Source organism: Malus sylvestris, chromosome 14 (genome assembly GCF_916048215.2).
Source record: "Malus sylvestris chromosome 14, drMalSylv7.2, whole genome shotgun sequence".
NCBI lineage: Eukaryota > Viridiplantae > Streptophyta > Magnoliopsida > Rosales > Rosaceae > Malus > Malus sylvestris.
In genome coordinates this window covers 6,251,144-6,323,232 of record NC_062273.1, presented here as the reverse complement: position 1 = coordinate 6,323,232, position 72,089 = coordinate 6,251,144, and the positions used below count along the sequence as shown (strand labels likewise).

The 72,089-nt window shown below is 36.5% G+C and overlaps 3 protein-coding genes, 2 long non-coding RNA genes and 1 pseudogene across 17 annotated transcripts in view; 3 read left to right on the top strand and 3 right to left on the bottom strand.

Moving 5' to 3' along the window:
- Positions 1-945, top strand: part of LOC126598963 (uncharacterized) — a 6,605-nt gene extending 5,660 nt beyond the window's left edge. The window contains exon 3 of one of the 3 annotated variants that reach the window (XR_007615028.1): positions 552-945. This is a non-coding gene — a long non-coding RNA (uncharacterized LOC126598963). The other 2 variants (XR_007615027.1, XR_007615026.1) reach the window with 2 other exon arrangements.
- Positions 946-4,244: 3,299 nt separating this feature from the next.
- On the top strand, positions 4,245-13,388 carry LOC126598956 (uncharacterized). The gene is made up of 17 exons (XM_050265345.1): positions 4,245-5,062; positions 5,300-5,371; positions 5,604-5,675; positions 5,912-5,983; positions 6,221-6,292; positions 6,519-6,590; positions 6,827-6,898; positions 7,136-7,207; positions 7,445-7,516; positions 7,753-7,824; positions 8,061-8,156; positions 8,679-8,750; positions 10,222-10,293; positions 10,531-10,602; positions 10,833-10,898; positions 11,130-11,180; positions 11,422-13,388. The coding sequence occupies exons 1-17, from the start codon at positions 4,999-5,001 to the stop codon at positions 13,224-13,226; spliced, it is 2,946 nt and encodes a 981-aa protein (XP_050121302.1). The 5' UTR covers positions 4,245-4,998; the 3' UTR covers positions 13,227-13,388.
- Positions 13,389-14,712: 1,324 nt separating this feature from the next.
- Positions 14,713-17,500, bottom strand: LOC126598962 (uncharacterized; annotated as a pseudogene).
- A 26,418-nt stretch (positions 17,501-43,918) lies between these two features.
- LOC126598867 (uncharacterized) lies at positions 43,919-47,058 on the bottom strand. Of its 5 annotated transcripts, none has more exons than XR_007615001.1 (5): positions 46,699-47,058; positions 46,509-46,598; positions 46,155-46,236; positions 45,251-45,316; positions 43,919-44,922 (listed from the first exon to the last, which is right to left on the bottom strand). XR_007615001.1 is itself a non-coding variant. In XM_050265240.1 (4 exons), the coding sequence occupies exons 1-4, from the start codon at positions 46,823-46,825 to the stop codon at positions 44,691-44,693; spliced, it is 531 nt and encodes a 176-aa protein (XP_050121197.1). In that variant the 5' UTR covers positions 46,826-47,058; the 3' UTR covers positions 43,919-44,690. The 5 variants fall into 5 exon arrangements, 3 of the variants coding, with proteins under 3 accessions (XP_050121197.1, XP_050121199.1, XP_050121198.1); XR_007615000.1 differs by lacking the exon at positions 45,251-45,316 and having other exon boundaries at positions 43,919-44,379; positions 44,583-44,922; XM_050265240.1 differs by lacking the exon at positions 45,251-45,316.
- A 12,693-nt stretch (positions 47,059-59,751) lies between these two features.
- On the bottom strand, positions 59,752-62,527 carry LOC126600650 (myb family transcription factor PHL5-like). Of its 5 annotated transcripts, none has more exons than XM_050267252.1 (8): positions 62,440-62,527; positions 61,450-62,146; positions 61,119-61,338; positions 60,962-61,038; positions 60,832-60,871; positions 60,623-60,677; positions 60,399-60,468; positions 59,752-60,259 (listed from the first exon to the last, which is right to left on the bottom strand). In XM_050267252.1, exons 2-8 carry the CDS (start codon positions 62,056-62,058, stop codon positions 60,044-60,046), a joined length of 1,287 nt encoding a protein of 428 aa, XP_050123209.1. In that variant the 5' UTR covers positions 62,059-62,146; positions 62,440-62,527; the 3' UTR covers positions 59,752-60,043. The 5 variants fall into 5 exon arrangements, with proteins under 5 accessions (XP_050123209.1, XP_050123208.1, XP_050123207.1 ...); XM_050267251.1 differs by lacking the exon at positions 62,440-62,527 and adding an exon at positions 62,221-62,412; XM_050267250.1 differs by lacking the exon at positions 62,440-62,527 and having other exon boundaries at positions 61,450-62,412.
- Positions 62,528-64,796: 2,269 nt separating this feature from the next.
- Positions 64,797-71,858, top strand: LOC126600652 (uncharacterized). 3 transcript variants are annotated; one of them, XR_007615496.1, is made up of 3 exons: positions 64,797-65,119; positions 65,618-66,992; positions 70,403-71,858. It is a non-coding gene; the product is annotated as an uncharacterized LOC126600652 (long non-coding RNA). The 3 variants fall into 3 exon arrangements; XR_007615498.1 differs by having other exon boundaries at positions 65,618-66,619; positions 70,403-70,420; XR_007615497.1 differs by lacking the exon at positions 70,403-71,858 and adding an exon at positions 66,993-67,760 and having other exon boundaries at positions 65,618-66,619.
- The last annotated feature ends 231 nt before the right edge of the window (positions 71,859-72,089 follow it).

Below are 72,089 nucleotides of genomic sequence, written 5' to 3'. Positions count from 1 at the left end.
TTTTTAATTTATATTCAAGCTGGTCTTTAATTTTTTTTTTAAATTAGACTCATGAAGTTTGATTACACTCTTCATTTTCAATTGTACCAATTAGGATCATAAAGTGATTCAAAGAGCTCCAAGAGCTTGATCCACCCAATTGATACATTTCATGTAAAACTTCTTTCAAAAAGCTAAAACATTTTTCGGTGTAAATAAAGTTGGTCAAGCAGGCCTTTTGTTTTGATCGGGGTTTTGGTTTGGTACTTTCATTTTAATTTCCATAGTGTATAATAGTTAACCTACTCAAAGTGCTTTCTTTTGGTTACTGTCTAATATATTTTGGCCAGTTGACAATCCTACGAGATTTACTTAGGCGCACATCAAATCTGTGTATTATACGTGTACCTAAGATATAATGCTAAACATCTTTGTATAGTTGTCTTATATTATATAAAATGATTTAAAGTACTCTCTCTCTTTGCATGAAAACTATGTATCCATTTCATCATGCATTTTTTGGTGAAGCTACTATGTTTTTGTAATTTTTTTTTATTGAGGAGGAAGAACAGAGGCTAAAGTACCTCCAATTTGTTCAAGAGGCTTCAGCTCATGCCACAGTTTGCTTCACAAACCTCTACGGTTACCTTCCATACAATATGTTGTGTGTTTCGTTGCTGCAAGTTTGTAATTTTACTTGCTACTTGATTATAAAAATGTAAAACAAAATCTGTCTGTGATTACAAATTTGTATTTGAGTTTAGACATTTTTCTAGTGTAAGGCATATGTTGCACAGGCATGTAAATGTTACAAATTGTTTCTGGTTTTGGACAGTAAGCTTTTGAGTTTTACTATCCTTGCAAGAGGATTGTGACTCAAGTGAACAAATTTAGTGTTTGGGGAATGGAGTTTTGTTCTCTTTAATACATAATATAACAATGGCCTAGAAAATTTCCTTGAAGAAATATGCAAATGTCTTCTCTGCATCTTGGCCTGTAGTTTATGTGAAGGGGCATTAATGTGTGTTATTTGCTTTGGTAAAATGTGTGTTATCTGCATTGGTGCATTTGAGGGTGTGATTCCCTTCCTACTGCCTTTTTAGTGCATCTTTATATGCAAATTATTTATGCCTATTGCGAATAATACATTCAATGCCCGTAGCAAAACGCAAACAGATTTTCTAGTAAGTTCTAACATATAGTAAGTTCTAACATATATAAAACAAAATTCATGTCCTTAGATTAATTTTTGGAAAATATATATTACAGTAAACAGTGAAGCCATGTCTTGATTAGTATATCAAACATGCTCACAGTTTGCAAAGACAAACCGTTTGACCATTTCATATGATTATTCAAATTAGTCATTTTTACTTGTGCACGTACAAGATTATGGTTCCGTTAAACCAATGCAAAACAGAGCAGAAAAGCGCGAAAACACATAATTACATCATGTGCAGAACGTACCCAGATGTATTTCTAACAAAAGTAAAATTCATAAATAACTTAGTTGACATACAAGATCTACCCCAATCAAACAAACAGTAGGTGTTCCAAAAAAAAAAAATGAAACAAACAGTTGTTCATGCCAAGCATCGAAACCTTTTTGTATGAATGATTTGATTCCAAATTTCAACAAAAAGTTATAACTGCACCCCCGTGCACGCCACACTGAAAAGGTATATACGACAGTGTAGAAATCTCATCTCAATGTGATAAAATCTGAAGGGTGCGTTTGTTGCACCGGACTATCTCGGACTAGATTAGCTTTAGGGATTAAGTTGGATTGACTTGGTTTAGACTAAACAAGATAAAAATAATGAAGTGTTTGGTGCAGTGCCGGATTAAGTGTCGGACTAAAATATTGACCCAATTTTTTTGTTAATAGGAGAACAAGAAATTAAGAAAGAAATGCAACGCCACATTGTATATGGGCAACGTAAAACACTAGAAAATGGAGATGAGAAAAGCATGCCGGTGATGACAAAGACCACACACTGTATATTCCTTTGAGAACGAGACTTTGAGGCCCTAACAAAATTAACCTAGAACTCAAAATTAAACCCAAAAAAAAGGAAATGAAAGAAATTAATATCAAAATTAAACCCAGAACTCAACACTGCAATGCCAAATCCATGTAAGTTTTCCCACCAACCAAACAAAATTATCCTAGAACTCCAGAACTCAAAATTAAACCAAAACTCCAGAAGGTCCAAGAATGCTCTAGAGTGTGCAACTGTAGCGCTATTCCTTTCCGTGGCTTTGACGACACCGAATCTTTGGTCGTCGACGATCTCTTCTTCTTTGAGCTCGTCGTCGTCCTCCCTCGACAACACCAAATCTTGGTCGCACAAAAGATGAAGGTGGGTCACCGCCGATGGCTTGGCCATGGTGACGACTCCGTAGAAGAAGGCGGAGCATGGATGGACTAGGGGGTTTAGCAAGCGAAAGTGGGGATTAGATGTTGGCCTGGTTTCCTTCTTCTAGTCCTTGCTAATACCAAGCGAAAGCGTGGGATTAGGCTGAGAGGTTTAGCGAAGTGCGCAGGGACTCGTAGTCGAGGTGAGTCCCATTTATTTTAGTCCCACAACCTACCAAACGTAGGCTTATAGTCCTACTTAAGGTAGTCCAAGCCAATCCCTCCTAAGGAGGTGCAACAAACATGCCCTAACAGTTATTAAGTTCCAAACCATTTGACATTAATATCTCATATTAGAGAAACGCCCCCTTCTTCCAAATGATGGCTAGATTTGTCATCTTATGATGTCAATTTTTCTTCTCTTTGAGATTTTTTTTCACATCCATATTTTCTAACTGTCCCATAAATAATTTGTCTTTAGATTGTTGGAGTAATATTTGAAAATATGAAAATAATACAAGAATTTTAATGATAATAATCATAATGAAAATCACAACATAAATTGTATACAACATTAATATAAACAACAGAGAAAGTAAGAAATATTAACAAACTTGGAGATTGAGACTTGCATAAATGCAATGTCCTAAAGACTGAATTTCGCCCCTACTCTTGTGCTTGTAGTTCGGTAGGTGTTTGTCTCTCAGAATTTAACAATCTATAATCCAAAGTCGAAGCACTTCAAATCTTTGAACCTTGGTGGAAATAGAGTGGGAAAACCTATTTCTCAAGAGTAAGAATTTACTGTTTTTTTTTGTATGTATTAGATAGGCTTTGTATGTATTGGATAGGTGGAATGCTTGAGTTTATAGAATTCGAGCCATCCATTTTGAAACATTTGACTGTTACTTAAAGTTTCAACGAACAGATGCAACTCATGAATTTGAATTCAATTATAACACTTTGACTCTTTATTTTCATTCACAAATATATATATATATATATATATATTATAAATTAATTTCCAACAAACAATAAATTTGTCAGTATTTCTTACTTTCTCTGTTGTTTATATTAATCTTGTAAACAATTTAAATTTATGTTGTAATTTTCATTATGATTATTATCATTACAATTCTTGTATTATTTTGATATTTTTTAGTATTGCTCTAACATTGCGTAGTATAATCTCTGTAAAATAATCTTATAAATGAAGTTAAATATTTTGTCATAGGAAAAAGAAAATTCAATGATCTAAACCAGAATTATTAAAGGTTAACAAATTATTAGAATCTTTTATTTTTTCGTGTAATGCAAGCTATCAAATTATACACGACCAGATAAAGAAATAAACATGGCCTAGTCTTCAAGGATTCTTAAATTCATAACGTAAAGGTCATGATTATAAACTAAAGCCGACTGTTGTGCTCTAATTAAAAAAAAAGGCTTCCGTTATGCTTTAAGCACCTTTGCCTTTGCCTTTTGCCTTTTCAATTTTTTTTTTGGAATCACACATTTGCCTTTTGTTTGCCTTGCCTTCTACTTTAAGCACATCTGGTTGTTTTATTTTAAAGAATGTGCTATTTACACATCTTATTTTACTTCTCACACATCATTTGATAATTTATATTCATTGATCTTCTTCAATTCATCTGATCTGACGGTCGAAAATTAAAAAAATGTATGAAAAGTAAAATGAGATGTATGAATATTACACTCATTTTTTAATTACTCCTCAATACGAACCCGTAAGCATAAACTAGATCCAAAATCAGACTTGTAACGAAAAAACTATGCTCGTTAAAGTATGACGATAAATGATAAATTTTTACGCGGACTTGTGTGAAACTCGCACATGTCGTGCAAGTGAAAACTGCCGGTGGGTTTTATTTACTTTAAATAAAGGTTTTCCCGTTGAGGAAGGGACTCACCCACCAACGAAAATCACTCCTGCTTTCTCTCCCCCAACCCAAGACTTCCTCTCTCTTTCTCCTCCCTCACGCTGTCTCTCTTCCGCCCACACTGTGCACACACGGTGCGCAACTTTTCCGGTCACCATGGCCCAAACCAAGGGCACCACCAGTTTCGTCTCTCCTCACGTGTCCAGACCACCATTGGACTCGCCTCGAGTTTGAGAGCAGAGCCCAGTATTCCAATCGAACGTCAAAGCATGCACGGCGGCGAGCGGTGAAGAATTCTGCAGAAACTTCTGAGATTTCTGCAACTGGGCTCGGCTCGAAGGCTCGGTTCACCGGCTTGATGACAGGAAAGCCCAGTATTCCTATCTAACGTCAAAGCATGCACGCCGAGCGGTGAAGAATTCCGACGAATTCTGCAGAAACTGGTGAGTTTTTTACAACTGGGCTCGACTCGACGACCCGGTTGACCGGCTTGTTGAGGCATAGGATTCCAGCATTGAGGTAGTAGCTCCGAGTCCTCCCCTCGATGTACCAACTTTTTCTTTGTAATTGAACTTTTAAATAATATTTCTTCATCTTGTATTCTTATTAGTATGATTCTTATTTTTTTAATATTTTAAAAATATATTTTATTTATGATTACTTTATTGGTGCAAATTTGCATCCATGTTTACAAGTTTTTAGTTCTTATCATATTAGTTGGTAATATCTACCGTATTAAGTAGTACTACATGCATAGAGATGGATCAGGAAATTCAAGAGCTTTTATCGAGGCGTGCGTCGGTGTTGATGCCTTCCCATATTGGTAACTCTGAGTCCTCCCCTCTGTGTACAAACCTTTTCTTTGTAATTGAACTTTTAAATAATATTTCCTCCTCTTGTTTTCTTGATTAGTATGATTCTTATTTTTTTAATATTTTAAAAACATATTTTATTTATGATTAATTTATTGGTGCAAATTTGCATCCATGTTTACAAGTTTTTCTTTCTTATCATATTAGTTGGTAATATCTACTGAATTAAGTAGTACTGCATGCATCAGATAGAGAGATGGATCCAGAAATTCACGAGCTATTATCGAGGCGTGCGTCGGCGTTGAGACCTTCCCCTACTGGTAACTGTCCTCCCCTCTATGCACAAACTTTTTCTTTGTAATTGAATTTTTAAATAATATTTCTTCCTCTTGTATTCTTGATTAGTATGATTCTTATTTTTTTAATATTTTAAAAACGTATTTATTTATGCTTAATTTATTGGTGCAAATTTGCATCCATGTTTACAAGTTTTTAGTTCTTATCATATTAGTTGGTAATATCTACTGAATTAAGTAGTACTGCATGCATCAGATAGAGAGATGGATCCGGAAATTCACAAGCTTTTACCGAGGCGTGCGTCGGCGTTGAGACCTTCCCATATTGGTAACTCTGAGTCCTCCCCTCTATGCACAAACCTTTTCTTTGTAATTGAACTTTTAAATAATATTTCTTCCTCTTGTATTCTTGATTAGTATGATTCTTATTTTTTTAATATTTTAAAAACGTATTTATTTATGATTAATTTATTGGTGCAAATTTGCATCCATGTTTACAAGTTTTTAGTTCTTATCATATTAGCTGGTAATATCTACTGAATTAAGTAGTACTGCATGCATCAGATAGAGAGATGAATCCGGAAAGTCATGAGCTTTTATCGAGGCGTGCGTCGGCGTTGAAGCCTTTCCATATTGGTAACTCCGAGTCCTCCCCTATGTGTACAAACCTTTTCTTTGTAGTTGAACTTTTAAATAATATTTCTTCCTCTTGTATTCTTAATTAGTATGATTCTTATTTTTTTAATATTTTAAAAACATATTTTATTTATGTTTAATTTATTGGTGCAAATTTGCATCCATGTTTACAAGTTTTTAGTTCTTATCATATTATTTGGTAATATCTATTGAATTAAGTAGTACTGCATGCATCAGATAGAGAGATGGATCCGAAAATTCACGAGCTTTTATCGAGGCGTGCGTCGACGTTGAGGCCTTCCCATATTGGTAACTCCGAGTCCTCCCCTCTGTGTACAAACCTTTTCTTTGTAATTGAACTTTTAAATAATATTTCTTCCTCTTGTATTATGATTCTTATTTTTTTAATATTTAAAAAACGTATTTATTTATGCTTAATTTATTGGTGCAAATTTGCATCCATGTTTACAAGTTTTTAGTTCTTATCATATTAGTTGGTAATATCTTCTGAATTAAGTAGTACTGCATGCATCAGATAGAGAGATGGATCCGGAAATTCACAAGCTTTTACCGAGGCGTGCGTCGGCGTTGAGGCCTTCCCATATTGGTAACTCTGAGTCCTCCCCTCTATGCACAAACCTTTTCTTTGTAATTGAACTTTTAAATAATATTTGTTCCTCTTGTATTCTTGATTAGTATGATTCTTATTTTTTTAATATTTTAAAAACGTATTTATTTATGATTAATTTATTGGTGCAAATTTGCATCCATGTTTACAAGTTTTTAGTTCTTATCATATTAGTTGGTAATATCTACTGAATTAAGTAGTACTGCATGCATCAGATAGAGAGATGAATCCGGAAAGTCACGAGCTTTTATCGAGGCATGCATCGGCGTTGAAGCCTTCCCATATTGGTAACTCCGAGTCCTCCCCTATGTGTACAAACCTTTTCTTTGTAATTGAACTTTTAAATAATATTTCTTCCTCTTGTATTCTTAATTAGTATGATTCTTATTTTTTTAATATTTTAAAAATATATTTTATTTATGATTACTTTATTGGTGCAAATTTGCATCCATGTTTACAAGTTTTTAGTTCTTATCATATTAGTTGGTAATATCTACTGAATTAAGTAGTACTGCATGCATCAGATAGAGAGATGGATTCAGAAAGTCACGAGCTTTTATCGAGGCGTGCGTCGGCGTTGAGGCCTTCCCATATTGGTAACTCCGAGTCCTCTCCTCCGTGTACAAACCTTTTCTTTGTAATTGAACTTTTAAATAATATTTCTTCCTCTTGTATTCTTGATTAGTATGATTCTTATTTTTTTAATATTTTAAAAACATATTTCATTTATGCTTAATTTATTGGTGCAAATTTGCATCCATGTTTACAAGTTTTTAGTTCTTATCATATTAGTTGGTAATTTTTACTGAATTAAGTAGTACTGCATGCATCAGATAGAGAGATGGATTCAGAAAGTCACGAGCTTTTATCGAGGCGTGCGTCGGCGTTGAGGCCTTCCCATATTGGTAACTCCGAGTCCTCTCCTCCGTGCACAAACCTTTTCTTTGTAATTGAACTTTTAAATAATATTTCTTCCTCTTGTATTCTTGATTAGTATGATTCTTATTTTTTTAATATTTAAAAAACGTATTTATTTATGCTTAATTTATTGGTGCAAATTTGCATCCATGTTTACAAGTTTTTAGTTCTTATCATATTAGTTGGTAATATCTTCTTAATTAAGTAGTACTGCATGCATCAGATAGAGAGATGGATCCGGAAATTCACAAGCTTTTACCGAGGCGTGCGTCGGCGTTGAGGCCTTCCCATATTGGTAACTCTGAGTCCTCCACTCTATGCACAAACCTTTTCTTTGTAATTGAACTTTTAAATAATATTTCTTCCTCTTGTAGTCTTGATTAGTATGATTCTTATTTTTTTAATATTTTAAAAACGTATTTATTTATGATTAATTTATTGGTGCAAATTTGCATCCATGTTTACAAGTTTTTAGTTCTTATCATATTATTTGGTAATATCTACTGAATTAAGTAGTACTACATGCATCAGATAGAGAGATGAATCCGGAAAGTCACGAGCTTTTATCGAGGCGTGCGTCGGCGTTGAAGCCTTCACATATTGGTAACTCCGAGTCCTCCCCTATGTGTACAAACCTTTTCTTTGTAATTGAACTTTTAAATAATATTTCTTCCTCTTGTATTCTTAATTAGTATGATTCTTATTTTTTTAATATTTTAAAAATATATTTTATTTATGATTACTTTATTGGTGCAAATTTGCATCCATGTTTACAAGTTTTTAGTTCTTATCATATTAGTTGGTAATATCTACTGAATTAAGTAGTACTGCATGCATCAGATAGAGAGATGAATCCGGAAAGTCACGAGCTTTTATCGAGGCATGCATCGGCGTTGAAGCCTTCCCATATTGGTAACTCCGAGTCCTCCCCTATGTGTACAAACCTTTTCTTTGTAATTGAACTTTTAAATAATATTTCTTCCTCTTGTATTCTTAATTAGTATGATTCTTATTTTTTTAATATTTTAAAAATATATTTTATTTATGATTACTTTATTGGTGCAAATTTGCATCCATGTTTACAAGTTTTTAGTTCTTATCATATTAGTTGGTAATATCTACTGAATTAAGTAGTACTGCATGCATCAGATAGAGAGATGGATTCAGAAAGTCACGAGCTTTTATCGAGGCGTGCGTCGGCGTTGAGGCCTTCCCATATTGGTAACTCCGAGTCCTCTCCTCCGTGTACAAACCTTTTCTTTGTAATTGAACTTTTAAATAATATTTCTTCCTCTTGTATTCTTGATTAGTATGATTCTTATTTTTTTAATATTTTAAAAACATATTTCATTTATGCTTAATTTATTGGTGCAAATTTGCATCCATGTTTACAAGTTTTTAGTTCTTATCATATTAGTTGGTAATTTTTACTGAATTAAGTAGTACTGCATGCATCAGATAGAGAGATGGATTCAGAAAGTCACGAGCTTTTATCGAGGCGTGCGTCGGCGTTGAGGCCTTCCCATATTGGTAACTCCGAGTCCTCTCCTCCGTGCACAAACCTTTTCTTTGTAATTGAACTTTTAAATAATATTTCTTCCTCTTGTATTCTTGATTAGTATGATTCTTATTTTTTTAATATTTAAAAAACGTATTTATTTATGCTTAATTTATTGGTGCAAATTTGCATCCATGTTTACAAGTTTTTAGTTCTTATCATATTAGTTGGTAATATCTTCTGAATTAAGTAGTACTGCATGCATCAGATAGAGAGATGGATCCGGAAATTCACAAGCTTTTACCGAGGCGTGCGTCGGCGTTGAGGCCTTCCCATATTGGTAACTCTGAGTCCTCCACTCTATGCACAAACCTTTTCTTTGTAATTGAACTTTTAAATAATATTTCTTCCTCTTGTATTCTTGATTAGTATGATTCTTATTTTTTTAATATTTTAAAAACGTATTTATTTATGATTAATTTATTGGTGCAAATTTGCATCCATGTTTACAAGTTTTTAGTTCTTATCATATTATTTGGTAATATCTACTGAATTAAGTAGTACTACATGCATCAGATAGAGAGATGAATCCGGAAAGTCACGAGCTTTTATCGAGGCGTGCGTCGGCGTTGACGCCTTCCCATATTGGTAACTCCGAGTCCTCCCCTATGTGTACAAACCTTTTCTTTGTAATTGAACTTTTAAATAATATTTCTTCCTCTTGTATTCTTAATTAGTATGATTCTTATTTTTTTAATATTTTAAAAATATATTTTATTTATGATTACTTTATTGGTGCAAATTTGCATCCATGTTTACAAGTTTTTAGTTCTTATCATATTAGTTGGTAATATCTACTGAATTAAGTAGTACTGCATGCATCAGATAGAGAGATGGATTCAGAAAGTCACGAGCTTTTATCGAGGCGTGCGTCGGCGTTGAGGCCTTCCCATATTGGTAACTCCGAGTCCTCTCCTCCGTGTACAAACCTTTTCTTTGTAATTGAACTTTTAAATAATATTTCTTCCTCTTGTATTCTTGATTAGTATGATTCTTCTTTTTTTAATATTTTAAAAACATATTTCATTTATGCTTAATTTATTGGTGCAAATTTGCATCCATGTTTACAAGTTTTTAGTTCTTATCATATTAGTTAGTAATTTCTACTGAATTAAGTAGTACTGCATGCGTTAGATAGAGAGATGGATCCGGAAACTCACGAGCTTTTATCGAGGCGTGCATCGGCGTTGAGGCCTTCCCATATTGGTAACTCCTAGTCCTCCCCTTTGTGCACAAACCTTTTCTTTGTAATTGAACTTTTAAATAATATTTCTTCCTCTTGTATTCTTGATTAGTATGATTCTTATTTTTTTAATATTTTAAAAACATTTTTTATTTATGCTTAATTTATTGTTGCAAATTTGCATCCATGTTTACAAGTTTTTAGTTCTTATCATATTAGTTGGTAATATCTACTGAATTAAGTAGTACTGCATGCATCAGATAGAGAGATGGATTCGGAAATTCACGAGCTTTTATCGAGGCATGCATCAGCGTTGATGCCTTCCCATATTGGTAACTCCAAGTCCTCCCCTCTGTGTATAAACCTTTTCTTTGTAATTGAACTTTTAAATAATATTTCTTCCTCTTGTATTCTTGATTAGTATGATTCTTGTTTTTTAAATAATTTATAAACGTATTTTATTTATGATTAATGTATTGGTGCAAATTTGCATCCAGGTTTACAAGTTTTTAGTTCTTATTATATTAGTTGGTAATATCTATTGAATTACTGCATGCATCAGATAAAGTGATGGATCCGGAAATTCACAAGATTTTATCGAGGCGTGCGTTGAGGCCTTCCCATATTGGTAACTCCAAGTCCTCCCCTCTGTGTACAAACTTTTCTTTGTAATTGAACTTTTAAATAATATTTCTTCCTCTTGTATTCTTGATTAGTATGATTCTTAGTTTTTTAATATTTTAAAAGCATATTTTATTTATGATTAATTTGTTGGTGCAAATTTGCATCCATGTTTACATTTGTTCTTATCATATTAGTTGGTAATATCTACTGATTTAAGTAGTACTGCTTGCATCAGATAGAGTTCACGAGCTTTTATCGAGAGAGGCGTTGAAGAGCTCCCGTATTGGTAACTCCGAGTTCTCTCCTCTGTGTACAAACTTTTTCTTTGTAATTGAACTTTTAAATAATATTTCTTCCTCTTGTATTCTTAATTAGTAGTATGATTCTTATTTTTTTAATATTTTAAAAACATATTTTATTTATGATTAATTTATTGGTGCAAATTTGCATTCATGTTTACAAGTTTTTAGTTGTTATTATATTAGTTGGTAATATCTACTGAATCAAGCAGTACTCGCATGCATCAGATAAAGAGATGGATCCGAAAATTCATTTCTCTCACCGGCATTCATTGACTTTGAAGGAAGAGAAGAAGAATGATGGTCCACTGGAGTTCTGTAACGGGTGCCTGGAACCAGTGATTGGGCCTCACTATGCTTGCGACACGTGTAATATGGAGTGGTATCGTGGCTTCCGTTGGATTATACATAAGCAATGTGCAGAGTTACCCCGTGAGATCCCCCACCCGATCCACCCCAATCACCCTCTTATTCTCACCGACAAAGAATTCCACCGCGGCATCCAATGTGGTGTGTGTAGCCAATTATTTCCAAGAGAAGTCTGTCTAGCATACTATTGTTCCGGATGCAACTTCTGGATAGACATCAAATGTGCTTCCCAGTGGCAAAACCAAAACGACGGTCATAAGCACAACTTCACCACCCTTACGGGCCCCATTAAATTCACCTGCGATTTCTGTGGCCAAGGGGATGACGATCTTCAATACAACTACATCTGTAAAATCTGCCAGCTCATTGTCCATCGCAAATGCTCTTGGTTACCACTCCCAGTCAAAATACCATGGCACCAACACCAACTCAAACTTACCTGGTGGTTCCAAGACAAGTACCCCAATTACCAAGATTTCTGTGACATCTGCGAAGAAAATGTGGACGGAATCCGTGCTTTGTATTGTTGTCATGATCATGAATGTCGTGGCTATGCTGCCCACAGTAAATGCATAAGAATTTCGGTGCTCATCCCCGTCGATGATAATGATGAACCATCCACATCCAAATGTCCCTCAGCCATTGAGACCACCGCTGATGATAAAGCCCTGCAGATCGAGCACTTCAGTCATCCACACATGTTAACCCTCATCGATGGCCAAGAGGTGGCTAGACAAGACGACCAAGATGAAGGAATTACTTGTAACGGTTGCACGCTACCCATCATGAGGGGTGAGTCTTATAGGTCATGCGCACAACAGGCAATAGAAAAGCCATGTAATTTCTCTCTCCACATAAATTGTGCTAAACTACCCCAAAAGACGCTTCTCCCACTTCACGAACACGAGCTCACACTCCTTCCAACAGCATCTTCTGTCGGGGGCGTGTTTATGTGTGACATGTGCGCGTCCTTGAGCCAAGGTTTCTCATTCCATTGTCAAAGGTGCGACTACTACCTCGACATTTATTGCAGTATTCTTTATGAGCGTAGGACTCTCCGTTGTGATGCTCATGTTCACACCCTCCGGTTCAGCACCAAGCTCGTGTCCTGCAACGGTTGTGGTACTCGTAAAAAGAATTTCTGCTTCAGATGTGGCAGTGAGAGATGCAACTTCCAACTGTGTATTTCGTGTGTTAAATTACCTTTTACGGTCAGGTACAAATACGACGATCATCCTCTCAAACTCACTTATACTAGTGATAAAAATGACCTCGATGAGTACTATTGTGACAAATGCGAAGGAATACGAGATCGAAAACATTGGTTCTACTCCTGCCCGGATTGTGACTTTGAATGTCATCCTGATTGCATTAGAGGGAGGTATCCGCAAGTCAAGTTAGGGGGCTCTTACAAGCATGATGATCACCAGCACAACGTCGCCCTCGTTGATAAGAGAAAAAGCGAGATTCCTAATGATAAGAGAGAGCACTTACTTCCTTGTTCCAAGTGTTCTGAGATTTGCCAAGGATTGGTATGTGAATGTTTGCAGTGTGGTATTAATATACACCGAGAGCACAAGGAGTTCGCTCATAATGAACTGGGAGGGAGAGGTAATAAGAACAGGAAAAGCCGTCGTGATTTGTTGAAGGATAGTTCTGAGTAGCAACTCTTCAACAAAGAGTGTTTCGTTCTCAAATACTTTTTGTCTTGTATTACGAATTGGTTCAATTTGTTTGCGTGTTACTGTAAGTTTGTAAATTTATCACCCAAATTATTTGATGTTGATCTGCAAACTCATCAATGCAAAGAAATCTGTATTGAACAACTTTTCTTGTTTTCGAACTATGGCATCCAACTTGGTACAGGAGAAAGATGCGTGCAAGTGTGCCCCTGATGGATGCTGCCAACGTACAAACAGAGTGAGCGTTCGTGAGTGCTCGAACGAAATAGAAGAGAGATGAATAAACTGGTTTTAATCGTTCTAGTGATAGAGAGAAGGCGTACAAATCTTTGAAATAGAAAATGAAATACAGGATTCTAACAGAAACGCTAGTAAATTCAAACAAGTAGGCTTAAAATGAGAAGGAAATATGGGAGAAGGCAACATCAAGCCATCTCAGGTTCGATAACTTCCAGAGTGAGAGTGAGGTAAACTGGACCTTTTGTCTTGACCAGCGCTGGAAATTTGTATGGGATGACGGTTATGCTCCTTGTATCCCAATTCACAAGCTTAAACGGAAATGAAATTGCTTTGGTGCCAACAACTGTGGACGAGGTCAAGGCCAAGGATGAAATAATGAAGAAGTGCGTGCTCCATATCAATAGAAATGAGATGCATTTGGTCAAGGAATGAATTGACATGAAAAAATGCTTCTAATTTTTAGATGTGAATCATGTGATAGTTCAAGTAAGAAGTAACTTTGTTGACAAATGACTTAAATTAAACATGACACAGTAAACAAATAATACTGATTACACTCTATCCGTTGATTTAGCATCAACATTCGAATCTTTGACATATCATGTTTACCTCCTCTGCACACAGAGAGTATAACATCATCTCCATCCCCATTACTTCGAATGGAATCGCCTAGAATAGGAACCAGAAAGCAAAAGCATATAAAAATTCTATTTTGAAAATGTAGTTTTTCATTGTTTGCCAGAATGTCTGTAAGTGTGTCCTCGCACGTTTGTTCGTGAATAAGACCACACTTTATCAAGCACCATAAAGCATGGCGGAAGAAAACTAACAATTGTCTAAGCAACCTTCATTTTCTTACCGTGATAAGTAAAAAGGACAACATATATTCACAGAGATGACTGTTATCAAGCTTAAAGGGAACGACATCCATGACTCAGCACGGGAACATATAATTACATAACTATATATATCTTTGAATCTCATACAAACTAGTTTTCACGTCTTCAAACTAGACATTTACTAGCAAAACTTACCTGCGCGATGCTGCGCGTTTCAAATGCAACTAGTTCTCGCAATCAGTAAATATGGTTGAGAAGTTGTCAATAGTCAAGAAAAAATGTTGGCAAGGATAGTCAAATTTTATCAGTTTACTCCAAATGACTTCAAGTAACAAGTAACTTTGTTTAAGTAACAAAATGCTTCTAAGTTTCAGATGTGAATCATGTGATAGTTCAATTAACAAGTAACTTTGTTTATATCAATCAGAGTCGCATGTTCAGTTGGCTAACTTGGTTTGTTGACAAATGACTTAAATTAAACATAACACAGTAAACAAACAATACCGAGTACAATCTATTTGTTGCTTAAGCATCAACGTTTGAGTCTTTGACATATCATGTTTCCCTCCTCTGTACACACAGTATAATATTATCTCCATCCCCATTACTTCGAACAGAATCTCCTAAAATAGGAACCAGAAAGCAAAAGCATATAAAATTTCTATTTTGGAAATGCTGCTTTCGTTGTTTGCCAGCATATCAGAATGTGTAAAAGTGTGTGTGTGCAGGCGTGTTTGTGAATAAGAGCACACTTTATCAAGGACCATAAAGCATGGTGGAAGAAAACAAACAATTGTCAAGGCAACCTTCAAGTTTTTGCTGTGATAATTGAAAAGGACAACAACATATATTCACAGAGAGATGACTGTTATCAAGCTTCAAGGGAATGACATCCATGACTCAGCACAGGAACATATAATTACATAAGACTTCAATAAAATTAACCCTTAAACTCACCTGATTTTCCTTTGTTGAGTATTTGAGTATCCTCAGCTATCAACTGCGACAAAGTGTCAACATTAAACTTCTGCTAACATGTTCATAAGAAGTCAGAGTACGAAATTATCCATATGCTGTTAGAGAGAGAGAGAGAAAGAGAGATGATACCATGGAAAACCATTACAAAGGCCACATCTCTAGTCCACATGTTCAATGAATGTGCAACAAAATCCATTCAAGACCTATAATACATCATCACAAAGGACATGTCTTTATTCAGACATTGGGTCCACAGGTCTATCTCCAGCTATAAGTTTTCAGTTTTCATTCTTTTGAGCAGCTAGCCTACATCAAAGGCACTAGTTTAAACTGGATTTTGATAATTTTGATGCTTCCATACTCCTCCTCGCCTAGCTCTCATTTTGTTAACTAGTAGTCAAATCCAAGCATATGTTCACATTCATCACATACATATGCCCATATTTATTTTCCTTTTTCGGGCAAAAAAGGAATATGCACGGAAAAATGAATGCATTCCGTCTGATTTCAAAAAATGAATTTGGTCAGAGATATTCTTTTTATCAGAACCTCACAGTCAAAATCATCCACTAGCAAAGAAGGAACTCAGAAATTATAGAAAGGCAAAACACATAACAAAGACAGTATAAGGAATGATAGGTGAACCAACAAGGAGGTGAGCAAAGAAGGTGTGTAACCATCACAACAGCAGAACTGAACTCATTTGCACTCAACACCAGCTTCAGCAGCTCGGTGAGGCTTATTTTTCTGCCTACTCCCATTTTGCCGGAATCCAACAAACTTTTTCGGGTCATCAAGACTTGATTTTGTTTTAATCATTTTATCCTCTTTGACTGATTTTATAGTTTCTTTGACCTGAGCCGACCTCTACCTTTTCCTTCCATTCTCTATCGCAGATTGGTCTTTCATGTCTTTGCTTGAAACATGACCTTTTGCATCATCGCCATCTTCTGTCTTCAAAGCCACTTCTCCTTCTGCAATATCGTCCTTCAATGTCTTTTGTGGCCTTCCTCTTCTCCTGCTTGGTAGAATCCATTCCTCTTCACCACTTCCAGTATCCTCATGAGCAGCAATAACATTTTGTTTCTTTGCTTTTCCTCTGCTTCTACCCATAGTAAAAAAACCTCGCGAAGAAATTTCCCAACTAAAGGAATTTTCGCGAACACAAAGCAATGATTTCCAAAAACTGCACTGTGTAGCTGAATGAACTCCACCTATCAACCCGCAAAGTTCATTTGACAGAATACAAACATAAGCTATCCACAAGCAGAAGACGGCTGAATCAGATCCATATCAGCGCCAATGATAAAGTTAATTCCCATCACTCTCTTTTGTTTCTCTTGAATTCAATTAAGAAGAAAGAAAATGCAGGTCCAAACCCTTGATCTCGATAATTCCAAATATCCAAAACCAAATGTGCAACTTAATCCTGCCAAGATATTCAAATATCAAACGATTGTACTGGCTCAGTTTAATCACATTAGTATAGAGAAGTCGAAAAGGAAATAAACGGAAACACTTGGAAACAGTAACTAAGTATCACGAAACAGCTAAGCCCGTTGTAAAATTCAACCCAAACAACTTATTTACTAGTAACTGCAGATCAACAAGAAAGACCGATCCTTTTTGGATAAAAAACCAATGGCAAGGCAAACCATTCTCGCTTCACTTTTATAAATCCAAATCCTAATCCCAACTTTGGCTGCAGTAAAAAAATATGCAAGAAAGAATCCATATATTTGAACCTTAAGACTTATGCTTTCAGTTTCAGATTATGATGAACTAACTCCACCCACTTTGAAAATTCTCAGGTCCCAAACAATTAGAAATTCACGATGACAAAAGCAAATTATTTTCTTTTCTCTACCATTTATTTTCACATAACAAAACAAAAGCATTCATATGAGAAGATCAATATATATAGACACATATATGCAACATGGAGAAGTGAGAAGAAGGAAGGGCTGACCTGAAAGCAAATATCCACTTTCTGCATCTCATGCACAAAACCCATTTCTCAGATTCTGATTACACCAATCAAGAAACCGACAAAAACCCATCAACAGCATATTATTTTTTCTATCACCGGTGATGAAGTTAGCAGAACCCAAATGAATTTGAAAACTATGATCTGAAATAAACAAGCAATGAAGACCGAGATCAGAAAACGATGTGACTTAAGAGAAAGGTTAGCAGAAAGAAAGGGAGTGATAGGAATTAAGTTTATTTGGAAAATATATTACGACATTATCGATAATATCGTGATATTTTATACACTATTCATTAATATATCGTTAAAATATCGATATTATTGTAATAATATCGAGATATGATATTTTTAATGATTTTGATATATTATTTGGAAAATATATGGCGATATTATTGATAATAAATGTAAAATATTGTAGTAAATCATTATATATAAATGATTATGGTGTGTTTAATCTTTTTTTCATTAATTACTACATATTTTCTACACTCACAGTATTTGCCAGCTCGCTGTATAAGTAACTTAAATCAGTTAAATCCATCATGTAATGCATTTCCTTCTAATTTTTTTAATAAACTAATAGATAATTGACTAAATAAATATTCTCCAAAGTTTCAATAAAAATTTCCAAGTTTTTCTTACAATTTCCCTAGTTTTTATTCAATTTTTATCGATATCGATAATATCTCGATATTTCCATCGATATTTCCGTGTTTTTGAACTACCGATATTTCCGATATCATCGATATTTTATACCTTGATGAAGACTGAGATCAGAAAACGATGTGATTAGAGAGAAATATTTTTGAGAGCTTTAAAGGGAGGAAGAAGGCAGAGGGAAGGAAATTACCGGTACTGTTTATTTTTAACGAAAAATTACATTTTTACCTTTTCCTCCTATTATTTACTTACACATTTATTTGTCATTTTTTTATTAAAATTAAAGTTTTTTGGACTTTTTGTTAGTTTTCCTAAGAAATTAATGGCGCGTCAGATTGAGGGGAATTGAATTGAGAATGAATTAGATTGAGGAGGAATTGGAATGAGATGGAAGCAGAATCAGATTCCTGTTGAAGTTGTTTACTAAAACTATCTGGGATGATGTTGGTTTTATATAAGTTGTTTACTAACTCATTGGAATCAGAGTTAAAACTAGCTTGATTACTAAATTGCCCTTATATAAATAAATTATTTTTATACTAATTAATCAAACTAATTTATTGTTCAAAAAAAAAAATCAAACTAATTTTATATACCAAAATTTATCTATATAAAAAATAATTAAAGAGTTTTTATTTGTTAGAAGATGGTTATTTCTATTTGCCCCCACCACCAAAAACCCCTGTGTTTGTCTTCCCCATACTGCCCCTTTCATCCTGAAGGCTACATTTTCCCAGCCGCAATAGTCCTCCCCCATCCCCGCCTTTCCTTGACCTCCACCCCACTTACCCATTGCCCTTAGCCCCAATTTCTGAAACCCTCCATCTCTATCCTCCATGCCCTCCCTCTCCGCTTTCTCAGTTACTCCCGCCATGGTTTACAATGTCGTTCAATCCAACGCTTTTGTGAAAGCCAGTGAGTGGGTCGAAGTTCAGAGATCTCATATATGCTTTCTGAGCGGGTCGTCTGCTACCGATCATAGTGGGTATGATGTTTGGCTTATGGTTTTTTTTTTTTTTTTCTTTTCATTTTCTCTAAATTTGAAATTTTGATTGTTGAAGTCGAGGATGGGTGCAATAATTCTACATATGGTGGCTGTTATATTTGTGGTGGTTTTAGGAGGGGTTGTGATAGGCATGGTGGGTATGGTTGTTATTATGTCTGTTCATGGTGGTAGATTTGGGAAAGACAGAAGATTGAGATGGTGATCTGGGGTTGCAGAGGAGTTGAAAGGTAAAACTGCTAGGGGTGGGTTCGGTACGGTTACCGTACCAAAACCCTTGTGCCAATTATCGTACCAAACTTTCGGTTTGGTAAAATCTATTACCATTACCGTACCAAACTTTCGGTATACCAAAGTTTGGTATTGCCAAAAGTTCGGTTGGCATGGTATGGCAATGGTAATTGCCATTTTGTTTTGGGACAAAATCTGTTTTTGTTTTTTTTAACCCAATTCAAGGGCAAAACTTTTTTTTTTTTGGTACCTTTATCTCATACATTATAGATTAAATTCATCTATTATTCATTATTCACAATTCACACACATAATAATTCAAATGATGCATCAAGATTCATCATGAAAATTAAGCTTACAATCCAAATAGAAGTTACGAACCAAAACAAATAGAAGTCAACAATCCAAATAGAAATTAAAGTTTCAAACCAAATGAAAATTGGAAGTAAACTTCAAAAAGGAGAATTCATTGATTAGTTATTCAAGCTTGAAATGTCGAAGCTTTTGGAGGAGGCATTGAATTTGTAGAAGATTGAGTTTGTGTCAAGCCTACATTACAAACAAAGAAAACATATTAATTAGTAGCAAGAAGAATTAAAGTTGAAAACCATTTAATAACAAATTTACTAAAAAAATTAAAGCATATCTTTCTTGTTTTCTCTTCTTCCATTTTCTTGTAAAATTGAAGCATATCTTATGTTGGTTCCTTGTGGAAGTTTGCTTCATCTGCCCTAAGCCAACCATTAGTACGCACTAGTGCCTCCATTATTTTAGGAGTCAAGGATACCCTAAAATGGTCCACAACCCTCATCCCTAGGCTAAATGCATTTTCACTAGCAACATTAGAAGTGGGGGTTACAAAGATATTTTGGCTATTTGTGAAAGAATTAGGAACTCTTTTGTGTTTGATTTCCACAATTTTAAGAGATCAATCATCAAAGTCACCAACAACAATGCTAATGTGAGTAGAGTTTTATTTTCAAATTATTGGAATATTATAAAATTGTGTTATATAATTATCTATTATATAATTTATAAATTATAAATTATATTGTATTTTCGGTATGGTACGGTAATACCATGGTAATGATATCCATTACCAATACCATACCATGAAATTTCGGTACGGTACAATACCGTACCATTACCGATTGGTACAAAAAATTTGGCACAAAATCGGTATGGCACGGTTGGCAATTCGGTTGGCACGGTAATTTGGCAAAAAAATCCACCCCTAAAAACTGCAAGTCTGCAAGAAATGTTTCGTAATTAGAAAAAAAACTATGGGTTAATATTGGTACAAAAGGTGGATTCTTGACAGGCTTCATTTCGGGGAATTCAATTACCACCTCAATACCGAGAATTGAATTCTAAGGAGTTTAACGAGTCCGATTCCCTATATTAAGTGGGTCCCACACACTTTTTTCATTCCCAAGTGTTAGTAAACACCTCAATCATTTGGAAGAAGTGCAATTCTGATTCCTTACATTTAATTCCTGTTAGGTAAACGTCCCATATAGAAAAGAGGGAAGAGGAGAAACTGGTGAGAGTTTGGTTTTGTCGTGCTCTTCCTAGTTCCTAGTCCAAGTGTCGTTACATAATGAATAGTATGCTTAGGTCACAATCGAATCTAGTTGGGTATCACTTTGCACTTTTTTCTTTTAAAAAAAATAAAATTGTAAATATATATTTTTTAATACAAGCGATATTCACGATTTAGTAGCAGCACAAGATTTTGAGTGTAAAGGTGGATAATCCAGTTGAGCTATATATTAACTAGTGTTTGAGTACTAGTTAATTCTGACTGGTGTTTGAGTACTAGTTAATTCTGACTGGTGTTTGAGTACTAGTTAATTCTTAGCTAATCTATTTACTTAGTACTGGATTAGTTGACACTAGCTGTAAATTGAATTTGATGTATTAAATTTTCTTTTCACTGTTATTCACTTTAATTTAATATTACAAACACAAAATCACGCCTTTTTTTTTTATAAATAGAAACATGGGTAAATTACATAGTAACCCTTCAGGTTTGAGGTCTATTACAACCTCATACAATATCTTTAAAGCATTTTACTTTCATACCTCATATATCATTTTATTTCAAAATAATATATCCGTTAGATTTTCCATCCATTAGTCTCTTAAGTGTTGACATGGCTACCAAATGTGTGCCACATGGCAAAAATATTTTTTTTAATTTATTTTTTAAAAACCTGAATCTTCTTTGAAAAAAATGAAGCAAATAAATGAAGCAAAATCTCGAGAAATCATCAATATAAGTTATGAAGTATTTGTTTCCTTTCAAGGTTTGTGTGGGGAAGGACCACAAATGTCCATGTGAATGATCTATAGAGGCTGCTTACTCCTAGTTGAGCCTTCTTTTCTAGTGTTTGTCAATTTTCCCTTAATGCAATCCACACAAAAATCAAAATCATTGAAGTTTAATGAAGGCAAAATTTTGCTTTTAATAAGCAGCTCCATTCTTTGTTTGGAAATATGACCGAGTCTCTTGTGCCATAATATTAAAGATTGTTAAGTTTTGGCTTTATCATTTTGTACATTGAAAATACATTCAATTTGATTCAATTTAAGTTGAAACATGCCATCACTCATGAAAGCATTGCCTACTTGAGAATACTCATAAAAAACGTTGAAGCCTCTTTTATTGATAGTAAAATAAAAACCAACAACACTAGCTTTGAAATAGAAATCAACTTCATTTTCATGGAAGGAACATAAACAACGTTGTCTAGCTCTAAATAAAAACCAAATTCTAACTTTAGCCCAACACTTTTTTACTTCAACTCTTCTCCCATTGCCAACTGAAACCTTGACTTCATCCTTATTTGGTGTTCTCCTTGTTGTGAAGTCCTGCAATGAATTTATAACATGTATAGAAGAGCCCGAGTCAAGCCACCATTCAGTGCTAGGTATATTGATTAAATTGGATTCAAAACAAGCAAAAACATTTTTACCTTTCTTTGCTTCTTGTTTGGCAAGCCAAGCCTTATATTTGGGATAGTTTTTCTTCATGTGGCCTGCCTTTTTGCAAAAATAGCACTTGAAAACTGAAGATTTATTAAGTTTGAAGTTTCTTTTAGGAGAGGGAGCAAGCTTGGTAGAGTCGTTTTTGGCAGCATCGGGGACATGAGGTATTGCAGCCCTAGTGGCACTTTAGACAAAGTTCACAAACTCGTATCTCTTTCTCAAACTTTTCTTTCTTCATTCTTTCTTCTTCACTCACACAAATAGCTATCAATTCATTCACATCCCATTTCTCACGTAGACCATTATAATAGACTTTGAGTTGTGTATAGTTCTCAGGCAAAGAATTCATAATGACATGTACCAGAAAAGTATCAGAAATTGGTACCTCGAGTGCATTGAGTTTTCCAGCCACATCCACCATTTTCAATATGTATTCACGCACACTTTGAACCCCATCATATCTCATGGTAGTGAGAGCATTCATGAGATTACCTGTCTCAGTTTTTGGCGACTCCCTATACTTTGCCTCAATGGACTTCAGAAGGTCTTTTGCATTTGTTGCAATAGGAAAGCCACCTATCACCACATCTTTCATGCTCTTTTGATGATTAACAGGGCGATTATGTTCGATTTGTGCCATTTTTCGTACTTGGATTTCTAACTGGATGTGCTGTCACAAGTAGGTGTTGGAGGCTCCTCAATTCTTAATGCCAGATCCCAGTCCATGAATCCTAGAACAAATTCGAGATCTTGTTTCCACTTTCTGTAATTTACACCAGTAAGAGGCTCAACTGTGTTAAGGTTTAGCAAGCTGGGATTCACTGTGGAAGACATTTCATGATGTAAAGAGTATTAATCTTTAACCCCAAACTATAAATCACATTTTCAATATCTTTAGACTGATGCATATGTGAAACATTGCTTTATTCACATCACTTTTATAGTCAATATTCGAATTTCTGCAATTAAGATTACAAGCCTTTGTGGTTTAATAATAATAATTTGATTCATATATTTATATAAAATGACATGCTGCTTAAATCGAAGCATGAAAGAAATATCATCTTTAGATGGTTAGTGATCATGTCTTGAATTTTAAGCACCATCACTAGGACATGTATCGATTGAAAAATATAAAATCCTTATGAACAAGGACATCTTTTAGTCATCCTTGAACATGTTTTATATATATTTTTTTCTTGATGATATAGTTCCAGTTCCATAACTTGCGAGACAAAACAAAATTTCTTGATGCTTTTCGCATAGGGTCAGATGATATGTGAGGGCTCTAATGCCAAATTAGTTATACCCTTAAGCTATATATTAGGACTAACTCAATATCAACATAACCACTAACCTGTGGAAGACATCGTCTCAAGAGCTAGGGCAGGGAACTGAAGTTCTTCTGCAATTCTACACTAATCAAAAGCAAGGCTCATTCAATGGGGCTAGAGTATTACTGTAAACTTGTCTATTTAATGAGAGTGCAGGGACCTCAGTTATATACTGTATGCGATGGTCTTTGATTAGGAGTCCTCCCATCAAGAAAACCTTATCAAAGATAAACCTTATCACCGAAAATCACTTATGCATAAATCAGCTAAAAGAGTTTTAGTTTATCTAAGAACGTTTCTGACTTGAATGCCAAAGTAATACAACTCTTGAAAAGTCTACCACATGTGCTAATCCTAATCTCCTTGTCATCCCAAAAGACTTTGTACAAATCACAAAGTGTTTGCTCTCAAATAGAACTTACAAAGAATTGAAGAAAGATGAATGCACAAGGGAGAGGATATGGTTGCTTCTTTCTCTCTGCAAATCACAAAGGAAATATTCTTCTCATTCGTTGATTCTTTCACTCTCACATAAATCATGTAAAATGGAATAAAACCGTTAGGAGCTCTTAGTTGGATCACCCTCTATCTAGAAACTGATCTCTACCACTCATCTAGCTTACAACTAGGATCATTACACATGACACTCATGGCCTTACATATTTGAGCCTTACACTTAGCAATCTTAAGCACAAGTGAATACACAATTAAACACATAACTTATTCACTAATACTAATAAGCTCACAACTTATAATTCAACACTCCCCTTTAAGCTTTGAGCTGATTTGACTCCAAGCAAATCTTTGAGGTAGTTGAATTGATCCTTGGTCAAGGCCTTGGTGAAGATATCTGTCAAATCTTCATTTGTGGGACAATACACTAGATCAATTATGCCATCCTGCAATGCATCCTTGATGAAGCAGTATCTTCTATCAATATGCTTTGTCTTTTGATGAAACACTGGGTTCTTAGTGATGACAATTGCATATGTGTTGTCACACTGCAATTGAGTTGCTTCAGTTTGAAGTTCTCCAAAATCCTCTAGTACAAATCTTAACCTGATTGTCTAAGTTGTAGCTTTTGCTGCACTGATGTATTCTGCCTCTGCAATTGAAAATGCAACACAATTTTGTTTGACATATGCCCATGAGAACACTCCACTTCCAAAAGAAAAGGCATACCCTAAGGTACTCTTGTTGTCTTCAATTGATACTCCCCAATCACTATCACAGAATCTAATTAAGACTGCATTCTTTCCTTTCACATACTCCAAACCATAATCTAGTGTTCCCTTAATGTACCTAAGTACTCTTTTACCAGTTCCATAATGCTTGTTGGTGGACAATGCATGAATTTGGCAAGTAAACTATCTGCATACATGATATCAGGTATGGTAGTAGTGAGGTACAACAAACTTCCCACAATGATTCTATATTATTCTTCATTTACAGATCCACTTCCATCATCTTTAATTTTTCAGTTGCTACAAGTGGTGTAGTCATTGATTTGCATTCATTCAAACCAAACTTATTCAACAGAGAATAGGCATACTTCTTTCGATGAATAAAAATGTTGGAATTAGTTTGAATGACTTTCATTCCTAGAAAATGGTAAAGAAGACCCAAGTCTGTCATCTCATATTTCATCATCATGTCTGTTTTGAATTCTTTCAACATCTCTATACTACTACCTATATAGACAATGTCATCTACATAGATAGAAACAATTGTAATATCTTTTTCTCCCATTGACTTGATATACAGTGTTGGTTCACTTAGACTCTTTTCAAAACCACACTGTGAGAAATATGCATCAATTTCTCCATATCAGGCTTCAGGTGCCTATTTCAGTCCATAGAGAGCTTTATAAAGCCTATACACTTTATCTTCTTTGCCTCTCACTATAAATCCTTCTGGTTGATCCACATACACTTTCTCATATGATACTCAATTCAGAAAAGCAGATTTAACATTAAGCTAATACAACTTCCAGTCATTCTGAGCAACTAAGGCAATGAGGGTCATGATAGTATCCAATCTCGCAATTGGAGCATAAGTCTCATTGTAGTCCAACCTAGGTTTCTGAACATAGCCTTTGGCAACTAACCTTGCTTTGAATTGAGTCATCAAGGTTTAATTGGTTTTGTAAACCCACTTAACCTCAATAATAGACTGCATTGTTGGTCTATCAACTAATTCCTATTTGTCATTCTTTTCAATCATTGATAACTCATCCTGCATTGCTTTTAACCAGGATTCATCTTGAGCTGCTTCTGCATATTTTTCTGGCTCCATAATGCATAGGTTGCATTAAGCAAGGATATCATCAAGTTTTCTCCATTTCAGAGGTGTGTGATCATAAGCTTGGGTGTTTCTTTCATCTTTGCTTATACCATTTAAATAGTCATCTGGAAATGATTGAGTGCTGGTGCAGCCATAATCAATTGAGCATATGTTTCCCTCATGTGGAGATAGAGACATAGGTGTTGATGGAGTAGTCTCACTTCCACCAACTTTAATTCTGGGAAACACATTAAATTGCTTTTCATCATTAAGCAAAGTCACATATTGTTCAAGGTTTTCTTTCCAATTCCATGAAGCATCTTCATCGAAGTGAATGTCCCTTAATAGAATGAGTTCCTTGGAGATTGGATCAAGAACCTTATACCCCTTTTCACAGGTTGCATAGCCAACAAAAACACCCTTGGTACTTTTTGCATCTAGCTTTTGTCTTAGTTCAGCAGGTACATGTACATAACACAGAACGAAAGATCTTGACATGTGCTATGCCTGGTTTTTTGCCACTATAAACTTCAAAAGTAGTTATATGTCCAAGTGCCCTTGTAGGACATCTATTCAAAATATACATAGCTATGTGAATAGCTTTAGCCCACAAGTAGTATGGCATACTCCTGTCATGAAGCATTGTTTTAGCCATTTCAATCACAATTATATTCTTCCTTGCTACTACTCCATTATGTTGAAGAGTATAGGCCATTATGAGTTGCCTTTGAATCCCTTCAGCCTCATAGAACTTAGAAAACTCAGCTGACAAGAATTCTCCACCTCTGTCACTTTTTAGACTTTTAATTTTGAAACCACATTGTAGTTCCACCATTGACTTGAATTTTCTAAAACAATTGAATGCATTAAACTTATATTTGAGAAAGTATACCCAAATCATCCTTGTACAATCATCAATAAGTAACATGACATATTTGTTTCCAGCAATAGATTCATTTTGCATATAACCATATAAGTTTACATGAATAAGTTCCAGGGGATAATTTGCTCTTCAGGCCTGTTCTTTTGGGAACCAGTCTCTGTATTGTTTTCCAAGTTGACAGCTTTAGCACACTTCTTTTGTTTCTTCCAGATCTGGAATACCATGCACCATATCTTTCTCTCTAAGTTGCTTAAGCCTTCTAAAATGTAAGTGACCTAGCCTTTTGTGCCAAGTCCAAGTAAAGTGATCTATGCTAGCTTTTAAAACAAGCTGATTGCTCTTCAACGGATAACATCTATTTCCTTTCATTTTAACCTTGATAACAAGATTGTCAAGTGAGGGTCCATCAAACACACTACACATTCCTCCTCCAAACAATAGAGAATACCCATGTTCATCCATTTGTCCAACAATCAACAGGTTTTCCTTCAAGCCTAGCAAATACATGACTTCTCTAATGTATTTCTTGCCTTTGTTGGTGTCAATTTCCAATAAACTCATTCTAGCAACATTTACCAATACTCCAGTAGGAATTAGCACCTTTCCTACAATATTTGTTCTTATATCAATAAGGATATCAGCATTCCCTGTCATGTGGTTGCTATAACCACTGTCAATTTACCAATTACCATTGACATTTGTCTCAGAAATAGCACAATTTGCGTAGAAAATATTTCCTGTCACTTTTACTTGATTTGGAGAGTTTGCTTTACCCATAGTGCATTCTCTGGCCCAATTACCAAATCTATCACAATTGTAACATTTTGGTTTCCCTTTACCTCTGCATTCTCCAAAATGAAACTTAGAGCATACTTTGCATTGAGGTTTTGCACCTGCTTGACCCATAGGCTGTGATGAGTTTAAATTTTGTGCAGGTGTGCCAAATAGGTTTTTTTTAAACCTTGGCTTTGAATCCCATTTTTTACCCTTTGAATTCCAACTCTTCTGTGCCTGGTAATTACCAGACTGAGTATTGCTTTTATTCTGTCCATTGTTACTCACAGATAAAGAGGCAAAAGCCTTCTTAGTTGCATCGGATGAGTGAATCAAAGCGTTGCTCTTGGCTTTTCGAAATTGCAACCATTTCTTATAGCTCAACAGTTTCAAGACATTTAGTATTTTCAATAACAAAATATACAAGATCATAAGCTTTACTGAGACTAATCAACACTTTCTGTACTAATCTCTCATTCGAAAGTGTATTTCCAAACGTTTTCATTTGATTAATCATCTCATTTAAACAAGTAAGATAGCTAGATAAAGATTCACCATCTCATATTCTAGCATATTCAAGCTCACGAATGAGATTTTCAAGTTTTATCGATCGTACCTGATCACCACTATGGTATTCTCCATACAACATATCCCAAGCCATTTTAGATGAATTTGCATTGGCGATTCGAGGGAAAATTTGATTGGAAATTGCATTTGAATAATCCTGAGAGCTTTAGCATCCTTCATGAACATCGAAGCAGTTTGTTCATCATCATCATCCACTGCTTCAACTTCATCAACCTTCTTTTTCTTCTTCAAGTCATCAGGGAGTGTAATCATTTCCTCTACCAATTTCCACAATCCATGAGACTTGAAAATTGTCATCATCTTGATCTTCCAGAACTTTAAGTTCTCACCAGAGAAGATCAGAGTCCTTACTTTTAAACTTCCAGATCCAGCCATCATGAGCTTTGATGTATAAAAAAACACGTAGTTTTAGATCACACAAGGAACTCCGGCGAGCTTCACCAAACTAGGATAAGCTCGGCTGAAGCTCGATTTCCCAGTTCCAGCAACGTCCCAAATTACATAGTTTACACCCAGCTACAAATGATCCAACCTGGCTCTGAGGCCATGTTAATGTGAATTGAAAAATAGCTTAGTAAATTGATATTTCTAGAAGAAAAGAAATGAAGGAAGATGAATGCACAAGGGAGATGATATGGTTGCTTCTTTCTTTCTGCAAATCACAAATGAGGTATTCTTCTCATTCATTGCTTATCTCACACTCGCACAAGTCATGTAAAAGGGAATAAAAATGTTAGGAGCTCTTAGCTGGATCACTATCTCTCTAGAAACAAATCTCAGCCACTCATCTAGCTAACAACTAGGATCATTACACATGGCACTCATGACCTTACATATTTGAGCCTTACACTTGGCAATCTTAAGTACAAGTGAATACACAATTAAACACATGACTTATTCAATATTACTAATCAGCTCACCAGCTTATACATTAATTAACTCATGGCTTTGTTGAATTCTTTCTTGGCAATCAATCTTTTTCTCATTCATTTTCAAAGGAAATAAGCTGAACTCACAATATTCAAAACACCTTAATTAGAATAAGAAGAAGAAATAGAAGTACTTGTAGTTAATGTTCTTTCCCAACAACAGGAACCCTTATAAATATACATTTTGACAGGATACAAATACCACCATTTATTCCACAAGACTCCAAATGTAAGATTTGAATATAAATATACATAGTTGTATTGTAGTCCTTTTAATTATTCTATAAAGGATATATAGATAGGACCAATGCTTATTGATGTAAACAAAGTTGAAAAACATGGAGATAAAATAACTCTTCCCATTATAAATAAATGTGCAAAAAAAGAGTTTAGAGAATCATCATGTTTTCAACTTTGGTATAGTACCAATAAGAAGAGTTTAGAATCATCATGTTTTTCAACTTTGGTATAGTACCAATAAGAGGAGTTTAGAATCATTAATGATTTTCATTATTCATTTTTCGGACTACTTAGTTGACACACCTCGACCAAAAATCAAGGCGTGTTGGCCGTCATGTGAGGGTGACATAGCCATGTGCACAGTGCGAGAGCGATAAGGATAAGAAATATATGAATATATAAAACCGAAAGTTAACTAAAATCCACTAATAAGCAGAAAGTGTTAGGAATGAGATGCAAGTGTAAATACACCTAATCAGAGCATAGAAAGTCTAGGTGCAGTCTAGTAGGACAAGTACTAGTCATACAGTACCAGAAGATATCCTACGAATATTATATTTTGTCAGAACCACTGAGATCCTTAAATGCCACCAATAGCAAGTCTACCTAAAAGAATGGAGGGGTGCAAAACAGAAAGTGTGAGTGGGCAAAAACAAAGTTTTTCAAAATCATTTCATTATCAAACGCTCTAACCCTTCGCCGTAAAACATGTATAATTTTCCCAGAAATGAAATATAAATATTTAAGTATATATACACATATATTTCAATTCATGCTTCACATATCTATATTCATAAGTATGCCATGCCAAAATATAAAACAAAATAAGTAACTCAGGTGAAAATAAATTCATGGAAAATAACATATTAGTCGGAACCCCTACAGAGGTCTGTATAGTTGAATTAATAGCTCATTAATCAATCTAGTCGGAGTCACTACAAGTGACCTATATGGCACTACATTGCACACGAGTCGGAACCACTGGGAGGGTTTGTACGACAAGACTGGTGTAATATAGTTATGCTCAATGCTACGCTCTCATGATAACTGTGCGATAAATCGCTAGTCGTCTATGAGTCGGAACCACCTATAATGGTATGTACGACAAGACTGTGCACCTAATTGGATCCAATGTGAGCATATGGTGTGGGAAGTGACATCATAAACAGGCCTGAACTATATCTCTGACTAGATCAAAATTTCTCGGGGTGCAGGTTTATGAGCTTTCAATCACATCTCATATTATCAATATCTCATATAACAAAACATAACTCACCTGGTACTTACCTGAGCGTCCACCGCACCAATTCATAGTATGCATCATATACTAATTCACATGCTGAATATAAATTTATATGCATGGCATTTCAAGCATACTTTCATTTAAACGCATTTTCTGGGAAAATATCAAGTATATAAATATATACTGAAAACAAAAGGACCACTCATTGGTATGTCGAAGGTTTGTAGCCCTCGAGCAGCCCTTGACTGGGCTCGTCCTCGGGATAAGTCTCCCCTATATGCGAAACAACTATAAAAACATTAATTAAAGCACATAACCAATACTAGCTAATAACTTCTCATACATTGCTCAAATGAGGTATATAAATATACCAACGTGACCTATGCAACCTCACGAACATCCCAATATTTTTAGAAAAATTTTCCGACCACCCATGCTCCGTCACGTGCCGGCCAAGGCACGGCCAGACGTGCTGCCCAAACGTAGGCACGTGCCAGGCACACTGACGGTAACCTTAACGGCGTTAGGGAATATTCCGTTAAATAATAGCATATACCGTTAAAACTACATGACGCCATTAGAATATTCTGTCAAAGTTGACAGAATATTCGCTCGTCCTCTTCTTTCAACTCCGGTGACCGTCACCGTAGCCGAAAAATTGGGAATTTGAAAAACCTTGATATCTCAGTCATTTCTTAACCAAAATTCATGAAATTGGTCTCAATTTAAAGCTTATAACTAGAAGAACACATCCTTACCAATTTCAAGGCTTGAATTCCATGAAAACTCTCCGGAAAAAGCTCGATAATCCGGCATAAACTTAAAACTTGTCGAACTCGATTTCTCGACGTCCAAATCGCTTGGTTTTTCTTCTCCGAGCTTTGTGAGGATGATTCAAAGTTCCCTATGTCCTTAAAAACTCCTAAAAACCTCACATTAAATTAGTGCATGAACAATGCATGAAATCTGGGGTTCGAGTTCACGAGGTTTTTGAAGCTTTCACGACCTAAAAATGGTATGGTTAAGATCCTAAGGTTACAAGGAACTCAAACATGGCCTCTGAAGGTTCGATCTGCAAAGCTTGTTGAGGGTTTGAGTTTGTCCGTACGGTTTGTACGGAAAAAGAAAAGAATCGAAAGGGAGGAGAGAGAGACTACACGGGAATGAGAGAGAGAGAGAGTTGGGGTGTATGTGTGGTCCAAAATTTTTTGACTTCCAAACAACCACAAAACCATAACAACTTTAAGTCCTAATTGGTTCCAAAATATTAGGGACTTAATGTATTAATTCACTTCTAAACTTAAACCACACAATCACACAAAATGTCCAAGGGTAATTTCATCTTTTCACACCATTGATAACAATAATTCGGGACGGGCTGTGACAATCTACCCACTTTAATAAAATTTCATCCCCGAAATTCCAAATAATAACATACAATCCACTAATAACCATAAAATAAGCGTGGATACATCTCTCTCATCCAATCCTCTGTCTCCTAAGTGGCCTCTTCCACTGAGTGATTTTTCCACAAGACTTTCACCAAATGCGTTATCTTATTCCTCAGCTCCTTATCCTTTCAATCCAAAATAGTCACTGGCTCCTCATCGTAAGTCAAATCTGAATTAATTTCTAGAGGTTGAGGAGGTATCACATGAAAAGGATCTGAGACACAATGTCGAAGCATTGAAACATGAAACACATCATGCACTTTGGATAACTCTGGAGGCAACTCAAGCCTGTAAGCAACCTCACCGACTCACTCGGTGATCATATATGGTCTAATGTACATAGGACTCAGCTTGCCTTTCTTTCCAAACCGAACAACACCTTTCCATGGTGATAGCTTTAGAAATACCCAATCACCTACATTATATATTTGGTCAGTGGCATGCTTGTCTGCTAAGCTCTTTTGTCGATCCTGGGCCGCTTTCAGGCTAGACTTAATTACCTGAATATTCTGAGTAGTTTCATCCACAATTTCCAGGCCCACCAAAAAATTTTCGCCAACTTCTGACCAGCATAATGGCGTTCGACAAGACCTGCCATAGAGTGCCTCAAAAGGTGTCATACCAATACTTGAATGGTAATTGTTGTTGTAGGTGAATTCCATAAAATCCAAACAATCATGCTAACCATCGCCAAACTGCAGCACTGAAGATCTTAGCATATCTTCTAATGTCTAAATAGTCCTATCAGATTGTCTGTCTGTCTGAGCATGATATGTCATACTATAAAGTAATCTCGTACCAAGAGCTTCCTGGAACGCTATCCAGAACTTAGAAGTAAATCTAGGATCCCAATCCGAGATAATATAATTGGAACACCATGTTACTTCACAATTTTCAATATGAATAACTTAGCTAATCGGCTTAATGAGTATTTTTCCCTCACTGGAATAAAGTGTGCTGACTTAGTGAGCCGATCAACTATCACCCAAATACTGTCATAACCATTCTGTGTACGAGGAAGTTTGTACACAAAATCTATAGTAATATTTTCTCATTTCCACTGTGGAACGGGAAGTGGCTGCATCAACCCAAACGGTTTCTTCTTTTCAGCTTTAACCTGTTGGCAAATGGCACACCTACTCATGTACTCAACAATTTCTCTTTTCATGCTTGGCCAATAATAAAATGGGCGAATGGTATGATACATCTTGGTACCTTCTGGATGCATTCCATATGCCGAAATATGTGCTTCATCAAGGATTTCTTTCTTTAATTCTACATCATTCGGCACATACATTCTGTTTTCTTGCATAAGCATGCCTTCAGTTTCTCGAATTCTGAAATCTTTCTTCTTACCTCGATTTCTTGCTTGAATTATTTCTTGGGTTTCTTCATCATTCATCTAGGCTTCAAGCACTCGATCAATTAAAATTGGCCTAACTTGAAAATTAGCAAGTAAGGCTTCCTCTCGATCTTCCACTCCTAATTCCACTCCAGTGGACCTCAAATCTGTAAGAAGAGGAACATGACAATCATAAATGGCATTAAGTCTAGCTGGAGTCTTCCTACTAAGTGCATCCGCCACTGCATTTGCATGACCAGGGTGATACTCAATTGTGCAATCATAATCACTAAGTAACTCAATCCACCTCCGCTGCCAAATATTTAGATCTATCTGAGTGAAAAGATACTGAAGACTCTTATGATCTGTGAAGATCTTACATTTCTCACCATAAAGATAATGTCTCCAAATCTTCAAAGCAAAGGTAATAGCCGCTAACTCCAAATCATGTGTAGGGTAATTCTTCTTATAAGGTTTCAACTATCTCGAAGCATAAGTAATCACCCTACCATGTTGCATCAATACACAACCCAGGCCATTCAAAGAAGCATCAATGTAGACCTCGAAATTACCACTATCATCTGGGAGTGCTAAAACAGGTGCATGAGTGAGATAATACTTCAACTGCTGAAAACTTTGCTTACAATTATCATCCCACTCAAACTTAACATCCTTCCTGGTCAACCTCGTCAATGGTAAAGCAATCACTGAAAAATCCTTAACAAACCGTCTATAATAGCCTGTAAGGCCAAGAAAACTCTGTACCTCAGTGACGGTTCGAAGTTGCTCCAAATTCTCCACAACTGTCACTTTTTGAGAATCCACTCGAATACCTTGAGCTGATATAACATGTCCCAAAAATGCTACTTGATCTAACTAGAATTGGCATTTGCTAAACTTAGCATATAACTGGTGTTCCCTCAAACTTTTCAACACCAATTTAAGATGTCTAGCATGCTCAACTCTAGACTTAGAGTATACCAGAATATCATCAATGAAAACAATGACGAGCCTGTCCAAATATGGCTGGAATACTCGATTCATTAAATCCATGAAAGCTGCTGGTGCATTAGTTAACCCGAATGACATCATAAGAAACTCATAATGACCATATCGAGTCCTAAATGCTATCTTAGGGACATCTTCACTTCTAATCTTCAACTAGTAGTAACCAGACTTTAAGTCAATTTTAGAGAACACACAGGCACCTCAGAGTTGATCAAACAAATCATCTATACGAGGTAACGAATAACGGTTCTTAATTGTTACCCAATTCAATTGCCTGTAATCAATGCACAACCTCAATGTTCTGTCTTTCTTCCTCACAAATAAGACTGGAGCTCCCCAGGGTGAAGTACTAGGCTGAATAAAACCTTTATCCACTAATTCTTGCAACTGAACTTTCACATCCCTGACAACCTTTCGACAACAATCTTTTGGCTTTCATGGTAGAAATAACACCATGCCTCACTCCGTTAGGCTCTCCGACAAATGTAACTTCATGTAATCCAGGACGATGAAAAGTGACTGTCTTTCCATAACAATCTATCTTGACACGATTGTAGTGTAACCAATAAATGCTCAAAATCACATCAAAATCAACAATGTATAACAGAATAAGATTAGCTGGCATAACAACATCATCCACCATCATTGGACATCCTGGATATACCCGATCAATATAACATCTCTCCCCTCTAGGCATAGAAAACTCTAATTCATATCTTAAAGGAGTAGGATGAGGTTACGTCACTTGAGCAAATGTATGAGAAACAACAGAATGCGTAGCACCACAATCAATCAATACTCTAGCAAAATGACCAAGAATATTTAACATACCCTTGATTAAATCAGGATTGTTCTGAGCATCTTGCAGTGTTATGTTATGGATATGTCCTTGATTCTGCTGTCTTCCGCCACAACCTCTGTTAGCATGAATACCTCATCCTTGTCTTGGCTGACTAGACTGTCTCGAAGATCCTGCACTGCTAGCACCCTGGTACCACTGGGATCCACCTGCTAAATGTGGCTGATATGGCATAGAACCTCCCTGATACTGAGGGTAACTACCCTGATAATGAGGGTCCTGCAAATACTGATACTGCTCTGAAGTATAAGGAGCGGCGTCGCCCTGATAATGATAAGCACCACCATAACCAGTCTGGCCATAACCAATAGGTCCTGAAGCTTGCTAGATCGGTGCAGGTGGTGGTAAAGAAGGTTGTTGGGGCCTCTACTGATTCTGAGGGCAATGTGCAGCCCTATGCCCCATCTGTCCACAAGTATAGCATGTATTGCTGCCTTTCCTACACTCCCCAAAATGCCTATTATTACACATGTGGCATAAAAGAGCACCTGAACTACTTGAACCACCAAAGTCCATCTGCCTCTGACTAGAAGAGCTGGAACTGACACCGCTTCTCTATACATTAGAGCTCAAACCTCCACTAGAAGAGCTGGAACTGACACCGCTTCTCTTAAACCTCTAGGTCTTACGAGGTCCCTGAGATGGTTGACCTTTACCTTTATTGTGAAATCCCATTCCCGTGTTTCACTATTCTAATCTACGTATTTGTACTATTGAGATTTTATATTATTTCTCAAGAATTTATTTTAAATTGTTTGTATTTAGATTTTAATTAAACTAGTTACGAAGAGTGAAGTCTGGAAAATAATTATTTAAAATTCGTTGACCTTTTGAGGTCACAAGTAACGTTTTCGAATAGGTCTCGAAGCCACAAGCGCATAGGAGAAAGCCGTTTGCGAGTCCGAGTTATAACGGTATAGTTACGGCCGTTTAAAGTTGTGAACTATATATTGTGGGAACTATTTAATTCCCACATGTGGGTTAAAGGTTAAGTGAGCTTAATAAAAGAGTGAGGGACTAATTAGAAGAAAAAAAAAAGAAGAAGTTTTCTGAAAAAGGAAGGAGGGGTTTGGTTTTGACCCGTTTTTGGGGCATTTTCGACCCTTTAACCCACAAACTTGACCCGCATGTATCTCCTTCATTCGAGATTCGTTTTGGGTGATCTTGGTGTCCATGGAAAGCTTTTGAAGAGCCCTACATCTCTGTAGTGTTAGAGTTTCCATTTAAAATTTGGGTTTTCAAACCCTTCACCATGACTAGCATCGTGTGTGGCGGTGCGTGAGACCATCCACGAGTGTTGTCTAAGTACCAAATACCTTCTAGTGACCCTTTGAACCTATGTCTAGCTCGGTTTCCCGAAATTCAATTGTTTGGTGTGGTGATCAAATTGGACCACCACTTGTTTGCACGATTGACGACAATCCGATCGTTGGATCTTCGTACAATTTTGTGAGCACCCCAGTTATCAGTTGTTGGACCTTAGGAACTTACTAGTGAAAATCTAGTGGTTGGATCTTACGGAGCAAATGATGTAAGATCATGGACCATACCTTTGATCAACGGTTTGATTATCATTAAATGTCATTGTGGGAGACTTATGAGAGTTTTGGGTATGTGAATTTATTGAGAGAAATCTAAATGTGGACTTGTGCTTTGTTTTTGGCGGTGATAGAGCTTGATGCCTTGAATTCCATGCTAGAGTGCGTTAGTGTGGACCTCAGGTGAGTGACTTTAATATATGTGATATTGGTGATTATCCTATTTTCGTAATTGTTATCCTATGTGGATATGACTTGGTCTTATAAATATGTTTTTTATTGAATTTTTATTTTTAATGTTTAGCCAATGATTTAAGTTTATTAAATGAGATTTGACATGTATATATTGAAATATGGTTTGATTGGTTTGATTGACATGTTGTGATGAAATGTAATGACTAGTGGTAGACCGTTAACCCGTGGTGATGGGGATTTGTTGCTTCGATATGGTTTCATCTCCCGCTTCATTGATTCATTCTAAATTTAGTATTTGTGCCTTATTTCCCTTGGTTGAGCTTTTGTAAATTAAGTAACTTGTGCTTGTCTCATTTATTTGAGCTGTTGTCTATATGGTTGTTGGCCTTCCGCGATTCCATTGAGTGATGGTTCGGAATCGTATCCACTTGGATTCCGTTGAGAGATGGTTCGGAATACTTCCTACTCCGCAATTCCGTTAAGTGATGGTCCGAGATCGTATCCACCTCGGGTTTCATTGAGTTGGATTGAGATAGCTTCCAAGATGTAGGCTTCGGCCGAACTGCGTCCCTTTAGCCTAGTTTTTAATGTACATATGAACAATGGTTTTTGGGAATCTTATGGTTTGAATTAGAAAAGCCGTTAGATGTCTAGGTGACTCCTTCGTAGTTTTCAACGACTTGATTATGATTTCATAAAGCATGATTCTATACTTGATATTTTGTTTCCGTTGAGGGGTCTAGAACCCGATGTTGTTGGATTCCGTTGAGTGGTTTGGAATCCTTGCTTTCGCTCATTCCCATAAGATTAGTCTAGAACCCTAGATTCGAGTGAATGGGAATTACCCATAATAGACCTTGTGAATTTATATACCATGTTATGACTCATAACCTAAGTAGAGAATTATATAGAGAGTTCTCTAATTGAATTGGTGAAATGGTATGTTATCTAATTGGTTGATTAATATAGTTAAAAGTTAAAATCGTGCATCTTTGATTCATGAATTGATTAATTGACGGGATTGTGGAATGACGTTGGATATAGTTGCTATTAATACGATTAGATTAGTTAATGAATGTGACTAAAGAAAAATAGTGTGTTTGGTTGATCCTTGATATGTTACATGACTGGATTGCGATATTATGTTGAAAACATAGTGACTTATATGATGGGTGGAATGGAAACCTTGATTGTCATATTGGATTGTTATGTAGCCTTGAATCTAGTACTTCCATACTTGTCAAGTTCTAATGATTGATTGAGGAATGTTATATCTTTTGGCTTGAATGTACTATGGTAAATGTAGATGGGTAATGAGTGACGAACTATGAATGGCTTGATCCCTGTTGAGGATATGTAGGCAGTCTAACAAGAAGGCTAGATGCAGCCATAAAATATATGGAAATTACTACGCAAATTTGGACCTTGAGTGATGCTTTATTCATATCCAGGAGGCAAGGTATGTTAGATATACGAGTATTTGGTGACGTCGCGTATCGATCCTGGACGTATGTTGGGATCGGGGCGTGGCAATTTTAATGATATCAGAGCAAATGATCCTACTCTATGATATGCAACCATCTCGAGTCTTGTTGGCGTGAATTGCGATATGCATTGTGGTTGCATGATTTCATAATTTTTGGGCATAAAGATGCATTCATGTGATATATGGACACACATATATTTGAGATACATATATGAATTGCATTGTGTTTGTGGTGAAATTTCCATGGTGATTATGAAAAATCTCATTAATGAAAATTATGATTTGCATTGGTATTGCATTATTCCCTAAGTTCTTTGAGTAATGAGAAAGTTATGTGAGAAGTATATTTATGTTGTGAATCATCATGAAGTGAAGTAAATTGGATTGATAATATTTTTGGAAAAGTGAATTGAATTGCATATTGGAATGGTTGTTAAATTGAGGGCTAGTAGGAGACCATGACCCTTCTTGGTATATCCGCGATAGGGGGTCATTAGTGGTCCTGCTTGGTTAATCCGCATTGGGGGACCATACTATATATAGATTGCGCTTGGTTAATCCGTGTTAGGCGATCCTTATGGCCATTTATACTTAAGGGTGATCATGTTTGGTTAATCGGCATTGGGTGTTCACTGCCTAACAGTTCTTTAGGTGTGACTCTGCTTGGTTAATCCACGTTGGGGGGTCACTACCTACTTGATTATCTTGACCCTGCTTGGTTAATCCGCATTGGAGGGTCATTAGTGGTCCTGCTTGGTTAATCCACATTAGGGGACCATACTATTTATGGATCGTGCTTGGTTAATCAGTGTTAGGCGATCCTTATGGCCATGTATGCTTAGGAGTAATCACGCTTGGTTAATCCGCATTGGGTGATCCCTTCCTAACAGCTGTAGGAGTGACTCTACTTAGTTAATCCGTGTTGGGGAGTCACGTCACTGCCTACTTAGTTATTTTCTATGTATTATGAAAATGTTGAATGTTAAGGTGATTGTGAGGTGGTGATAAGTAGATGGAGAATTTGTATTATACCTTGGCCCTTGAGAAATTGAATTGGGCAAAAAGGCCCGTGAATGTGAAATTGGGCGAGAAAGGCCTATGGATGTGAAAATGGGCCGAAAAGGCTTGTAGATGTGAAAAAAAAAAAGAAGAAGAAAAAGAAAAAGAAGAAGAAGAAGAGGAAGAAGAAAAAGAAAAAGAAGAAGAAGAAAAAGAAGAAAAAGAAGGAGAAAAAGAAGAGGAAAAGAAAAGAAAGTGTGATGTGTATTGGTCAGGTATATTACAATCTTTTCCAGCCTACTAGTCACAGATTGAAATAAAAGAAAATGATGGTGAAATCATTATTCTGTCAATGATAAGTGTGGATAGAAATTTTAAAATGTTATGGCCAACGATAAATGTGGTTGGAAATGCTAATATTTAAGGAAGATATGGTGATTTGTTGAAGGGGAATGAAATTATAAACTGTGATTATGGATGCCATTATAATGAGAATGGTGGGTGAATATGAATGAAATTATGGAATGAAATTTTTGAATTCATTTAATTTAATGCTTTCCCAACTGAGTTTCTTCGTCTAATGAAAAGAATTGACGGGAAAGGTTGATAATTATAAACTTGATTGGTTGGTTTGCCATTAACGTATTATGGTGTGAAATTCCGATATTTTGTTAGCCACGTTAGTCATGGCTCGAGACTTGGCATGTGACTTTGTCAATGTGAGATAAGTTAGTTCTATGACTGAGACTATCTTTAAATTAATACATGGACTGATTGCATAATCTGTTTGGTGAAAAATTGGGAACAAATTGGTTGAATTATTACTATCTTATTCATTGTGTTGGAGTATGTGAAAGATTATAAAATTGCTATTGCAGAACTCAGCCAATAAATGATTTTAATATTGATGCTCGTCTTACCATTATAACCTTGATTCAAAACAAATTGGTTGAATGTGGCATGTTGACTAAAGTTTAACCCTTCATTTGTAACAAAGGTTGTTTTCACAACGTTCACATTGATACCTATGATCTCGTTCCTTGTGTAGTAAAATATGATGTAGGTATGCCCTGTCAAAATTTGCTTTTGAGCAAAAGTAAGCATATAATAGATGATATGGAAATAATTTGAGTCAAATTTGATCAATGGCTCATAATTCGGTTCATTTGTGATCACTTGGTATTCTTCTTTCCATTACCTAGTGATGTGATTGGAAATTCCAATAATTTTGGTTGGAATTTTGGAACTTGATTTGTCAATTTTGATATTTAGCCAACAAGACTTTTGGCTTAAGGTTGATATTATTTTGCAAGGGAATGTGGCTAGAAATTTGGAGAAAGAATCGTAGTTACGATTATGTATAGCCAATGATGGTGGATGGTTTACCAATGATTGTCATTATTATGTTAGTATATGTCTAACCAATAGTAAATATGATTTGATAATTTAGTAATTATTTTAAGTTATGAAGACTGCGACTTGATGTTTGATAAATATTTTGCCAATGTGTATGGCTAGAATTTCTAATATTTATTCTGCTAATAAATGTTGCTGGGAATCTGAGTATATGGGTGAGAATTATGATGATCTCTCCGTTAATTTATTTGTTTTGAGTTTGAATAAACTCGTAGACTGAGGTTATGATTTTATTCACCATAAATGGAATGATGGGAAATGATTGTAATTACAAAATTGGTTGGTATGGTTGCCAGAATTGTGAGTATATTGATGAATTCTTGTTAGTAGTGGCATTCTTTGTGATTGTGCAAAGATTGGTGTGAAGTCGTGATGAGACGATGATAAGTGTATTTGTGAGTTGTGATTCGATGTTGTCGAGCTTGATGTTAATTAAATTCGATTATAATTAAAGAGTAAATGCCATTTCGAATTTGTTGTTCAGATGATTTTTGGCATTGGTGGATATGGAAATTGATACTGAAATTTCGAGGGCGAAATTTTGTTTTAGGAGGGAAGAATGTGAAATCCCATTCCTGGATTTCACTGTTATAATCTACGTATTTGTACTATTGAGATTTTATATTATTTCTCGAGAATTTATTTTAAATTGTTTGAATTTAGATTTTAATTAAACTAGTTACGAAGAGTGAAGTTTGGAAAATAATTATTTAAAATTCGTTGACCTTTTGAGGTCACAAGTAACGTTTTCAAATAGGTCTCGAAGCCACGAGCGCATAGGAGAAAGCCGTTTACGAGTCCCAGTTATAACGGTATAGTTATGGACGTTTGAAGTTGTGAACTATAGATTGTGGGAACTATTTAATTCCCACATGTGGGTTAAAGGTTAAGTGAGCTTAATAAAAGAGTGAGGGACCAATTAGAAAAAAAAAAAGTTTTCAGAAAAAGAAGGAGGGGTCTGGTTTTGACCCCTTTTTTAGGGCGTTTTCGATCCTTTAACCCACAAACTTGATCCGCTTGTATCTCCTTCATTCGAGCTCCGTTTTTGGTGATCTTGGTGTCCATGGAAATCTCTTGATGAGCCCTACATCTCTGCAGTGTTAGATTTTCCATTTTCTTATCCATTTTTCCAGTTCGAGGCAAAGTTCCATGGGTTTTCCGACGGTTTTATCATTTTTCCGGTTACTCCGGCAATCATTTCCTTCGAGTGAGGTATGAAACTTCATCTACTCTTCATAATCTTCAAGTTGGTATGCTTGATTTGTGCTTTCGTATTTGTTTTAGAGTTGGGTGTTAGAACCCTAGAAACTCTATTTTCCCCGATGAATTTGGACGGTTTTCGTTTAGAATTTGTCGTTGGTCTAGTTGTGATTAATGTTTCCCTTGTTGAGCTCTAGTTACCACGTAAATTTGAGCTTATCTAATTAATGTTGAAAATTTGGGTTTCCAAACCCTTCACCATGACTAGCATCGTGTGTGGCGGTGCGTAGGACCGTCCATGAGTGTTGTCTAAGTACCAAATACCTTCTAGTGACCCTTTGAACCTATGTCTAGCTTGGTTTCCCGAAATTCAATTGTTTGGTGTGGTGATCAAATTGGACCACCACTTGTTTGCACGATTGATGACAATCCGATCATTGGATCGTCGTACAATTTTGTGAGCACCCCAGTTATCAGTTGTTGGACCTTAGGAACTTACTAGTGAAAATATAGTGATTGGATCTTACGGAGTAAGTGATGTAAGATCATGGACCATACCTTTGATCGACGGTTTGATTCTCATTAAATGTCGTTGTGGGAGACTTATGAGAGTTTTGGGTATGTGAATTTATTGAGAGAAAATTAAATGTGGACATGTGCTTTATTTTTTGCGGTGATAGAGCTTGATGCCTTGAATTCCATGCTAGAGTGCGTTAGTGTGGACCTCCGGTGAGTGACTTTAATATATGTGATATTGGTGATTACCCTGTTTTCGTAATTGTTATCCTATGTGGATATGACTTTGGTCTTATAAATATGTTTTCTATTGAATTGTTATTTTTAATGTTTAGCCAATGATTTAAGTTTATTAAATGAGATTTGACATGTATATATTGAAATATGGTTTGATTGGTTTGATTGACATGTTGTGATGACATGTGAGGACTAGTGGTAGACCGTTAACCTGTGGTGATGGGGATTTGTTACTTCGATATGGTTTCATCTCCCGCTTCGTTGATTCGTTCTATATTTAGTATTTGTGCCTTATTTCCCTTGGTTGAGCTTTTGTAAATTAAGTAACTTGTGCTTGTCTCATTTCTTTGAGCCGTTGTATATATGGTTGTTGGTCTTCCGCGATTCCATTGAGTGATGGTCCAGAATCGTTTCCACTCAGATTCCGTTGAAAGATGGTTCGGAATACTTCCTACTCCGCGATTCCGTTGAGTGATGGTTCGGGATCGTATCCACCTCGGGTTTCATTGAGTTGGATTGAGATAGCTTCCAAGATGTAGGCTTCGGCCGAACTGCGTCCCTTTAGCCTAGTTTTTAATGTACATATGAACAATGGTTTTTGGGAATCTTGTGGTTTGAATTAGAAAAGTCGTTGGATGTCTAGGTGACTCATTCGCAGTTTTCAGCGACTTGATTATGATTTCATAAAGCATGATTCTATACTTGATATTTTGTTTCCGTTAAGAGGTCCAGAACCCGATGTTATTAGATTCCGTTGAGTGGTCCAGAATCCTTGCTTTCGCTCATTCCCATAAGATTAGTCTAGAACCCTAGATTCGAGTGAATGGGAATTACCCATAATAGACCTTGTGAATTTATATACCATGTTATTACTCATAACCTAAGTAGAGAATTATATAGAGTTCTCTAATTGAATTGGTGAAATTGTATGTTATCTCATTGGTTGATTAATATAGTTAAAAGTTAAAATCGTGCATCTTTGATTCATGAATTGATTAATTGACGGGATTGTGGAATGACGTTGGATATAGTTGCTATTAATACGATGAGATTAGTTAATGAATGTGACTAGAGACAAATAGTGTGCTTGGTTGATCCTTGATATGTTACATGACTGGATTGCGATATTATGTTGAAAACATAGTGACTTATATGATGGGTGGAATGGAAACCTTGATTGTCATATTGAATTGTTATGTAGCCTTGAATCTAGTACTTCCATACTTGTCAAGTTCTAATGATTGATTGAGGAATGTTATATCTTTTGGCTTGAATGTACTATGGTAAATGTAGATGGGTAGTGAGTGACGAACTACGAATGGCTTGATCCCTATTGAGGGTACGTAGGTAGTCTAACGAGAAGGTTAGATGCAGCCATAAAATATATGGAAATTACTATGCAAAGTTGGACCTTGATTGGTGCTTTATTCATATCTAGGAGGCAAGGTATGTTAGATATACAAGTATTTGGTGGCGTCACGTGTCGATCCTGGACGTATGTTGGGATCGAGGCGTGACATTTATCATCTCGCCTCTGGTTCCCGTTCTTTTCCTCTTCATCTTCACTTTCACTGGGCATGTTCTCTGAGTCCTCAATCCGTTGTAAAACCTCATAAAACTCCTGGTAAGTGGCAAAGGGAGTCGATGTCGCTATAGAACACCATTTCTTGTTAGTACCCAACCTGAAACGACGGAGCATCTCAACCGGATTAGCAGCAGCCTCTGGATGATATCGAGATAAATCAGTGAATCTTTTGTAATATTCATTCGCTGTCATCTTTCCTTGTTTTTGATGCGTAAATTCTTGTTTCTTGCGATCAATATACTCCGGGGGAATAAACCTTTTCCAAAACAACTGTTTAAACACTTCCCAATCAGTTACTACCTCTGGTGGCATCTGATATGACTCCTGTCTCCACCAGGATGCAGGCTCCGGACCCATAAACTAGGTAGTCGTCTTAACCCACCTATTTGGAGGAAAATTCCCCTAACTCTACATCACAAGGAAAGTCTTCTCGATATGATTAAGCCACTTCTCCGCTCCTTCATGTCCTTCATTACCCATGAAATGATTCAGCTTCAGATTATACACAGTTTGAAGAGATGTCATTTGAGGAGGACGGAGCGAAGACTGAATGGCATTAGCTATAGCTTCCCCTAACTGAGCAATATCAGGGAAACTAGGCTCAGCTGAGTGACGTGGCTCTCTACGAGGCGGCATAGTTCTGACATAAGACATCATAATGATTAGATCTTTCACAAGATATACAGAACTGTTAAACCTAGGCTCTGATACCAAACTGACACACCCCGACCAAAAATCAAGGCGTGTTGGCCGTCACGTAAGGGTGACGTAGCCATGTTTACAGTGCGGGAGCAATAAGGATAAGAAATATATGAATAAATAAAACCGAAAGTTAACTAAAGTGCACTAATAAGTAGAAAGTGTTAATAATGAGATACAAGTGTAAATACACCTAATCAGAGCATAGAAAGTCTAGGTGCAGTCCAGTAGGACAAGTACTAGTTATATAGTACTAGAAAATATCCTACGAATATTATATTTTGTCAGAACCGCCGAGATCCTCAAATGCCACCAACAGCAAGTCTACCTAAAACCTGGAGGGGCGCAAAACAGAAAGTGTGAGTGGGCAAAAACAAAGTTTTTCAAAATCATTTCATTATCAAACGCTCTAACCCTTCGTCGTAAAACATGTATAATTTTCCCAGAAATGAAATATAAATATATAAGTATATATACACACATATATTTCAATTCATGCTTCACATATCTATATTCCTAAGTATGCCATGCCAAAATATAAAACAGAATAAGTAACTCAGGTGAAAATAAATTCATGGAAAATAACATATTAGCCGGAACCCCTACAGAGGTTTGTACAGCTGAATTCATAGCTCATTAATCAATCTAGTCGGAGTCACTACAGGTGACCTTATGGCACTACACTGCACACTAGTCGGAACCACTGAAAGGGTCTGTACGACAAGACTGGGTGTAATATAGTTATGCTCAATGTTACGCTCTCATGATAATTGTGCGATAAATCGCTAGTCACCTACGAGTCGGAACCACCTATAATGGTCTGTACGACAAAACTATGCACCTAAATTGGATCCAATGTGAGCATATGGTGCGGGAGGTGACATCATAAACAGGCCTGAACCATATCTCTGACTAGATCAAAATTTCCCAAGATGCAGGTTTATAAGCTTTCAATCACATCTCATATTATCAATATCTCATATAACAAAACATAACTCATCTGGTACTTACCTGAGCGTCCAGCGCACCAATTCATATTATGCATCATATACTAATTCACATGCTGAATATAAATTTATATGCATGGCATTTCAAGCATACTTTCATTTAAACACATTTTCTGGGAAAATATCAAGTATATAAATATATACTGAAAACCAAAGGCCCACTCACTGGTATGTCGAAGGGTCGTAGTCCCCGAGCCGCCCTTGACTATGCTCGTCCTCGGGATAAGTCTCCCCTATATGTGAAACAACTATAAAAATGTTAATTAAAGCACATAACCAATACTAGCTAATAACTTCTCATACATTGCTCAAATAAGGTATATAAATATACCAACATGACCTACACAACCTCACGAAAATCCCCATATTTTAAAGAAAAATTTTCCGACCACCCACGCGCCGGCCAAGGCACGGCCAGACGCGCCACCCACGTGCGAGCATGTGCTAAGCACACTGACGGTAACCCTAACGACGTTAGGGAATATTCCGTTAAATAATAGCATATACCATTAAAACTAACCTGATGCCGTTAGAATATTCCATAAAAATTGACGGAATATTTGCTCGTCTTCTTCCTTCGACTCCGATGACCGTTGTTGTCGCCGGAAAACTAGGAATTTGAAAAACCTTGATATCTCAGTCATTTCTTAACCAAAATTCATGAAATTGGTCTCAATTTAAAGCTTATAACTAGAAGAACACATCCTTACCAATTTCAAGGCTTGAATTCCACGAAAACTCTCCGGAGAAAGCTCGATAATCCGGCGTAAACTTAAAACTCGTCAAACTCGATTTCCCGACGTCTAAATCGCTTGGTTTTTCTTCTCCGAGCTTCATGAGGATGATTCAAAGCTCCCTATGTCCGTAAAAACTCCTAAAAACCTCACATTGAATTAGTGCATGAACAGTGCATGAAATTTGGGGTTCGAGTTCATGGGGTTTTTGAAGCTTTCACGACCTAAAAATGGTATGGTTAAGATCCTAAGGTTACAAGGAACCCAAACATGGCCTCTAAATGTTCGATTTGCAAAGCTTTGTGAGGGTTGGAGTTTGTCCGTACGGTTTGTACGGAAAAAGAAGAGAATCGAAAGGGATGAAAGAGAGAGTACACGGGAAGGAGAGAGAGGGAGTTGGGGTGTGTGTGTGGTCCAAAATTTTTTGACTTCCAAACAACCACAAAACCATAACAACTTTAAGTCCTAATTGGTTCCAAAATATTAGGAACTTAATGTATTAGTTAGTTCACTTCTAAACTTAAACCACACAATCACACAAAACGTCCAAGGGCAATTTCGTCTTTTCACACCATCGATAACAAATTTGAGACGGGCTGTGACATTAGTAGTTCCGAACAATTGATGAAAAACTAAAATCTTTGAAATTACTAGAAAAGTTCATGTACGGTTATATTAATATGAAAGCAAAATAGTTCATGTATTTGTCTAGTAAAGTGAGTAATAATTTTCTTAATAAAAATTATTTAAAATATTGGAAGTGTAGTCAACTTGGATTTCACAGGATTTTAATAGACTTTTTTAAGTGACAGATTTGAAAGGATTTTAATAGATTCACAATTCTATGTGGATTTTAACAAATTTATATGGATTTCTATTATAGATTTTTATATATTTGTATAGATTTCTTTCATGGATTTCTTAAGATTTTAGTTGACTCCTACAACGTAAAATAAATTTCTTTCCTAGTTCACAATTTGAAAGGAACATAAACATATATCTATTGATATAGAAATACAAACCAATGAAATATGTAAATATTGATCCAAGAGTTTGAATAATTGTAAAGGATAGTTTCTGCTTTAGAACATCACTAGAAATTGTACCCGCGCGTTGCTGCTGGATGGAAAACTGTATGAAAAATTATGCAACTTTATTCTCTCCATAAAACAAATACAACAGAAGTAAATTTGTTATAATTAGATAGAATACAAAATCAATGTGGCAAAGTAAATGTAATTGGTGAGAGAAGCTATCCTAATTATAACCCTATTCATTTTTATTCAACACAGGCTTGCACAAAGAAGCAATCATATCTACTTTGCTGATTGAGCATGAACTTGAGCTCGGTAATTAGAAACTGAGGGCCATTTCCTCGACTGGCTACCTACAAAATCTCCAACATAAAAAAACATATGACATGATACAACAACAAACGTTCTAGGCGACACCGAATAAATGTTGCTATTCCAGACGCAATAGTGTAATATTATGGAATAGAATATGATTTAAAAAAGGAGTTACCGCCAACCCATTGTCGGTCTTGCTTTCGAGTGTTCCTTCCCAAAGTTCCCATACTATGTTCTCATTTTGTACGTGGATGACATACTTCTAGCTAGTAATTGCATGAATATGTTGTTGGAGACAAAATGGTTGTTATCTAAAACCTTTGAAATGAAGGATATGGGGAATGCTTCTTTTGTACTGGGCATTGAAATTGTCAGAGACAGGGCAAAGTACAGGGAATCGGAAAAGGCTGAAATGGGGAATTTGATGACCACTCTCACCACTCTCAAGTTTGAAGAAAATAAAAGTGTAAGAGAGCACATTCTTAAACTGGTGTAAACTGCTTCAAAGCTCAAAGACTTGGAGGTGCCTGTGGACGATGCTTTTGTTGTTCATATGGCACTTAATTCACTGCCATCAAGTTTTGAGCAATTGAAGGTCTCCTACAACACTCAAAAGGAGAAATGGACGCTGGATGATCTCATCTCGATCTGTGCTCAAGAGGAAGCAAGAATTAAGAAGAACCAGATGATCAACCATGTCAACTTCATGCAGACAGATGTAGGTAAGAAACCTATGTATCAACATGGTAAGATCCCTAAGCCATTCAATTCTTTTGATACCGCCATGAATGCCTCCTCCTCTAAGGGACCTGAGATGTCTAAGAAAAATATGGACAATGTCAAATGTTATTTTTGCAAAAGATTTGGGCACATGAAGAAAGATTGTGAAAAACGCAAGAATTGGAAAAATTAAGAAAGGTATTTCTTTTGTTGAAATTTTTGTTTGTTTTGAAACTAATCTTGTTGAAGTCCCTCCAAATTCTTGGTGGTTTGACACTGGGTGTTCAGTGCATATCACCAATTCTCTGCAGGGGTTCACAAGAGGAACTACAACAACAAAAAATGAAGTTTTTCAAGTTTATGTTGGCAAGGGAAATAAAGTGGCAGTGGAGGCTATAGGGAGTCTAAAGTTGAAGCTGTCAAGTGGTCATGTTTTAGAGTTGTTTGATGTTATATATGTACCTTCGTTAAGAAGGAATTTAATTTCTGCATCTAAGCTTGTAAAATATGGTTATGCTTTCGTTGGTGACAATGAAAGCATTAGAATTTCTATGAAAAATAATCCAAACGTTGTTGTTGGAATTTGCTTCTTAGTAAATGATCGTTGGCAGTTGTTGTGTTCAATTTTTTCCAATTCAAATTGCTTGAATGTTGACACCTTTTTTCCGAGTAAAATATTACAATCAAATGAATCATCTGCCATGTTGTAGCATAAACGGTTAGGCCATATTTCAAAAGTCAGAATGGAAAGATTAATAAAGGACAACATATTGCCGGCTTTGGACTTTGGTGATTTAAAGGATTGTATTGATTGTTGCAAAGGCAAACTAACTAAAGTCAAGAAAAAGAGTTCAATAAGGAGTCAAAAGCTTTTGGAAGTAATCCATACAGACATGTGTGGACCTTTCCCAATTAAAACTCTTTGTGGAAACATATATTTTGTGACTTTTATTGATGATTACTCAAGGTTCACATATCTTTATTTGATCAAAGATAAGACTTCAGTGTTTGAATGTTTTAAAAAATTTAAAACTGAAGTTAAGAATCAATTGGATTTGTCCATAAAAGTTTTAAGGTCAGATAGAGGAGGGGAATATTATGGCAGGTACATTGAGATTGGTCAGGCAAAGGGTCCTCTGGCAGTCTATTTGGAGCAGTGTGGAATTCAAGCGCAGTATACATCTCCAGGCACACCACAACAAAATGGTGTGGTTGAGAGAAGGAATAGGACTCTGATAGAGATGGTAAGGAGCATGATGAGTCGTGCAAAACTTCCACAATACTTGTGGGAAGAGGCTTTACAAATGGCAAACTATATCCTGAATAGAGTCCCAACAAAGGCTGTGTGTAAGACTCCTTATGAGGTATGGATAGGGCGTAAACTAAGTCTTAATCATCTACATATTTGGGGGTGTCGTGCAGAAGCAAGAGTTTACAACCCAAGAGAAAAGAAATTAGACTCGAGGACAATTTCTTGTCACTTCGTGGGATTCCTTGAAAAGACCAAAGGGTATAGATTTTATTCAACTGATTTTCCTATGAGAATATTTGAGACTGGAGTTGCTAAGTTTATTGAAGAAGGGGAATGCTCACTGGAACCAAACATGGAGGCATCGAGATTCAACCTTGAAGAAACTGGCAATGTATTGCCTGATAATAACATTGAATGGTTTGATAATGGTGGAACATTTGGGATCCAGACAACTGAAAATGATGGAGTGATCAATATAACTCAACAATAAATTGAGTTTAATATTGATAACTTTGATCATTCAATGAGTGGGGTAGGCTTAGATTTTCATGCAGGGACCTCATCGCAACTCTTGGGTGGGTTACCTGGGCAATAAGTAACAATGGAAAACAGTGAGCAACCTGACATTGGAACTTCATCACAACCCACATGTGAATTAATTGAGCCACAAGCCACAACAGAGAGAAGAATATTACCAACAAGAACCAGAAAGTCGGCCATCTCAAGTGACTACGTGGTGTATCTTCAGGAAATAGAAATGTGTGAAGGCATGCAAGAGGATCCAATGACATTTTATGAAGCAATGGAGACCCAACAATCCAACTATTGGAGAGATGCAATGATTGACTAACTAAGGTCCATGCAAACTAATAACGTGTGGACCTTGGTGGAAGCACCATTAAATGTCAAGCCAATTGGCTGCAAATGGGTCTTCAAGACCAAGAGAGATTTGAATGGTAAAGTGGAGAGGTATAAAGCGAGACTCGTAGCTAAAGGTTTCACACAAACAGAAGGGATCGACTATTCTGAAACCTTTTCCCCAGTTTCTACGAAAGACAGCTTAAGGATCATTTTGTCATTGGTTGCACATTATGACCTTGAGCTCCATCAAATGGATGTCAAGACAGCTTTCCTTAATGGAGAGTTGGAAGAGGAGATTTATATGCAACAACCTATGGGATTCGTAAGAGAAGGGCAGGAGAATATGGTTTGTAAGTTAAACAAATCCATATACGGTTTAAAGCAAGCATCAAGACAGTGATTTATGAAGTTTGATCAAAAAGTCACTGCCATGGGTTTTATTGAGAACAAAATTGATGGCTGCATATATGTTAAGGTATGTGGTTCGAAATTTGTTTTTCTCATTTTGTACGTGGATGACATACTTCTAGCTTGTAATTGCATGAATATGTTATTGGAGACAAAAGGGTTGTTATCTAAAACCTTTGAAATGAAGGATATGGGGAATGCTTCTTTTGTACTGGGCATTGAAATTGTCAGAGATAGGTAAAAAAAAATTATTAGGACTTTCACAGAAGTCATATATTGAAAAGGTGCTGCAACGGTTCAACATGCAACATTGTTCGAATGGAGAAGTACCAATGGGGAAAGGAGACAGGCTCAATAAATATCAATGTCCAAAGAATGAACTGGAGAAACATGGAATGTCAACAAAACCATATGCTTCATTGGTGGGAAGTCTTATGTATGCACAGGTTTGTACAAGGCCTGATTTAGCCTTTGCAATTAGTGTATTGGGGAGGTACCAAGCTAATCCAGGGGAACAACATTGGGTTGCAGCTAAGAAGGTCTTGAGATATTTACAAAGAACAAAATCCTACATGTTGGTTTATAGGAGTGTGGAGAACCTTGAACTAGTAGGATACACGGACTCCGACTTTGCAGGATGTTTGGATGATAGGAAATCCACGAGTGGTTATGTATTCACACTTGAAGGTGCAGCAGTATCCTGGAAAAGTGTTAAACAAAAGGCTTTGGCAACCTCAACTATGGAAGCTGAGTTCATAGCTTTATTTGAACCAACGAAGAAAGGGTTATGGTTGAAAAATCTCATTACTTTCATGAGATTGGTGGACTCAATTTCAAGACCATTGGTTATCCATTGTGACAATAAGGCAGCTATATTTTTCTCGAAGAATAATAAGAAATCTGAGGCAACACATTTGATGGATGTCAAATATCTATCTGTAAAGGAGCATGTGAAGAAAGGTGACATATTAGTGGAGCACATTGATACCTAAAGGATGATTGCTGATCCTTTAACAAAGCCTTTAGCAGTGGGAGTGTTTAAAGAACACATCACAAGCATGGGGTTACATGAAAGCTTTGATTCAGCTGGTCTGTGGGAGTGAGAAGAATGTTGCTGGATAAATCATGATCACTGACATGTAGGTGTTGCAGCAAGTTATGTTTCGAATTTCTTTCAAGCTTATGTATTAATTGTTATTTAGACTGCATGTACAGACTTATTTGAAGCACTAAATGCAAGTGATCGATGTTTGTTCCAAAGAACACATTGTATAAGTTTGTTGTGTACAGGAAGCTTGACTGGATTTGAAGTACAGTTGTTCGAAGCAAGAGTGTGATAATTGTAGTGCATAAAATGATATGGATAGAATATATATGTATATGCCATTGACATTATACATCAGAACTTGTTAAAAACGTGATTTCAGGGTGCATGCAGTACTTTACTTGCATTGTTTTTTGGAGTTCGTTTTAAATATGACTGTTGGTAGATGTGTATAAGATATGGATTGCGTGAAAAGACCCATTGTGATCACTCAAGGTGACTTATAATTGAATATGTTGATTCAAATCCAAAGACTAGTTGAGTCCAAGTGGGAGAATGTAGGAATCCTTATTGGACTCAACTAGTATTGATAATAGTGAGTCAGCATATTTGAAATTATAAGTCAGTTAGGGTTTTTTAAATACGTGGAAAAACCATATCCTATAATTGAGGAGCTTCATCCATAGTGCTTGCAGTTTAAGCACGTATCAGGTCCACTACATGCATGATGGAATTAGAGGCAACAGTGGAATAACCATCTTCCACGATAGATGGAAGTTGGGGAACACTAACTCTATAAAAAAGGATTCCCTGCTCACAGAGAAGGAGTTCTTCGTTTTGGGACTATCACCATAAGAATATTCAGGTCTTTAGTGAGTAGAAGAGTCTCTTTGAAACACGACCATGTCTTCTGCAGGTTAGCTTCATATATGTAATTAAAACTATGATGTGTTCTAGGGTTCAATGTTAGAAAATATTTGATTTATTCCAACATTCATATCTAAATTTAATTTGACAGATAATTTTCTTGCTGAAAAACTTTGATCTGCAAAACCAAATAACATTTTTCAACAAAAAAGAACTAATTTAACAAAGCAGTTACAGTATACAAAAACAGCTATTCAATTTAGCTTCATTTAGAATATAGGAAGTCCATTCAAAAAGACCAAAAGGATAAAAATATAGAAGAACCGATCTTTTTGAAAGATCACTGGTTCCATTGTACGTTCAATAACTTTAGCATGAACCAAATTATGTGAAATAAAAACAAAACTCCATTAACTAAATTAGAAGAAAACCAATACAGATTAACAGAGAAAAATGCATTCACACGCATGCATAATACAATACATACATATACAATATATAATTAAATGACATACCTTGATGGCCTGTGGATCTGCGACCTTGTTTTGAGAAGAAGAGTAGAAGGAAACAGTTCTAATGATGAGGCAGTACAAACTTTTGAGTGGGAACTAAAATTAGAAAAACATAAATTTCAAACCATTTATAAGTCCCAAATCACAAAAGCCCCAAATTTAAACAAATTAAAGCCACCCGGATGTACAACCTGAAGAACACAGCGGAAAGCCCTAGTTTTTCTTGCATTTACAGTAGTGATGTTCTCTTGCTTATAATTATCTGTCACTGTTGAAGATTAAAAATTCAAAAAAGAAACAGTGAATCATAAAAAGCAAGACCGCAAGTCACAATTATAGAAGAGGAAAACAGAATGCTCACAACTCAAGCAACAGTATCAATATTGTTCTACTAAATTACACGTTATATGATGAGCATTATTTTGATTGAGATATCTCACATCTCAAAAAGTTCAGAAATTCCAACGAAGGTGACGACCACATTATATAAAGAAGAAACCTAGACCTAGTTGAACACGCATAATTCGTGAAAAATCACAGGTTCTATAAGGTAGATTTTAAAATATGCATCTCAAAATAGATACCATCATTCATTGTTCAACTCAATTATGCTGCTTCACAAACAACGTTGCCGATGAACCTATGCTTCTCCCTTATGGCGGATTCGAATGATATAAACTAAGAAACCCCCCCTATTAAAAATCAATAGCCAAGTACTAAACATACCATCTAATTCACGGATTGCATCATCTGCATCTCTACTATCATCGAAGTCAACAAAAGCATAACCCGGTGGTCTCTGAGCAACCCACACGCTGCGAAATTAACAACACAAAAGATTAACAACCATCCTCCATAAAAATAACACCACTTTATGAATCTATGCGTAAATGACTACAAATATTACAAAAGGCGTTGTTCTCTTCGTCAATAAACTACGGGCTTGATCAAGATCCGTCATACTCCCACTTCAATTTTACAAAAGCTGCACAGAGAAAAATAAATAACAAACACAAAACAAAGTTTGACAAATGGGCACAACGACAGCAAAGTTGCAACATATTGAGGAAAAATGTTCAATCAAACCATTGGATAACATTTTCTTAGGCACCCAAAAAAACCCACAAACTCAAAACCACAAAAATCCAATCTAAAACATCGAACCACATACACAAACGCACCAAAGATAAACTAACAAATCCAAAACGAAATAAAAAAAAATTAAGAATAAGCAAGCAAGAAAATCAACAAACTCACTGGAAAAGGTAGGAAGCACCGACGACAATATTTTCTTCCCTTCCTTTCTCCCTTGCTTCTTCACATGTTTCCATCCCTGAACTACACTTGTCTGCTTCCTTTTGATACTGGGATGCAATCTTCTTTAGCCTCCAGCAGAGCCATATGAGCTTGTTCCTGATTTTCCAAAGCTTCAACTCTTGAGTCAAAAGATCCACAAAGTTCTTTAAACTAATGGAGAATTCCAGAGATCCACCCGAGAGAAGCAGAAAAAGAGTGCCACTCGTCCCCTTCCTTTCTAGGATGGCGGACACGAGTACAGAAGGGTAAATCCGTGATTTTACTATACAATACAAAAAAAAGTCGAGAATTGTTAGCAAATGAAGGGTAATTACGTCAAAACACTGTTAATGAACAGTGCCTTTCTGTTGGGTTTTAGTATAAGTATAATATCCATTCAAGAATGATGATTTCAAGTTTAAGAACAGCATATCCAATCATGAATAATAATATATGTGAAGGAATACCAAATGGCAATCGAAATTGAGTAGGAAACATATATGGGCAGCAAAATCCTGGGATAAAACATTTTAACTATGGCCAAAAAAAACATTTCAACTCAAAAACATGGACATTAATTATTCGTGGGAAAAGAAAAGTGCACATGGAAAATGCCCAACTCAGAAAATCAAAAGTGCAAATGGGAAAATCCCAATTCAGAAAAAGCACGAATTATAAAGCAAACACACAACTATAATCCCAATTCAAAAAAATCATGGTCCTGTTGTTACTCATCTTCCTAGATGAACAAACCAAGAGCATGAATTCAAAAAAATACAAAAACGTGCAAAACGCGGGAGTCTACTGGGAAATGCTCTGAACTCATGGTGGGACTGTTCATCTTCTATGGTTTGGTGTGAAAATAAATCTGAGGGGGGAGGGTTTGATTGTTGATAGCATTTGGTATTTATATTACCCACTCTCAAATTTATCAAAATCTTTCATTCACAAAAATCCTAGCAAATCTTTGACATTTCCACTACATCTAGATTTGTATGGACTTTTTAAACTTTTAATTGACTACTCATGAATTTGAATGTATTCCTTCGAAAATCCTAATTTGCCTACCCTATAACTTTAAAATCTTTTAAAATCCACATTGAAACTCCTAATTGATTACATTCTGATTTTAAAGTCTATTAAAATACTATCAAATCCTAATTTGCCCAACACCCCCGCCACCCTCCCCCCCCCCCCCCCCCCCCCAAATCTTTGTAAAGTAATCAAGTGATTATAAACACATACCATACAATTTGTGTATGTTCAGTACACTCCAAAGCGGGGTGAATAGGTTCGGTACACTCCAAAGCGTGTCATTCAGAAGGGTCTTAGTTCGGTATGTCTCTATCGAAGAAGAGCATTCACTTTTGTGGCCTCCAGCCGAAGCTGGGTGAATCATTGGTAGTCTTCTACCGGAATCACCAAACCCGCCGTTCCAGACGGTGTTGTGGAGGCATGGTTTGGATGCCAGCCTCACCACGACGATCCAAGGTGTAGACCTCAAGGAGAGTGTAGAAATCCTCGTGTTTGCCTCTAGTGAGATTCTCTAAGAACCTATCAGAATCCAAGGTGTAGACCTCGAGGAGGGTGTAGAAATCTTCGGGTTTGCCTCTAGTGAGATTCTCTAAGAACCTATCAGACTTTGATTATCGGAGACGATCACCATCACAGGACAATGACGAGTCGTCATTGTGACTGGTCTTCGCAACCTAGGGAAGCATCTTGACTTCCAGTGAAGGAGGTGGGTTGGCGGTGTTGACTAAAGGTCAAAGCTGACATCGGTTTGGTGACCCAACTCGCGGCTCGGTGGCTAGGACGCAAAGCCGCGACTTTTGCGATTTAGGATTTTGAAATCCTTTGTTTTCTTTTTCTTTTTCAACAGATAGACCCACAGGTATTTATCAACATATAACATGTACAGTAATCAGAGTATTTATGGCATAAATTAAATTAAAAAAAAACCAAATAAATTAGGGGTTAGGATTACTTGGATGTTGATGAAGATGGTGAAAGTAGTGGTAGCAAGATTAATAAATTAGCGTTCCATATTTACTTGTTTACAAAAAATTGGATAACAAAATTCTGAAATTTTTTAGGGAAATAGAAAAAAATCACCCATTTTGTTAATCTTAGGACAAAAATAGGACAAACCGGCCATGTGTAGTTATGCACATCATGCATAAAACCGAAATGACTAAATACCCACATATGTACTAAAAACTCTCATCTCATTGCATCACTTTACATCATTTTTCAGATTTGGAATCGAGGAAGTCAAGAGAGAGTGTGAGCTCTAGGTTTTTGGGTTGAGCTCAGATTTGTAAGCATACCATGTGCATATTATATGCATGTCGTGTACATATTGTATACATACAGTGTATAAGTGAGCTTAATACAAAGAGAGAGAATGAGTTCGTGAAACGATTTCATCCATATTCTTCTCTTTTCTTCTTTCCACTGATTTCTCTTTTTTCCCTCAAATTTCTTTCTTCTCTAAAAGCCAACTGAACTTTATTACTTTTTTTTTAATTGCAGCCAAATCCAAACCTTATTTTAGTACTTGCAAATTTCGATCGAGAGAGGAAACAAAAGGAGGGAGAAGATAGAAGGATTAAAAATCCACATATAAAATTGAAGTGAAATTAATTTAATCTCAAATCTGTAAGCATATCATGTGCATATTGTGTGTATACAGTGTATGCAGTTTTTTTGGAAAATTGAAGGATTTGGGTCTCCTTTAAGAAACACCAAATCAATCACTTCAACTCCAAAAGTCCACCTTTTTCGTCTCAAACACAACTATGTTGAATTCAGTATGAGGGCTAAAAATAAAGAGACCCAAAAACATATTTTTAGCCTTCAAAATTTTCCAAAAAAAAAAAAGAAAAGAAAATGAAAAAGGGAATTCCCCATTTCGGCATGAACATAATAAATTGGAGGAGGTGTGTGGGGAGAGGGTTGCCTCTACCTGATAGGATGATTTGAATAAATTGGACCAATTAGTTGGTGGAGTGGAGTGAGTGGGTGAGAATTTGGAATCTGAAATACCATTTGTTCATAGAGGAAAGATAGAGAGAGGTGGACTGTGTTGGTGGCAAAGATTTCTCTGGACAAGGATACTCGGACTTTAACACAGCTCCCCAAGGGATTGGCACTTTGAATGTGTAGTCGGGCTTTTACTTGTTGATGCACTACAATAAGAGGACAAAGTTAGTTCTGAAATGTGCATTTGCGGGGCCTTAGGTGTAGGCCTTGAGGCTCGCAATCAAAACTAACTAAGTGCTAGGCATGCCACTGCTATCTCAATATAGCAGATGTAGAACAAGTGTGTTTTAAGTCAATTACTTGCGTCCCAAGTTACTTGGACTTCTTGTTATCAAGGGATTATTGTGGATGAGTTACGTCCACATTAAGTTCTTTTCTTGCCTTGTGAACAAGGACTTTTAGTTCATAGTCTTGTATATTCGAATGAAAGGAGTCCAGATCCCCTTAAGTCATTTGTTTGGTCCTAGATTGCCTTTAATGAAAACATATCCATTAAACTAATCGGATCCAGATGCAAATGAGACTCTTAAAATAGGAAAACAAATGGAAATAACTTGAATACATGCTAGAGAATGCATTAAGCAATAGATCTACTAATTTAGCAAACAAACAAAGAGCTTCGGGCAAGATTTCATCTTGTCTGTCAAAGTTGAACTTTCTTGCAGTCACTTCTCTTTGAATTTACAAGGTTTATATGCTAAAAAGGGATAGATGGTAAACAAGTTTTACATAAGGGAATCGATACTACACCACTAAGGGAAATAACATAGCTTTTAAACTAGACAAAAGATAGTTTTCGTAGGGAATTATCCTGAAAAAGGACTGGGATCGGGGCTGATTACAACTTTTGCTAAAAAATCTAAGATCTGGACTGATTACAACTTTATGGTTGCAAATCTGGCTTGAGAGCAGCGTTTGTGTGTTTGTTTGTTTGATTGGTTGGATGTTTTTATCTCTGGGGCCTCTTTTCCTTTTATAGGCCAATTAGCCCGACTGTTATGACTTAACTCTTGCCCGAAAGCATCTGAAGGGTAGTGAGTCATCAGCTTTCACTTAAAATGCCAATAGAAAGTGTTCTTTGGCTGGTAGTAGTTTAATCTTCATCACTTGTCACTTCAATGGTAAGCTCGTGGCTTGTATCTTAGCTGTGAAGGCTTCACTTTGCCTTTGGGCTTGGTGCTGGATTTCAGGCAAGTCCCCTTTTAGTTGACATCCTTGGGCTTTCCTTTATCTAGGTCCAGTGTTCAAATATTAACCCAAACAAACTGTAAATACATCTAGCCTGAAAATAAAATAGCTCAAAAATTAAAAAAGCACCAACCTTTGATGAGATTATTGCCTGCCTGCTGTTGGGTCTTTGGATTTTGGCTCTGAGGAGATAACAGATCCAGAGAGAGAATGAACCGAGAAGATGAGAGAGCGAGTAGAGAAAGAAATCAAAAAATGTGGGAGGGATTAACACATTTATATATAAGGGTAATTAAGTCATTTCAATGTGTAGGAAAAATCCTAGTTCTGTCCTATTGTTGTCCATGGCGTGTGCATATTCGAAAAATCCTATTTCTGTCCCAAGATTAAGAAAATGAGTCATTTTTGTATATTTCTCAAAATATTATCACACTGAGTAATCACGCCAAAATGCTCAACGTTATGTCCAAATATAGTCCTAATCGATTTCGCACAAAAAAAAACAAATATTATTACAAAATTTCAAGTATGATTACATGAAAGCATGAGAACTTCCTGGAAACAGTAAGCCATTGTTACAATACTGCCACACAAACTTTATGAAACAAAAGACAATAGTCATTCTATAGGATCATATCCCTTAAATGGAATATGATCAATGTATGAGTGCCAGTCAATTGATTGTAGTCTTCTTATCATCTTCCCATTCTGCCTTCTTTCTTACTCAACCATTAGTCTGATTTGAAGTTCTTGATTCTGACTAATTCTCTTTTCAGGGCTAACTTATCTTGGAGTGAAAACTTGTATTCCCAGAACCTTCAGAAGTTGAAACCTGATCAGTATCGTCGAGACTATTTGATGGGCCAGCTTCATGGCATGTGACGTCCGCGTTCTGAGTCTTCAACAAGCTACTACTTGTTTGTTGTTGCAGATCAAACATCTCCTTGAACTGCTTTCCTTGTTCTTCAATTCGTAGCCGCAACTTTCGTTGAATCTGCATTTTGAAATAGTTGAATGAAATTTGTTATGAGGATTGGAGTATTAAGAATGATTTTCTACTGCTACCAAAAATATTTGGAGATCATTTATATATAACTTGAGAAACCACAGAATTGGATCTCATGAATGCATACCTCCAACTGTTCGTGAAGACGCCGCTGAACATCTAATTGCAGTTGGAGCGCCTCTTTGATTTGCAAGCCACTGCCAAAAAGTTCACATCATAGGTTTGTAAGAAGCTGGAGGATATAAAAGGAAAATATCAAGGCGAATGCCAAAACTAAAACCAAAAGCGTGTTCATTTCGCAATGGTAGACTGAAAAACCAGAATAACAATCAGAGTAATATAACATGTTACGTTTTCACATCGAGATGGGGTTCAAGATTCAAAGTAGTCCTTTTCTCAGATTTTCCTGTAACACAAGAAAAGTACTCGGGTCAAAACTATAGTTAAAATAAGCCACGCCAATTGATCATTAAACTTTATAGGCAGTTGTAGTTTGTAACAAGAAGTAAAAGTCTTATTCACTAGGAACGGATGTATGATTTGAACAATTTGATATTTACCTTCGGCAGGGTATGGTAGATATTTCGCAATTCGATATTTCTACAAGAAGAATAAAAAGGGGAGAGGAAAATAAATCATACTTCTAGAAAAGGAAAAAAAACAAGAAATTTTTAATGGATTCCTTTAAACCTGCAGATGACTTTTAACATGAAAGATGGTTAATCCATCCAAACACATCATCTTCAGTATTGCCTTCGGTGTTGCTTCTACAATGGATCAACAGATAAAGAAACATATCAAGTATTCGATCGTAGTAAATTGCACAAAATTATACCAAGTTACTTACTTTCAGCACCCCCAAGACGATTTACACACTCAACGAACTTTTCGTGAAGATCTTGATTCCAACGAATTCGTGTTTTACTGGAGAGTACAGGGCTAGTTGAAGGGGAATTACCATATGCAGTGGAAACATTTCCGGAGGAATATCTTGGCGACTGCTTTCCTTGTTGAGAAAAGAAGCTCGGTTGAGTTACCGGGGAAGTATTGAATGAAGTATAACAGCCCTGTGAACAAGAAACTAGCACATATGGATATCTTGAGGTGGAGTATATGAAAAATCAATGCACAAAAACAGCAATAAAAAAAGATGATGATTCAAGAAATATTCATAGTACTTGATCCTGATTTTCTTTAGAAGGAAGGGATAAGGACGGTCTTCTAATTGTAGTAGTTTTATGATCTCCATGCAACTTATTTGATTGATGTGCAAAGAGCTTACTGCCTGACAAATCGCTTCCCGGGATTTGGTTAAACTTCTCTGAGGATTTATGGTATTGATAGCTGCGGGGTTGAGTTTTCACAATCGACTGCAAAGTGTTTCTGATGTCGAAATCCAGATCAGTTTGCTCGGATGAATTCATGGAGCTGTAGCTTTCATTATAAGATTGACCTGAAGGGAAATGAGGATTATTACCAACTTGAGAGTCATACTGTGGAAACCCTCCCATACAGCGTTCAGTTGCATAAAAAGTAGAAGCCAGAGATTCGAAGCGGCTCGTAATGCTGCTGGGAGATTTAGGATCCGGAGGCCCAAGATTTTGAAGCAGTGACACTCCATGATCCATGGTGGGTTGCTGAACCCAAATTCCCATGTTGTTCCAAGCCTGTTGTTGCTGCTGACCAAAAATTTGAAACGACTGATTACCAACTTCAAAATTGCACTCACTGATTAATTCATGGCTTTGTTGATTTATTTCTTGGCAATCTGTCTTCTTCTCATTCATTTTCAAGGTGCGATTCGAAACACCGTTAACAAGAACAAGAACTAGCAGTCCGACTTCTGCTCAATATCATTGCCCAAGATCCGAAACCCTATCAAAATACAATTTTTCAGAAAGAAAAAGAACAGCAATGTTAAATGCAGATTTATGGAATATAAGACTAACATTTATTCCACGAGACGTCAAGTGTAAGATTTGAATATGCAGTAATATTAGAGTCCTTTTAATTGTTCTAAAAAGGATAGGTACGACCACTTACTGATATAACCAAGGAAGAAAAACATTGATAAAAACGCAAGTCATCCCATTACAAACAAATGTGTCGACAAACTATGTCCTAATTAAGGAGAGCTTAGAATTATCGTGCTTGACGTGTCTCATCACCTAAAGAATAAAACAGAAATCTTCAAAAACAAATGGATTAAGGGTTTCAGAAGACAAAGCTAATGATTCCCAACATGTTACTATTTTGTCGTCAAGATTTGGAATTGGAGAATAATTTAATGACGGCATCTGTGTACATATAATTATACAAGAGATACTGGCATAAATTCACAAACCAGATCAATGGTTATTGTTCCTGTCATGGATACGGATGAAAATCACTTTTTGGCCACCCCAGAAAGATGAAATTAAATAAAATGTGCCCATATTTTATCTCAAAAGAATGGTAGTACTAATCCAATGTTCTGATCAAGAAAAAAGATAGAAAAACAAAAAGATCCCAAGAGAAATTGCATCATGTAATGTGGATATCTAAAATTAGGATCCCTGAATTACAACAAAGTTCATCTAAAGGGTACATTACTCAAAAACTAGAAGCACAATAGACTTTTGTAACAATAAAGATTCCCAAAACATGTTCATAACCTCCTGCATTAATAAAATGTATTTTTTTTCATTCCAAATGATATTTTACACTAGTCTAAAAGGAGAATATGAACCTGAGATGCAGTGGTAGAAAACTTTAAATACATTTTATGAAAAAAAAAGAAAAATTATTAACAATTATGTATATCTCTCTCATATTAACCTCTCATCTATAACATTTAAGATTTAATCATGACACGTGGCCTTCAGATTCGATTTCCCGCTCCTCAATATGCTTGTATATAAAAAATTTAATTGAAAATAGAATTTCTCAGTTGCAATCAAATTTTTCAACAGATGCTAGCAAGATAGTTTCATCGTAGTAAACATGCATTTTGACAAGGGGATAAACTTTTTCTATCGATCTATATATATTTAGAATCTCCGACTGGCCTCCTTAACCATCCAGATGAAGATGACCATTTTTTATTCCTATACATGCACATAGGGAGAATCAAATGTGTCTTAGTGATTATTATTGATATTTTTACAAGTCGGGTCGGAAAGCAGGATTCCTCACTGAGACAATCAAGTTCTTGAGATTTTTTTATAGTGCTCGGGAGTATTCGATACTCCAAATCTTTTAACTGTAAGATTATCGTTGAAAATAAAAATAAAACTAAAATTCAACGATAAATTCTCGAAATATTCCCTAGTCCAGAGCACCATATAATTTTTCCTAATTGTTACTTAAAGAGACATAGCACTTAACTTAATTCGAGTGAGTGTGAACCTATATGGATAGCACAGGGACGATCGAACTCCACTTGTTTGGCAAACTAGCTAGAAATAGACCAAATCCACTTGAGTGTTGAGAACCTAGAACCTTGTTCTATGTCTTAATCAGAAGAGAATTCAAGTTATGGAAAGCAGAAGCACTTTCTCAAGGTGCAGGATCTATCTATCTATAAAATTTGCCAACGTTGGGATAGTTGTTTCCTTCCATCCGATTTCGATTTTAATTTAGGACCATTTGATAATCATTTTATTTTTAATTTGTTAGTTTTCACTTTTTGTTCTCGTGAGAAAAAGTAGATGGAGAAAAGCAATGATCAAGAAGGGTGATGGAGAGAGGGAAGAAATAACGAGGAAAAATGAAAACAAAATCTTTTCAAAAATACTATTATTACCATATTTTTCATAATATAATTGTATCGCCACTTAATATTACAGTCTAGTGGTATTCTTTTTCACTGGTAAATGAGAGGTCTTAGGTTCCATTCTCGCCAAAGGCAAATTTGAACCACATTATTGCTAACTCATTGTGAGGCTAATAACATGAAGGGGGTGTGATATCCACACATCCCATTTTACTTCTCATACACCTTTTTAATTTTTGGCCGTCGGATCGGATGAATTGAAGAAGATCACGGACATAAATTATCAAGAGGTGTGTGAGAAGTAAAATAGGATGTGTGGATAGCACACCCCTAACATGAAAACAACTTAAATACTTTTTCGTGTTCATTTTGTGTGATTTTTCTTATCTTCTACATCTCTCACATCATTCTTTGTCCACTAATTCTACTCCCTTTCATCCCTCATTTTCCCTCTATCACTTACATAAAAAATAAAGAAAAGTGTTGTTGACACTCCAAAAAAGTCATTTTGCACTTCTTATAAATGAATTTTTATTTCTAATAGAAAATTTTGAAGTGTAAGATGACTTTTTTTTAATGACAAACATCTCCCTAAATTTAATCTATACTAAAGCCGAAAATACACTGAAACACTGTTCATAAGAATAGTGTACTTTCGAAAATGCCCCTGCTTTAATTGTGTAATTTCAATATTAGTCTAATCTAAATCTGATTGAATCTGGACCGTTCATATTTTTGGGCAGTGTGATAGGAAATCAGTCCGTCCATATTGTTGAATCTTCTTCTGTCTGCTGATCCATCATTCTTTCTTTTCTCTCGCTCTCTCAACATCCCGATAACCCCCAACCCCACCCACGAACCCAGGTACACCCAAAACAATCACCATTCTCATCCTTTCGACCTCACGAACTCAAATCTGAGCCCATTCTTACTTTCTAGGTCAAGATTTCATGGCTTTCATGTACGATTTGGTGAAGGTTTGAAGAAGATTGAAGCTAAATCCGTAACCTAGATTCCGGTGAGGTTTTCCGGCGAATCCGCTAGCTTCCCTGTATTTTTGAGGCCCTCACAGTTACCCGATCCCAAAATCTTAGGTATATTTTGATTCTACGCCTCTTGGGTCTATATATTGTGATTTATGTCAAATTTTGGGTTAACAGATTCTTCAACTTTGTTTTGGATCAAATTTTGGGTCTTAATGTTGTAATTGATGTTAAAATTCTAAAATTTTGACAATCTTTATTGATTCATCAAATTTTGCACTATAAATGATGTAAGAGTTAGTCTTCAGGGGTTTAAGAGAAGGGTGGTTTTACAGGAGTTTACATCTACTTTAATAAAAACGAAATTATATTACTAATTAAATTTCATATCTAACAAAACAAGAAAAATATCATAAGATAAATCGTAATATTAGTAAATTGGTTTACTACAATTGTTAGTATCTATAGCAATCCTACGAGATTTTTATTTTTTTTGCCCTCAAATTGTAATTTTTCCATGTCTACCACTTGAATTATACAGAAAAGACTTAAAATTTTCACTTTTATACCGAATTAAGTATTACGCTACTCCAATGTTTTCTAATGCAGATGTATGTGGCGTTTAGGAAACCAGAGCTTTTGCCAACGCCAAGAGTTGTAGCTGGTTCAACCTGAAGAAAGGTTTTTTTTTTTTTTACAAAGTAAGTTCCAATTCGTTAGTGGTTTGGCTTTACAGTAAATACCAAGTGAATTTTTCATTTGATAGATTTTTTTTATGGATTTCATTAACTTGGTAGATTTATGTTGTTTATAGAATACATATGAGTTTTCATGGTTATCAATCGTTCAATACCTCTATATGGTTACAGAGGGTTACAGGTAATCTCTATACATTTTGTAAATAGCACTTCCTAGCTATGGCATATCAGCATTCTCAATTTTCTCACGTAATATATGTATATAAACACTATTCTTTAGCACATACTTTTTCAAAATTTTCTACACGTTTAACATAGTTTTGTAACCCACGGCATCACGCGGGTTTAGCTGCTTGTATAAACTAAAATTCAGAAACAAAAAGGTAAGCCTTAGTGTTTGAGTGGTGTATGTAAAAAGTGTCCCTAGCCAAGCTAGTAGAATTTCATGGGAACATACTTGGAACTTGAATAACAGTCGAGGCTTGAGATACAACCCTGCCCTTCTGCCGTTTAGACATTTTATTTAGCTTATGAGTCAGTGGTAGCCGTAGATCAGGAGCTAGGTTAGATGACTTTGTGTGATCATGTCCCCGCCCAATTTTCCTTGATTTGAAAAGTTCATATATTTATTAAAAAGACATCAAACACACAGACTCACCTGCGTTAATATTTCTTTCCTTTACATAACAGGTAAATCAAAATGCATCTAGATATATATAGTTTGGTGTGAGTTTGACAAATTTTGTTTTGAGCAAACTTTAATTTAGTGCTATTTGTGGAGCCAAAAATGATCACAAAGCGACACGTGGATTTTTTGGTGAAGATGACAAATTTACCCTCGAGGCATACTGGGTCTCCTACACGCGAGCAGTGGAGAATCATCCAACAATCAAATTAGGAGTACCCAAAATAAGTAACAAGTTCAAATTTGTCTCATCCATCCTCATTCCATAACCTCCAAAAACCTCTCAAAACATTTCTTTTATTATGATAATTAGCCAATAAATATATTTATACCTAATTAATATATTAATTGCTAATTGAATCACCAAACAACACCCCAAAACACACTTAAAGGCCGGCCACACCCCATTCCCTATATATATGACCATATTTCTTCTAAAAAGATAAGTTGATACTCTTGCAAAACTCTCAAAAATCCTCTAAACATTTTTTCTCTCTAAATTCTAACTTTGGCATCGGAGGTTCTTCGGCCAAAGCCCCTTACATTCATCGTGGGCGCGTGATGTTCTTGGCCTTGACCAAAGGTGTTGATTGTTTTGTAGGTGCAATTTTGTCCAAGAAGAAGAAGGCGGAAATTTGCATCCACAAAATGGTGCTTTCATTGAGAGTTGAGATTCACACTCGTAGAAGACTCTCGCACAAAAAAGTTTTTTCTCTATTTTCTCTATTTACTAGTCCATTTGTATTTTTTGTACGTTCTTATTATTAGAAATTTTTATTTGCAAAGATTCTTTGATAAAACGTAAAAGAGAAATACAATGGCTAGAAATTTAGAAAATTCCACAAGTGAAAATTCCAATATTCAAGAAATAGGACAGCGACGATCCACAAGACTAAATGCGATCTTAGGGGGAGTGGCATCACCACCACAAGGCTCAACCATGGTAACCACCGCGGTGGCCACAATGGCAATCACCCACGGCGAGGTGCATGACTCTACCACCACGGCGCGAGCCATGTCACTTCATGCCTAACGCGAGCCCTATGCGTTGCCAAGTCCAGCTCAAGCCTCGCATACGCAAGCATCACACGCCGAGCAGCCTGCTTCCACAGCCTTGCCTGCTTTCGCAGCCCAGCCTGCTCCCGACGAGCAACCCACTCTCGTAGCCTGGCCTACTCCCACCGAGCAATCCACTCTCGTGGCCTAGCCTGCTCTCGACGAGCAGCCTACTCTCGTGGCCTAGCCTGCTCCGAACAGCCCACTCATGTGGCCCAGCCTGCTCTCATGGCCCAGCCTGCTCCCACCGAGCAGCCCACTCTCGTGGCCTAGCCTGCTCCCGACGAGCAGCCCATTTTCGTGGCCCAGCCTGCTCCCACCGAGTAGCCCACTCTCATGGCCTAGCTTGCTCCCAATGAGCAGCCCACTCTCGTGGCCCAACCTGCTTCCACCGAGCAGCACATTCTCGTGGACTAGCTTGCTCTCGACGAGCACCACACTCCCATGGCCCAGCCTGCTCTCGTGGCCCAGCCTACTCCAGCCGAGCAACCCACTCTCGTGGCCCTGCCTGCTTCCAACGAGTAGCCCACTATCGTAGCCCAAATCGGTCCAAGATTAGTTCAACCATCCCGGTTTCAAATTTTTGGGCTTACGATCGAACCGGGGGTATTCTCACCACATTTCTCTGTGGATTTGACATTTCCCAACTTAAATTTGGCGCCCAGAGTCTACCACCTTTCCACTGCTTAAGGAGGCACATTCCTTCCAAGCTCTTCCAATCTAAATGGTGAACAACACTTGTCTTGACAAGTCATAGAGTTGACAAGCGCCCTAGCACAGCAAACGACCTTGGTGAACCAGTTCTTGCAGCGCACCAAGATGCAACGTGCCCCAAACAAGGTGTCCCAAAGTAGGACAAGGGCAGATGAAGAACCTCTCCAGCAGCATCCTGGCAAGAAGCTACTCGACCATCACGAACTGAGCGTTTGGGCAGAGTACACTCCCGATTGGGCCCTCAAGATAGCGTTTACTCTCGTCTTAGTGCTCGGAGGAGCGTGCACTATCGACTAGGCCTATGGACGAGCATATACTCACGGTTGAGGACGCACTCCGATAATTAACATGAGCAGCCTTCCAAGCGAAGTATTCATTCACGGCTAGGCCCGCAAGGAGTATCCTCCACAATACATCGGAGCATGCAGCATAGCAGACGGAAAGAAGCAGTCACTCAATCCAGCTCAAGTTCAACCAGCAGCCTGTGAGTTCCACGCTCGAAACATAGGAAGAACAGCTTAGACCAGCACATCACGATCGGGGGCAGTCGAAAGCTCGCCACCCCAACAAAGGAAAATTCAAGAAAAAGTAGAAAGGCTCATGACCAAGCGATTGCGCAATTTCTCGTGCCAACTAAGCCTCAAAAGGGTCTACTCTCCAGTGTAAGAGGATAAATTAATTGTTCTCCAGTGCGAGAGGGTAAACCAATTCCCCGACACCCAAAAGGGTTTGCTCTCCAATGCGAGAGGATAAACTAATTGTTCTCCAGTGCGAGAGGGTAAACCAATTCCCCGGCACCCATATGGGTTTGCTCTCCAGTGCTCCAGTGCGAGAGGATAAACTAATTGCTCTCTAGTGCGAGAGAGTAAACCAATTCCCCGACACCCATATGGGTTTGCTCTCCAGTGCAAGAGGATAAACTAATTGCTCTTCAGTACAATAGGGTAAACTAATTGCTCTCCAGTACGATAGGGTAAACTAATTGCTCTCCAGTGCGAGAAGGTAAACTAAATCCCTAACACCCATCTGGGTAAGCTCTCCAATGTACGAAGGCCACATAGTTCAAAAGATCGAATGCTTGAAGATCAATTAAGCAACAAATGTTGAAAAATCAAACTCAAGCAGTTTCCTCATTTTCAGCAGACAACCCAGACGTGGCAGCCCAAACAATTGCCTATCACATGCCACTTCTTTGCCCTATGCCGAACCAATCCTTGGCTACAATCAAGCCGAGCTGCTCAAGCAATGTCCCCTGGCACATCACCTCCTTGGCCCATACTAAGCCGACTCATGGTCCCTGCCAGCCGACCTGCCGCACCACCCCGACGACTGCCCCGTGGCAGCACCACCTAAGAAGAAGACAAGAAGAAATTAAGTTTTTATTACATTGGTGCGGCACAGAGAAGACGAAGAAAGCTACGAAAGACAGTCCTTTGCACAGGCAAGATGTAGAAGATTGCTAGAGGAGGGGGAACAAATATCCTCTAAGCTCTCTCTCTCATGTAGGTTAGAATAAATCACTCTTCAAAGTTGATTTAATAACCCACTTAAGATGGACTTAAATAGGTTTTGAGAGAAATTTATTTCATTTTCCTAAAATGATCTAATTTCATATTAAAGAGGGAATCTACATTAAAACAGGAAGCAATCTTAAGTTTCCTATAGCAAAAAATCTCTACACCTGCTGCACTTTCTTACGAGCAGCCCAGCAGGTGTGGGGGCATTTGTGGAGCCAAAAATAATCACAAACCGACACTTGGATTTTTGGGTGAAGATGACAAATTTACCCTTGAGGCATATCGAGTCTCCTACATGCGAGCAGTGGAGAATCATCCATCAACTAAATCAGGAGTACCCAAAATAGGTAACAAGTTCAAATTTGCCTCATCCATCCTCATTCCATAACCTCCAAAAACCTCTCAAAACATTTCTTTTATTATGATAATTAGCCAATTAATATATTTATACCTAATTAATATATTAATTGCTAATTGAATCACCAAATAACACTCCAAAACACACTTAAAGGCCAACCACACCCCATTCCTTATATATATATGATCATATTTCTTCTAAAAAGCTAAGTTGATACTCTTGCAAAACTCTCAAAAATCCTCTAAATACTTTTTCTCTCTAAATTCTAACTTTGGCATCGGAGGTTCTTCGGCCAAAGCCCCCCCCCATTTCATCATGGGTGCGTGAGGTTCTTGGCCTTGACCAAATATGTTGATTGTTTTGTAGGTGCAATTTTGTCCAAGAAGAATGGGGAAATTTGCATCCACACTATTCAATCAAATAAATTGTCAATATGATTAACATAAAAATTCGGTTAAAACTGGTTACAATAGTTGATATAACGAATAAATACACGCCATAATATAATATGTTGTCACCAAATAAAAAAACACTTACCATTAACAAATATTTTACTTATTTTATAGCTCAAAAGTTGCCCTTATTAGAAATTCTTTAGTTCCGTCCCTGATTGCATGCCATCAAAAGATTTTATAGGTTAGATTAGATGACTAGGTGTGGCAATGCGAGATAATGGTGTTTCAACGAATTGAAAAAGAAAAACAGTTAATTCCTTTCTAACACAGTTGGATATGCATTAACAAAGGGCAAAGTGACTCTTCAAGATCTGAAGGGACAACCTCCTCATGGCTTCACTGGTCAATAACCTTGCATATTCCCACTACTAAATTTAACAGTCGTGATGAAGAACATTTGATCGCACAAAGAGAAAGTTCGTTGTATAAATAATAACGCGACGAAGGCATGGTCGCGAAAGAAGATCTTGTGCAACGAAACTAAGGGCTGGTTTGGTATTGCTGAGTTTTGAAAAAAAACTGCTGTGAGAATAAGCGGCTGTGCTGTGAGAATAAGCGGCTGTGAAATAAATCAGTTGAGTGTTTGGTAAACTTTTTTGTAAAAGTGCTTTTGGAAAGAAAAACAGTCTGATAGTGGGTCTTTTCATTAAAGGAGTATTGTAGCTCCATGTGCTTTGAAAAAAAAGTCAGTTTTCCAAAGCTGCAAATAGCAGCTTCAGCTTTTTCCTTTGATTTCAGTTTATTCTCACAGCAGCTTCCAAAATAAGCTTATTTTTTTTTTCAGTTTACCAAACACCTAAAACCCTCACAGCTTTTTTTCATGGGTGCTTTTTTTTTTAAGCACCTCACTCCCAAACCACCCCTAACTGTATTGGAACAAAGCCCTTCGTTGCTGGAAAGACAAGGGTACAAAAGACTATTGCCGTGGTGTACTCGTTGGGACAAGAGAACAGTACTGCTAAAGGCATCGCGCGATGAAACGTTTCGTCTAGTAAACATTCATGTAACAAAATTGAAGAAATTTTAACATTATTTAATTTTCAAACGTTTGTCGTATAAATGTTTACGCAATGAAATATTTGGTTGCATTTAATATTAGGGTGAAGTGCTGATTTAGTTCTTAAACTATTACCTTAGTAAAAATTAAGTCTCTGAATTATTTTTTTGATAAAATAAACCCCTAAATTCATTAAAAATTGCCAATTTCATCCTTACTATTATATTCAAAGCTATTTTATTCAATTTTTCGTCAACTTAAGTCACTTGACATACTTTAAAGTGTAATACCATTATTTTCTCGCCTATAAACGTTTAACATTTCATATAGGCTATGAATCTAACGTGTAATTTATCCTCCAACGTTAATTTATACTATTTCTTATGAAAAACTACAAATTTACCCTCCAAAGTTAACTCCATATGCTTTTTTTTTATGGAAAACTACCATCTACCCTTCAAGGTGTATCATATGCAATTAACGTGACTTAAATTGATGAAAAATTGAATATAGTAGTTTTAAATATAATATTAGGGATGTAATTGACATAATTTTATAACTCAATAACTGATTTTTCTAAAAAAAAGTAGTTTAGGAACCT

Bases quoted from the DNA above. Each gene is read 5' to 3' on its own strand.
- LOC126598867 (XM_050265240.1), bottom strand. From the start codon at position 46,825: ATGAAGCTCGGAGAAGAAAAACCAAGCGATTTAGACGTCGGGAAATCG. The intron at 46,599-46,698 runs GTAAGGATGTGT...TCAAATTCCTAG, and splicing joins GAATTCAAGCCTTGAAATTG to TTTTCCGGCGACAACAACGG. The intron at 46,237-46,508 runs GTTAGTTTTAAT...ACATTTTTATAG, and splicing joins GAATATTCTAACGGCATCAG to TTGTTTCACATATAGGGGAG.
- LOC126598956 (XM_050265345.1), top strand. From the start codon at position 4,999: ATGGATCAGGAAATTCAAGAGCTTTTATCGAGGCGTGCGTCGGTGTTG. The intron at 8,751-10,221 runs GTAACTCCGAGT...TGCATGCGTTAG, and splicing joins GTTGAGGCCTTCCCATATTG to ATAGAGAGATGGATCCGGAA. The intron at 10,899-11,129 runs GTAACTCCAAGT...TGCTTGCATCAG, and splicing joins GTTGAGGCCTTCCCATATTG to ATAGAGTTCACGAGCTTTTA.
- LOC126600650 (XM_050267252.1), bottom strand. From the start codon at position 62,058: ATGAATGAGAAGAAGACAGATTGCCAAGAAATAAATCAACAAAGCCAT. The intron at 60,678-60,831 runs GTAAATATCAAA...CTTGTGTTACAG, and splicing joins TCTACCATACCCTGCCGAAG to GAAAATCTGAGAAAAGGACT. The intron at 60,469-60,622 runs GTAACATGTTAT...ACTTTTTGGCAG, and splicing joins CCCCATCTCGATGTGAAAAC to TGGCTTGCAAATCAAAGAGG.